This window comes from Panthera pardus, unplaced genomic scaffold, assembly GCF_024362965.1.
Source record: "Panthera pardus isolate Hobbes unplaced genomic scaffold, ASM2436296v1 HiC_scaffold_20, whole genome shotgun sequence".
In the NCBI taxonomy this organism is placed as follows: Eukaryota; Metazoa; Chordata; class Mammalia; order Carnivora; family Felidae; genus Panthera; species Panthera pardus.
The window spans coordinates 69130471-69202559 of NW_026526766.1; the positions used below are offsets into that span (position 1 = coordinate 69130471).

General features: G+C 42.5%; 1 pseudogene; it reads right to left on the reverse strand.

Annotated features, from left to right (window-relative positions):
* Positions 1-48386: 48386 nt before the first annotated feature.
* LOC109269831 (proteasome subunit alpha type-7-like) lies at positions 48387-55474 on the reverse strand (annotated as a pseudogene).
* Positions 55475-72089: the final 16615 nt, after the last annotated feature.

The window sequence follows — 72089 nt, forward strand, 5'->3', positions numbered from 1 at the left end:
TGTGACAGAACGGATGGACCTAGAAGATATTACGCTAAGTGAAATAAGCCATACTGAAAAAGACAAATACCATATGATTTCATTCATATGTGGAAACTTAAAAACAAAATAAATAAATAAAAAGCAGAAGACCTATAAATATAGAGAAAAAACTGATGGCTTCCAGAAGCAAGGGGGTGGGAGAGGGAAAAAATGGGTGAAAGGGAGTGGGAGATACAGGCTTCTAGTTATGGAATAAATAAGTCACAAGAATAAAAGGTACATCCTAGAAAATATAGTCAGTGGCATTTAATAGCATGGCATGAAGACAGATCATTACACTTGTGGTGAGTAGAGCATAATGGATAGAGATGTGAAATCACGATGTTGTACACCTGACACTGATGTAACACTGTGTGTCAACTATACTCACATTTAAAAAAATTTAAGTAACTAATTAATTAACTAAAAGTGGGTTCGAGAGGCAAGCCTGGCCAGGTAAACAAGAGGAGGTGTCCATGACTGGGAAAACAACATTCAGGAAGCCCAGGGTCTGCCCCTGAAAGTGTGGAATTCCCCAAACTTGAACCCAGCCCTATCTGACTCCCATCCATAAAACAGAACTAACTTTAACCACGAGGCAAGATTGTGGTGACTGAGAATTAGGTGAGATAAAGTACAGAGAAGGAGCTCCATGAATTATGAAGAAATAAGCAAATATAAACTAGAATACAGTCTGAAGCTTGGAAGCAGAATTCCCATGAAAATGTCATGTTCAGTCTATGGATTGATAATCCTCACACCTGTCCTGTGAACTCTATGTTAACATTCATTACACATCTACCTACATGCCACCCACATGTACATGAAGTAACTTTAATCCTTCTAAAAACCTGCCAGGTAACTACCATTATTATCAATTTACAGAAAAGAAAACATGATCTGATGAAGATGATAATAGATTTAGAATTTGTTTCGCTATCTAATCATCTTTCCATAATTTTCTTAGTCTGTTTTAGTATTTCTTTCAGCATATTTCCACCAGAAAGTCGAGTTTGGGTATCAATAGCCTAGCCCCAATCAATAATCTACTTTATTTCATTAGCTCATTTAGGTAACATTTATAGAATCCCTACCAGATGTCAGGGATTGTCCCAGGTACTGCAGTTACTGTGTTAAACAGAAAAGAGAAGAACTCTGCTTTTTCCACAGATCATATTCTAGATGAAGAAGACAGCTGATAAATAACTAAACACATACATCAATACTGTTATCACATATTGACAGGTGCTCTGAAAAACATTTAAATGGACATTTGAACAACGACTAAGTGAACAAACAAAACTGTCATTTACTCTATTAAAAATTTTAATACAGATACCATATGTTTTCACTCTTATGTGGATCCTGAGAAACTTAACAGAAGACCATGGGGGAGGGGAAGGAAAAAAAAAGTTAGGGAGGGAGCCAAACCATAAGAGACTCTTAAAAACTGAGAATAAACTGAGGCTTGATGGAAGATGGGAGGGAAGGGAAAGTGGGTGATGGGCACTGAGGAGGGCACCTGTTGGGATTAGCACTGGGCATTGTATGGAAACTGATTTGACAATAAATTTCATATTAAAAAATTTTATATTATCCCCAACAACAAAAACCATAAAATGGAGTCTGTATACTGCCATCCATCTTATTCTCCTGCCAAAGACAAATGATCCATGGGCCAAGACAAAAGCTCCCAATATGAGAGGGAGACAAACACTATTCATGAACATCTTGAGGAAGTGTCCTACAAAACCCATATGGATTCTTGGCTAATGATTCTTAGTTTATTACCATCAAAATTTATTCTGGATTGGTTAATTACATTGTAACCAAAATATGTACTACAATCCTATGACTTTCTAATGATCAGAATAAACTCCAAAACATCAAGCATAGCTCCTGGGGTATGACATATGCAAATCTTTCTGGTATATTGCCCAAGATAATGTGATTAGTGCCTTCAACAAAAATAATTCAACTTCCTCATTTTAAAAAGCACTCTCAATAAGTAACCCTCATTGACAGTTTACTACTCCCTGGGTGGAGAAGTAAAACAGCAAAAGCATAATATTTGGAGATTAGTACCTAGTTTAAGACATATCTCTGCTACTTCCTGGGTGAGTCATCTTCTATAAGCTACTTATGCTCTCTGAGACTCTGTTTCCTCATCTGTAAAATGAGAATAGTAAGACCTATCAATCAACATTTTTGTAAGGATTAAGTAAAAGAATGTGTATCCACACACATTATAAAGGGCAAAACATCATATATGGGGTTATGAGTATTCCTGGGGAGCCCTGCTACAACCCAGATAAGATATGTGTCAATCTGGGAGCCTGAGCAATTATTTATAAATTTTTTTCATCATGAGAAAACAGATGATTTAGGCCTTCTAATATTAAAATGTGTAGCAGAAATGGGAATGCCTTATCTGAGCTCTGCTATGGCACTGCTACTCTGGGCACCTCAATGCCAAGTTAGGTGCTATAACAATCATCATAAGCACTGAGCAAATATTTCATTTATCTCCTAATTCTTTCATTAATTTCCCATCCATCATTAGACATCATACATTCATTCAACAAGTCTACTGTGAGCCCAGTACTGTGCTGGAAACTGTTCAATGGCTGGGTTCACAGTGCAGGAAGTAGATCAGTCAGTGATCCCACTGTACTGTGATGAGGGCAATAGCAACTATTACAACAACTATAAAAGTTAACTCTGTGGCTAAAATGAACAAATCAGGAGACTACAGATGCTGGCGAGGATGTGGAGAAACAGGAACCCTCTTGCACTATTGGTGGGAATACAAACTGGTGCAGCCATTCTGGAAAACAGTGTGGAAGTTCCTCAAAAAATTAAAAATAGATCTACCCTGTGACCCAGCAATAGCACTGCTAGGAATTTACCCAAGGGATACAGGAGTGCTGACACATAGGGGCACTTGTACCCCAATGTTTATAGCAGCACTTTCAACAATAGCCAAATTATGGAAAGAGCCTAAATGTCCATCAATTGATGAATGGATAAAGATGTGGTTTATATATACAATGGAATACTACTTGACAATGAGAAAGAATGAAATCTGGCTATTTGTAGCAATGTGGATGGAACTGGAGGGTATTATGCTAAGTGAAATACGGCAGAGAAAGACAGACACCATATGTTTTCACTCAAATGTGGATCCTGAGAAACTTAACAGAAGACCATGGGGGAGTGGAAGGGGGGAAAAAAAAGGTTAGAGGGAGGAAGGTAAACCCTAAGAAACTCTTAAATACTGAGAACAAACTGAGGGTTGATGGGGGGTGGGAGAGAGGGGAAAGTGGGTGATGGGCATTGAGGAGGGCACCTGTTGGGATGAACACTGGGTGTCGTATGGAAACCAATTTGACTATATATATATAGTCAAATTGGTTTCCATCCAATTTGACACTATATATATATATATATATATATGTATATATATATATATATATATATAGTTAACTCTGTTGATCAGGCTTCTGATTGTAAGCAGCAAATACTAACTCTGCCTTATTTAAGTAGAAAAATGATTTATTGGGAGGGAGGAGGGGAATTAACTCACAGAATTTTTGAGAAACTTGGAGAACCAGATGCTGAAAATGAGCAGGAACTAAGAGAGGCTACACAATGGGACCACAGCCAAAATCCCACCACAGGAAAGATCCACTGAGGACACAGTGGCTGGTCCTGTTTCCACAGCCACTCTGGAAAACACTGCTGCCAAGTTCAACAGGATAAATTCTCAGGCAGTGCACTAACTCTACTCATCAGGCTAGGGAACCTGATGAACCAAGCCCAGGTCCTGGGTCCCAATGGAGAGGAAAAAGCAGCAGTTGGCTTTTCAGCTTTAAAGGTGGATGCAGATGGATACATCTGCAAGACTTCCTGAGACTCATTCTGAGAAAATCCTCCTAATGTAAGGATGGGTTTCAGATGCCAGGCAGCCAAATGTTTACTGAGAACTTCCAATGTGCCAGATACTGGGTTAAGCCACTTACATGCAACACCTCATTTAATCCTCACAGTTGTCCTATAAGACAGGTACTTTACGATCAAACTTTACTGATAAACTGAGACCTAGCAAGAGGAAGAAACCTGCAAAGTTGTACAGCTAATAAGGGGGAGAACCCTGACTCAGACTTGATTTTTGAGAACTGCTCTATATAACAAAGAGAGAAAGAAGTACAAAGGTTCTCAAGGATCACAGACAAGAAGTTCCTGAATTGGACTGGGAAGTGAGGAAAGGCACCCCAGAAGAAGAGGGGCTGTAATCAGATTTAATAGATAAGTTGGAAGGTGTGTGAGAACCTAGGGTAGGGGCTCTGTGAGTTAACAGTCCCCAAGGATATGGAACAACCTATGGAAAGAAAAAGTGGCATGAAACAAATTCAGATATTTTGGAACCAAAGGTCGTTTTTTATGCAGTACAGTTAAGGACAAAAGTACAACAGGAGGGGGTGTAAATGGCAAATATGCTGCCCCAACTTCAGGCATGCTTGTCCCTAGAATACAATGCCAGAAGAGATTCCAGGTCATTCCATTATTAAAGAGAGCCCATATCTAAATTCAGGCATTAGAGAATGACACTGAAATTGTTTAATGCCTTTGTCTTCACTGAGAAAGCAGAGAGAATGACATGAGCAAAACATCCTGTCAACTCTCAGCACCATTTTCCTAAGGTGATCCTACCATCCCAACCCTACAATCCACAGAGCAAGGGATTTTCCAGGGACAGTAGGAATTCCAAAAAGAGAGTGCTCAACTTAGAGTGATCCTTGGGTCATGATCCAAGTATTTGCTGAGAGTGATCAGTGACCAACTCCTGAAAAGTCTGGCCAAGGTCAGGATTTACTGAGACCGTCTACCAGGCAAGATCAGCAAGAAGCAATGTTTAATGCCTTATTCACTCAGTCCAGGCCATTGCCCCAAAGTCTCATCTCACAATTAGCACTAGCACAAACTCAGTGGGTAGACGTGACTAGTTCAAGGGTGCTTTGTCAGTTAGATTAAATTTTTAAGCACTTCACTTTATCCACAGAAAGTTATGTCTTTAATTTTATGTAGGAGTATGTATCAGCAACTGGCAAATGTTCCCCCAAATCCATTCTTTTCTTCTTCTATTTAGTATTAGAACATGCACATACATGCCACACACACCTCTACTCTGAGGTTTAGCAGAATACATACACAATCCACCAGAAATGTATTTCCCAGACTCCCTTGCAGCTAGGTACACGCATGTGACTGTGTTTCCCTAATAGTGTGTAGGTCAGTAAATTTCTTGCCTTCCTGTCATTCTTTCACCCTTCCCAAAGGTTAAAATATGGACGTGCTGTTGGCAAAAAATCGACTATGAAGATAAAGACAGCATTCTAGGAGATGGTGGAATAACAATTAAAAAGGAACCCAGGTCTCTGAATGACCTCATGGAGCTGTCTAGCCATCCTGGGCCATCCATCTATAATAGACCTGTTACATGAAAGAGAAATAAGCTTCTATTTTATTTAACAGTATGTTAATAATACATATTACATATTTTAATAGTATATTTAATATATTAACATTATACATACTATATACAATAAAATATAATGCATTAATAGTATAATACAGTATATGAATATTTTTAAAATTAATATAGCATATTGACAGTATAAATAAATAATACATATTTATTTAATCCACTGTGTATTTGGGTTACTGTGATACAGCTTAGCCTTTCCTTAACTACACAGGTTTCACCTGAAGGTATAAACAGAAAGCATGTGTGTTTTTATAAGACATACAAATCTAGGTCCTAATTCTAGCTTTACCACTAATTAATCATCTACAGTCAGTTAATCACCCTAGATCTCATTTTTCTCACATTAAAAGCATGCAAATGATATCAAATTCTCAGACTATTATAAATAAAGGACTTTGTAAGATTCTGGTACACAATGAGTGCTATCATTGCTACTACTTTTATTATCTTATTTTAGGACACTGATAAGGCCTGTTGCAAATCCCACAGTGCCCTGAGGCATCCAACTTGGAACCTTCCAAATACCTTAGCATTCTCAGGCTCCAATATCCTGTGAACAGTCAAGTTCATCTGATGGAACATGATAGGAATTCAATTAGCTGGCCCTGCACTTCATCCTACTTCTGAACATCTACAGCCTTTCAGCTTGGCACTTTGGATGTCAACTCAGTAACTAGAATGTGAGGGGCAGGCTTTGCAACTGAGAACTAGACAGTGGGTCCACATTTACTGAACCCCTGCAGGTAGGCAGGCACTCCCTGCCCACAGTCAGTGTTTTAGTGAGAAGCTGCTCCTTTCATCTCTAGGGCATGACTGATTCCATCTCACCAATATGGCTTTTTGAGACCAGCTGAAGCGGTAAACTTGGGTCAAAAGGAGACCCATGGAAGGACTTTATCATTGGCTCTACTACCTTCTTGCATTTTATTGAAGGAGTTTCCAGATTTGCAGCATGGAGGCAGCAATTATACCCTGCAACACTAGTAGCACACCCTGGCCAAGCTGTTAATTCCATTCATGAAATTAAATCTCTGAACCATGTCAGTGCCGAGGAGAAATGAAAAACTGCCAATTCCTCAGAGTTCTTCAAGTATGCTCATATTGTGTGAAGCATGAGCAGTAAAAAGTCCTCTCAAGGACTCCCTCATTCACCCACTCCCACAGAAGTAGCAGACTCTGCCATCTAGAACCCTATGTCTATCAGGCTTTATTTTTTTAACCACTTTATTAAGGTATGATTGACATATAAAAAGTCATACATATTTAACATATACAACTTGATGAGTTTGGAGATAAGTATAAACGCATGATGTAAGCCTTTAGAAGGAACAAATTCTCCTCAGCTCATAAATCTCAGGTAACATCCTAACTGAAATTAATTTTTTCTTTAGACTGCAGAGAAGCCAATTGTGTCTGCTCCTACGCCAGGATAGATATAATAGCTCATTGTTTGCCATTGGTTCTCCAGATTCGATTTATGTTGCCTACTGTTGGCCAACATTGTAAGTAAAACTTCCTTGAGCTCATTGCTAGAAAATACTGTACTGGGTATCAGGACCCAGGCAAGGCTATGGGCAAGATTTCAACAAAGATTCAACAGCCTTTACTGTTGAAAACACTATTCTGATTGAATCCACTCTATATTGCTGAAGCATGAAATACTGTGAGTTTACAAAGAAACAAAACCCCAAATGCTAAACCACTGCAGCCTCTGGCATGCATAGCAGCACCCTTTCAATTTGCCATTCCCTTCCTGTTTCTATTTCTCTTTTACACATAAAAAGATCCCTGGTGCCATTTTCCCTAGGTCATCCCCAGGAGCTTCATAAGGCAGGAATGAGGCCGTCACACTGACAGTGAAGGAAGTCAGCTCCAGCACTTGCCCGAGGTCACCTGGAAGGTAAGTGGTAAAGTCATGATCTCGCTGTTCACCATCCAAAGTGCCCAGGGTGCTGGGTGTTTTCACTGCTGCAGCTGACAGGTTATCTGTCATGTTTCTCCTTGGCTCATTCACTTTCAAGGCCCAGAACTACACCAGTGCTCATGTTGAGACCTCATTGACAGTGGCAAAACACACACACGTGCGCACGCAGGCACACACCCACACCCACACCCACACCCACACCCACACAAGTCCTTCCATGCAAAGGGTGAGAAATGTCAGTTCCCAAGAAAGGAGAAACTTATTGCACAAAACTCAGCTATCCCCAGAGTTGTGCATGCCGGGAGGTCAGAGGCCAGGAGTGTTCTCGGGAAAGTGTGTGTTCTGTGTGGAATGCCTGAACTTGCCGGTTCTCAGGGAAGCTGGACTTCTACCAAGGAGAGTTTTGCCCTGACTCTTGATAACTGTCAGCACATCTCACAGAGACAGGAACTCCTGAGACACAGATGCCAAGCAGCCGGGAACCATTAAGAATAAAACTTGAGCTGCCGAAGGAAACTGGAAACTACGTGATTCCTCTTCTCCAGGTTGCAACCTGCAGACTTTAAGAATGATGTCCCATTTGGGGCGCCTGGGTGGCTCAGTCGGTTAAGCATCCGACTTCAGCTCAGGTCAAGATCTCACGGTTCATGGGTTCAAGCCCCGCATCGAGCTCTGTGCCTGGAGCCTGTTTCGGATTCTGTGTCTCCCTCTCTCTCTGCCCCTCCCCCACTCACGCTCTGTCTCCCTCTGTCTCAAAAATAAATAAACATTTAAAAAAAAAATGACGTGCCGTTTGTTGTGGATCTGCTCTGGGCCTGGCTCTTAGCACACTTGACTCACTGAGGCCGGACAGTATAGTACAAGGTGTTTCAACCAAGACACTACTAGCATTTTGAACCAGATCATTCTTTGTTGTGGGGGCTGTCTCATGCACTCTGGGATGCTCAGCAGCATCCGTGCCCTCCATGCACTAGGTGCCAGTAGCACTTCTTCTCGCCACTTGTGACAACCCAGATTGTCTCCAGGCATTGCCAAACATCCCCTCAGAGGCACAGTCACCCCAAGGTTAAGAACCACTACTACAGTAGCTAATTCTGTTCACTGTGTAATCAGACAGCCAGACTCCAAATCCTAACACTCTTTCCCTGTTTATCAGGTAACCTGAGAAAATTCCATAGCTTCTCTGTCCCTCAGTGTTTTTTTTAATTTTTTTTTAATGTTTATTTATTTTTGAGACAGAGAAAGACAGAGCATGAGCAGGGAAGGGGCAGAGAGAAAGGGAGACACAGAATCCAAAGCAGACTCCAGGCTCTGAGCTGTCAGCACCGAGCCCGATGCGGGGCTTGAACCCACGAACTGTGAGATCATGACCCGAGCCAAAGTCGGATGCTTAACCGACTGACCACCCAGGTGCCCCATGTCCTTCAGTGTTCTTAACCAAAAAGACAGTTGGCATTAATACCCACACATAGTGGTCAAGAAGATTAAATGAGACGTCCCACATGAAGCTTGTATAATCAGGCCTGGCACAGAGAAAGCCAACATTAAGATACACATTTATCATCCTCATTTTTCAGAAAAGGAGAGTGAGGCTCAGAGAAGTGACTGAGAGATCACACAGCCAGCAAGCAGCCCAGCTGGGATGCCAACACAGAACCATGTGATTCTTCACAAGCTCAGTAGCCATCAAGCGGGCTGCTACCATACAGCGGGTCCTGTTCTGGGCTCTGTAGATAAAGCACAAATAAGAGATGATCCCTGAGTTCAAGAAACTCCAAATCCAGCAAAAGAGACAGGCAATTTCACTAATGCCTATTGTAGGCCATGGTAGAAGGGCAGGAAAGTGCAGGAGTTGTTCTTGTGCAGAGGTGAGGCACCCGACTCAGCTCAGGTCGTGGGGGAGGTGACATTCAAAGGGATCCTGAAAGCCTCTAAAACTCTTTCCACTTCTCCACACTGCTTATTTCATCAGATGATAGACAGCTTTCTAGAGAGACTGCAGATATACTTCTGAAGGGTAAAGTCTGCAGTAAGTCTAGGCAGGGACACCAGCCTCCAAATATTTGTGGAAAAGGAAAGAAGCACAGAGTCTTGCTGAGACTGAGTCAGATCTCTTCCTTCAGAATTGCAGAGTGAGTCCGTTGAAAGCTGCCCCTTACCTGGAGTCAGTGCATTCTTGAGCAGCTTGGTAAGAGACGTTAGCACATCCCAGTCACCTGCACTGGGCTCTTTGCTCAATTTCAAAGACAATTAAAACTTACTCAGCATGAATGGGTAGTGATGATGAATAAGTAAAAACCCAAATTGCACGAGAGCAAGTCCTTTTCCTTAAAGAAGCTGATTGCATAAGAAGGAACCATGATCCTTGTGATAGACAAAAGGGTTTCACAAGCAGAGATATTTTAATAGCCCTATATTTCACTTAACGAGCTGACTGCTAAAGGCACACATTCATACTTCCACTCGTTGGCTTAAACACTTGTATCAGGGCTATGTTATTGTACACCTGTATAGAACCCTATTCACTTAGACCTGTCCCGTGTGATAGCCCTGAGCCCCTACTAAGAAGGTGGGGAGAGCCAAGTCCCATGGCAGACCTATGAGAACAGGATCCAAAGCCATTTCTTATCATTGATCTCTGATAGGAAAAAGACCCCACTGGCCAGTGCTATGCAAAGTGTGGTCTTTACAGCGGCAGCAGCAACAAAACCAACTGGGAGCTTCTTAGAGATGTACATTCTCAGGCTCCACCCCAGACCTACTGAATCAGAGTCTTTGGGGGTAGGAATCTATATCTCAACAAGCTCTTTACATGATTCTTATGTCAAAGTTTGAGAACCCATGTCACAGACCATCTTCCCTTCACCTGCCCCTTTATTAATTTATTCAACAAGTATTTATTGAATATCTACCCTTTAATAACCTTGCAACTAGATGCTGGGTATATAGTACTGAATAAAATTGGAATGGTTTTTGCACTTGCAGAATTTAAATTCTCTCCTGGGGAACAATGGGAGTTGGTGGCTACTTTTGATGAGAAACCAATAAGGAAATTAAAAACAAACTCTTATTCCTGACAGATATCCAAGTGTAGTCATATCACATCATAAACGTAAGCAGGCTAACCCAGAACAAATATGTAGTAGGCATCAGAGTTATGCTGGATGAAAAACAATGACAAAAACAACGAATGAGAATTAGGTGATCCCTACTGTCCCTTTTTACAGCCCCCTTGCCTACTCTGCACTCCATTGCCTATTACATTCCTGTTTCTCCTACATGAGTCTGAGCCCCTCGAGAATGGGCCAATGTGCCACTCGCTCTGGTTTCCCCAGGACTCAGCACAGTACCTGGAACTCACTCAATATTTGCTGAATGAATGAGGAAAGGAATAAACCCCAATTAGCCTGGGAGGTTGCCCAGTGCCCTCTGTGCCCTAGGAACTCCCAAGACAGCCTGCAGCCTGCCCTCCAAGCTAGGAAAGGGCCCCCTGGCTCACCAGTGACTTGCAAGTCTACAAAAATTCTGCAAGCAGGACCCTAATTCTATTTAAAAGCTAGATCCCCACCTAGAGGGTTGTGGAGCAGAGCTTCCTTCAAGGAAGTCAAATCTCTCTGGAAGCATCTGACTCTATGCTGGAAAGCTGCAAGGGAGACTGAAAAGGGAGGGCTGGAGAGATGGGTCTCCCTGGGGAGCTGCTCCAAGGGCAAAATTAGAAATAAGCCTGGGTGGGGGGTAAGACACAGAGAAGTGCTGTTCCCTACCCAGCCTTCCTGGAAAACAGGAACAACAACCAGTTAACACTAACAGTAAGGAGCTCAGATCTCAGAGATTCCATTCAACTGGATACCCTTAGGCAAGCTCATAGTGGCAGATTTTTGCCTCATTTGGACACTTGATGGACTTAAGCCAAACTGTGTATTTACTTAGGAAGAAGAAGAATAAAACATTCAAACATACTCTTCACACTGAAATTGCATTATCCAAAAGCAAGATAAAAAACAGAGTTTCATATCATTTTTCAGCTCTCCAGGAATAAAATCCCCTCTGAGTATGTGGATGTGTGTTTAGGTTTGGATCATCCACTTTCTTAGAAGAAGAACATGATACATGAAAGTGGGAGCTTTCAAACCTAATGAAAGCAAAGATATTCAGGGGCTACAGGAGGGTTCTGAGAGAAGAATAAGAGGGTGCCAAGAGCTGACAGAGCCTCCAAAGTGGATGCCACCCGTGAGCTGCAGTTGAATGGAGGGGGCTTTCTGCTTTCCATCTTGTGCCACAGCAGGATTCTCCTCTGGCTTAAAAGAGTAGGCCGGAAGTTAATACAAGTCTTGCTCACGGCTCAGGTGTGATGACAGGGGGCCCAAGCAAGGCCTACTCTTACCCTCAGTGTGCAGAAGTTTCTAAGACAAAGCATGAGCGAACGCTTTATGGAAGGGAAAGAATGGAAGATGAGGAAAGGAAAGGCGGAAGGGTCCCCCAGCCAACCCCCGCCCCCTTAACTACTACCCGGAACAGGAGTCCCAGGTCTGAGTTCACAGCAGGGATGCTCAGGAGCGCTCTGGGAGAAAGAACCACCGGGACAGGCTAGAGATGACACCAAGGCCCAGGCAGCTCCTACAGGCTCGGGGGACTTGGGTCTCCTAAGGCAACCTAGAGGCCTCATGGGCCCCGAGCAAGTACTTAAGAACACTTCTGCCTGTCCAGCCCCAGCCTCCCATACAGTGACTCAGGGAGGGACAGTGAACTCCTAGAACCGGGACCCCAAGGGAGAGGAAAAGGAAAAAAGACTGAGATTGAGAAAAAGAGAGTTAATGAGACCCAAAGAAAGAGAGGAGATAAACGGCAAAAGAAAAGTAAAAACAAGAGTCACTGAGGTTGACTGAACGCTGTTTCAAGAGTGTCACATATCTTAACTCATTTAATTAACTCCTTACAACATCCTCTAGTGCAGGTATTATTATTGTCCCCTATTTTATACATGAAGAAATCGAGTTTTAGAGCTAATAAATGAACCAAGATTCAAACCTAAACAGTTTAGTTCCAGAATATGAAAAGGAAAAAGAAGATAGGAAGGGACAAGAATGGGAGAAAGAAAAGGGAAAGAAAAAGAAAGAAAATCTTAACATGGAAGACGCTTCATGCGGTGGATGGATGGACGGATGCCAGGAAACAGACAGAGAAGTGCAGCAAGCCCAACATCTCACTGTTTAATCTGACCAGTGTGACTCTGAAAACTACCAGTCACTGCACAGGGCTGCTCCCAGGTTTGTCGAGCTCTCTTTCTATTCTGTCCAGAGTCTATTACTTCACAAATTTCACTCCCCCAAATCAAACATTTCCAAAAAGTAGGAACTGGCAGAACACGTATAACCTACAAGGTGGGAGTTAGTACTACCCTCCGAGGCTAGAGTCTGAAAATGTGTTCCTTCGATTATTGCACTCGGAGCAAGATAAATGGCTCAAAGGTTTTTAAGTTCCGCTCAAAAGATGGTTGCTGCGTCAGGCCTGGGTCAGGCCCCCTATCAGGCAGGACAGAAGAATGAAGAGGACTCTGGGCTCTTCAGGGGCTCAACAATTGCTTCCACAGTTGATGCAGTGAGCCCTCTATGTATACTTGGAGTAAAGCCCACATTAGCACAGAGCAGAGAACAAACTATGTTGCCTGAGAGGGTTGAGGAAAGCTTCATGTAAGTGGCATTTGTGCTAGACCTTGAAAGATGAGCTGGAGTTTCCCTGGTGAGGAAGAGGACATCAGGCAGTACCAGTAGAGGAAACCACATAAACACAGGCCTGGAGGTATGAGAGTGCAAGGAACCTTCCAGAAAACTGTAAAAAGTTCGGGACAACAAAACTACACAGGGAGGAAGTGGCAGGGAATAACCCCAGTGACAAATGTGGAGGTCTAACAATGATGAGTCTTAACTGCCTCTCTAAGTACATTAGCCTTTGAAGTCAGAGACCCTTTGAGAATCTGGCCAAACTGAATCCTTTCTCCAGAAAAGACACTCACATACAAATATAAAATTTTACATTCAGCATCACAGTGTTCTCACATCTTGGGTTAGATACCCTTGCTGTAGACAATAGGGAGCTGTAGATTGCTTTTAGCAAGACAGCAATATGATCAGATCCATGTATTAAGAGATGACAGGAGTACAGAAAGTAAAAGCTCCTATTTTAGGATCAAACACACCTGGATTTGAGACCCTGCTCTGTCCGTTACGAACCGTAAGACCTCAGGCATGTTGGGTTTAAGAAGTAGCAATTCACTTTCTCATTATAAAATGGTCATAGCTACAGTTCCTACTTCACAAGGCTGTAGGAAAGATAGAGAAAAAAAGTACTCAAGGAGCTTAGAACAGAGCCCCGAGCACAAGGTGAGCACTGGCCCCACAGAAGCTTTTTAAACAATGAACACAGTTCTGGTAAGGGAAGAAGGAGGCTGCAGGGAATGATCCAGGGAAACAAGCTCACCTACCACCCCTGGAGGCACCCAGTCCCAGACCCCAGCTCTGTGTCTACCTGGCAATATTATGCACATTTAGAATCAGTTCTGTACAAAGTAGGCCCATACTTTCTTTATGAATAGAGGGTTCCTGAGCCTCCTGAAGCCAGAAATATGGGATTGGAGAGTGACTGAGCAAAGTAACTCACTCATAGTGTTTCCAAACAGATTTCATAACCAGATTATGCCTAAGATTTAAACTTGGCAACCACAGGTCTATTCTTCAGATTGTGAAACCAATATTCACATAGCTGATGAGGCAGATTCCCAATCAAATGACACAGGTCCCATTGAAGATGCCGACCGTAGATATATCACAGGCACTTCACTCTGTCTCATTCAGCAGGGAAGGGCACAAACCATTGGAGAGAACTCTGCTTACAGAGCACAAATTGTGCCTGGCACAGAGTAGGCACTGGATAAGTATATGTTAAATGAATGAATGAAAATAAAGTTACCACTGGATTTTCCAAAGTGAAAGAGAATGTACTAGAAATGGGGACTTAGGGGGGCACCTGGGTGACTCAGTCGGTTAAGCATCCAAGTTTGGCTCAGGTCATGAGAGCACAGTTCGTGGGTTCGAGCCCCATGCTGGGCTCTGTGCTGACAGCCCAGAGCCTGCAGCCTGCTTCAGATTCTGTGTCTCCCCCTCTCTCTGTCCCTCCCCTGCTTGTGTTCTGTCTCTCAAAAATAAATGAACGTGAAAGAAAGAAAGAAAGAAAGAAAGAAAGAAAGAAAGAAAGAAAGGGAGAGAGGGAGAGAGAGAGAGAGGGAGGGAGGGAGGGAGGGAGAAAGAAAGAAAGAAAGAGCAAGAAAGAAGAAAGAAAGAAAGAAAGAAAGAAAGAAAGAAAGAAAGAAAGAAAGAAAGAAAGAAAGAAAGAAAGAAATGGGGCCTTAGGGTTTATCTAGCTAGTCCAGTCTCCCATTCTGCAGGCATGGAAAGGGACACTCAGAGAGGCACGGTCATGTTCCCAATGACATGACACTTATTACAAGTTGAATTGCACCCCCAAAAAGTCATATATTGAAGTCCTAACCCCCACTTCCTCAGTGCAACTGCACTTGGTTCTTTACAGAGCACATTTTAATCAAGTTAAAATGAGATCATTAGGGTGGGCCCTAATCGAATATGACTAGCATAGAGCCCTACTGAAAAAAGAAACTTTGGACCCAAGCACAGGAAGAACACCATGTAGAGATAAAGTCAGAGATTGGCTTCTACAGGCCAAAGAACGCCAAAGGTTGTCAGCAAACCACCAGAAGCCGGGTAAGAGCATGCAATAGATTCTCTCTCACGGTCCTTAGGGGAAACCAACCTTGTGACACCTTCATCTCAGACTTCCAGTCTCCAGACAGGTGAGACAATACATTTCTGTTGCTTAAGCCACTCAGTGGGTGATACTGTTACAATAGCCCTTAGCAAAGTAATACAGTGCTCTCTCTGCTACAGATCAATAGTTCTGAAGAAAATGGGAGGCCATTCAGCTGACTTTCAATAGGCAAGCCTAATATCATGCTTCTTTGTGAGACAGAAGGTCAACGAATTATAGGCTAGGGATTTGATTATTCATTCATGTGACTAATATTTCCTGAGCACACACAAAGTGCCACCATAGCACAGCTCTGTCCTTGCAGTTGGTGAGCACACACATGAGCCACGGAGGTGGACTCACACCAGGCGACTGAAACACAGCCCTGTCTGGCTCAGAGGATTCCAAGCAGCCAGGTAAAAAAACAAAAAAACAAAAAACCACTTTCACTCTATCTAGGAAAGTCAGGGAAGATTTCACTGAAATGTGACATTTGAAAAGGTCTTAAGTGAGGATGAGGAGTTTCCCAAGCAGAAAAGATGGATAAGGGCATTCTGAAAAACCAAAACCCCACAAGCAAAGATGTGGAGTCCCCACAGCAGGAGTATCTGGAGGGTGTGGCTAGAAGGGGCTCCTACATGAAGAGGAGGCAGAGGGGGCTGTCCATCACAAATGGCTGAGCTTGGGGTGTTACCCTGTACAGAGAGAACACTGGGGCCTTAAGCAGGGCGGTGATGTAATCAGACCAGTTTTCAGGATGTTCACTTTGAGGAAGGAGTCTAGAGGCCAGGAGAGCAAACAATGAGAGGCTCTTATCACCGTCTTGGTGACAGAGAAACTACAGAGGGGATGAATGGATCCCCAGGCCAAATTAGCAGACTGTGTCGACCTAGGCTCCACAGGATATAAGGCTGCCAATAGCAGGTGACACTGGCCCATGAGGGATGGTGCCCATTGCCTTCTTCCTACCTTCACGAAAGAGAGAGGTGCCCACAGGTTGTCAGATATCACCCCTTTCTTAATTATTCGAGGAAGAAACTCATAAGGAAAACGTCCAGATTTGAGGAGCCCCCAGAAGGCAAAAGATAACGTGAGTTCTGTTCACCTTCAAAGCTCGTGCACACCCAGCTAGATCTGCCTCATCTATGGCAGGTGGTGCTCCACCAAGGGCTCTCTGCCATCCAAAGCTTCTCCAGGTCAATCTACCCTGTCAGTGCCGGGCCTCATAAAAGGAGGCAGCCCCACGCCTGCAGAAAGAAGTGCGGTGTCAGAACTCCAAGCAGGGGAGCCAGGCCCATGAGGGAGTCACGGCAGATCAGGTGGAACTGGAGTCCTCCTAGTCATATCCCACTTTGTCTTGGAGCTCAGAATCTTGGGATTCAAGGGGACTTGGCAGCCTTCTAGCCTAGTAGGCCTCTACAGCCTTCCATCAGCTGCTTGCCCAGCTCATACTTAAAATCCTCCAATAATGGGAAAGACTGGCTCTCACAATCCATTCAATCTTTAGACAGCTGTGACCCTTAAAAAGTCTCCCTTATTTTGAGCCCATGAGACCTTCCTTAATCTACCCCTGAGTGCCCCAGGAGAAAGACTTAGTGCTACTTCTGCTGGACTCTCTTCAAGCATCTGAAGATAGCACTCATACCCTACCCCCCTTCTCCTGGTTAAAGCCATGCAGTGGCTCTAGCCTCCCCCCACGGAGTGACTTTATATCCACCCTCACTCTGTTCATGCTCCTCTGAACTCATGCCAAGGCCAGATCACTTCCAGTTTATCACTTGAGGTTTTTACATTGGAAGGAATCTTATTTCAAAGAGTTCTCCTTACTTCTCCGGCACCCAAAATCACAATTACCTCTTCAGCATGTCACCACACCTCTGTGCATTCCGAAGACATCTCTGGTCTTTTAATATAAAATGCACAAAGGATACAGATTAGAAGACAGAAGCAGCCATGGGGAAAAAAGGAAAGTTGGGGTAAATGTGTGGAGAAAGCAAAATAAGGGTGACAAATGGGGCTGGTGGGTAGAGATGATCCCCTTTTTCTCCAGTCTGCTTTTGAGTGCACACCCAGCATGTCACTGTCATTCTCTGGGAAGTTTCAAAAACGGTGAATTTAAGCATGGTGCGGGGGTGATCATAACTGGGAGTTCAGCTCTTTCACACAGAGATTTGCTTTGTTTAGCAGAAGGACACAGAGTGTTCTCAATTCTGGGGGTAAACATCCCCAGGTAGTGTGCGAGACGATCCAAATAAGAATTTTTTATTTCTGATTGATTTATCTCATGCTTTAAAATTTCTGATTTTTGCATGTGCTAAATTATATGTTATATAATTTATAAGTAAATAAATACATACATATCAGAGATGCATGCTCAATATATTTTTACTGAGGCACTCACATAATCAAAAAGGTTTAAAGAATGCTGCTCCGGGGGCGCCTGGGTGGCGCAGTCGGTTAAGCGTCCGACTTCAGCCAGGTCACGATCTCGCGGTCCGTGAGTTCGAGCCCCGCGTCAGGCTCTGGGCTGATGGCTCGGAGCCTGGAGCCTGTTTCCAATTCTGTGTCTCCCTCTCTCTCTGCCCCTCCCCCGTTCATGGTCTGTCTCTCTCTGTCCCAAAAAAATAAATAAAAAACGTTGAAAAAAAAAATTTTTTTTTTTAAAATAAAAATAAAAAAATAAAAAAAAAAAAAAGAATGCTGCTCCGGATGACAGTCAGTTGGCACACAAATGCCTTCTACTGGCTTCGGGGTGGGCAGATGAGAGTATGGCTACTCACAGCAAGGCATCTGCACTGTTGTAAAAACAAGTTATTCTGCACAGGACCTGCTGACTTTTGATAGGTACATTATTAAGAGGGCGTTATTTAAGTTGCATTAATAGTAGTAGCACATCTAGAATGAGGGAGGGGGACAGTCACATTCAACCTTACTTGTCCAGACTATACCTGGAGGACTGTGTTCCATGTTGGAAGTTATATTTAAAAAAAAATAATAATAACTCCAAAATTAGAGTCCTGTCAAAGAACAGTGACAAGATATGTCAAGAACACTTGAAACCATGTTATCTGGATGGAACTGGATGGAAATCGTGTCACTGGGTAGAACTACGGGTGTCCAGCCCGGCTGGAGTGTGGGGTACCTGAGAACTGGCTTCATATTTCTTACAAGCCGTGCAGCGAAGTGAAAACAGACACAGTCTATGTGACGCGAGAGTTAAAGCCAATGGGTGGAATTACAAGGAAGAAAATTTGGGTACAGTCTACAGAAGAACGTTCTGCCACTGCTGCCCCAAGACAGGGAGCTCCCTGTTACTAGAGACATGCAGACACATGAGGGCTGACTGCGTGTTGAAGATGCTGCAGAACAGACTGTCTTCAGAAGGATGGGTCATGTGAAACTCAAGTTTATAACAAAGTCAGTGCATAGACGACGTGTGGTCCACAGGGTAACTTTAGGTGGTACATGAACCGGTATTTTTCATTTTAATAGTTACAAGGTGATCTCACAGATATCTTTGATTTGGATGAGGCTGGATTTACTTAAGTTAGTTAATGTAAAGAAATTCATCAAGCAAAATACAGTAGGGGGAACACAAAGGCACGGCGAAATTTTTGAATGACTAAAGACAAGAAAACAATGTTGACGATGAAAGACCAAGAAAACTCTTCCCTGCCTCAAGATTCTCTGATATTCCATACTCACCCTCTAACCAGGGATCACTTTTGATTTCTGCCTTTCTCCTTCCAGCAAAGTGCAGGCCCCAAGGCTGGAGTCTCCAGATCCCTTGTGTTCATCTGGCCTCCCAGAACATCCAGTCTTGGCACCCTTCCCTTCCTCCTACCCAGCCAAATAAACCTGTCCTGGATCCTGAACAACCTGCTTTCTTATTATAAGACTAGATGAAATTGATATTTGGGCCCCTCATTTATACCTGGGCTACCCCTTCCCACTTCCATGTCAGGGAATACAGGTTTATTTTAGCAACGGTGTCCTACAGGGTGTATTTGAATCCTGAGAAAAAACTTCTGAGCCAAGAAGAGTGATCATTAAGGCAGTTTTGAAGGCAATGATTTTTAGTCAGAAACAGCCTTAGGACCGCCTCTCCTCCCAATTATGTGCTTAAAATGACATTAGAATCATGCATTCAGCTCTTCAGTTCAGAAAGCATTTTCCACATCCATTTTTCATCCAATACTTACAACAGCCTGACAAGGTATGGGTTATGGTGATTATCCCCATTTTGGGAAAAGGAAATTGAGGCACAGAAAGGTTGCTTAATTTACTCAAGGCCACACAGCTTTCAAACCTACACCCAAATCCTCTTACTCCAAATCCGAAACTCAAATCACTATACCACACTGCCCTCCAGTGTCCCAGAAGAGAGATTCTAGACCATCTACAAAGGCAACAAGAGCAACTGCCATTCTTACATTCTCAACAAAAAAGGGCCCTTTTTAGTTTTTATGCACTATCCGGATTGTGATGTGGGTGGTTAGCCTCAGAATGATTCTGCCATAGCTCACTTCTGCCCCTCAAAGAGCCAAGAAATTTCCACATCTGCTTAATATATGTGACCGATATCTACCTGTCCCCTAGGATGGTTCTAAATGGACTAACATAAACAAAATGTCGGGTATACAATAGAGACACAAGAACTGCATGCTGGGTCTGTTGGCACTCCTTTTCTACCTGAGATTCTGGTTAGAAAAAGCGGTGGGAAACAACTAGCTAAACCTATAAACTAGACTAGAACCGAAACCCAATTTCCAGATCACACATTTCCATTTGAACTAAATGCATGCCTTTTCTTGTTTGGCCTGCAGGAACTTTATAAAATGAATCATTTCAGCAAAATGCATCTTCATATTAGGGAAGGCAGAAACCCAGGAATCTTGGGGGAAAGGCAAAAAATGGATACTATTAAATTCCACTGACTTGGTGCACAGGGTGTCTTAAGCATATTTTTACCATGTGTCCCAGACTTTCCAAGATGGTCCTTATTTCAGATGCTCTGTACCTTGCTCAGACCACGTGGTGCACACTGTGCCAGGCCACATGACTCAATCTGGGGTTAGAAAAAAATGGTCAGTGTCAGTGTATGCCAGACCGCAGCCCTCTGGGTGCTCACAGTCTAGAAGAAAGAACATAGAGAAAGAAAAGACCAGTGTGTGAAATAACGCTGTGGGGAAGGGAACTGAGGGATGTCAGCAATTCAGAGCACACCGGAAAAGTCAGAGAAGGCTTCAGAAGGAAGGGGCATTCAGCTTGGATCCTGAAAGTTGACTAGGAATTCACCTGTGGAGAAGAGGTAAAAATGTACCCATCTGCACCCGCGCTCTGCCTGCAATCCTTCGCCCCCACCAGGCGCAAAACTTCCACTCCTTATCTGACCCTGTTGGCTCACATTTCCCACCCATCCCCTAAAATGGCCCCACCCCCCTTTCTTCCCCTCTGATTCCAATCCAACCTATGCCTCCTCCCTCCTCCACATCTTGCTTTCACCATGAATCACAAGGCCCACTCAGATCTTCTTTCCCTCCGAAAGACTCAAAATGGCTTCTTCATGTAAGTCTCTTCCTCCACCCCCAGTCCTCTGTCCTCATAGGACAGCAAAGTGAGGAAAATGCTAGACCCAACAGAGAACAGAGTGTGGAGGTGCTACTGGCTCGTGATTCATGATTCAACAGAGATGAGTGAGAGGCTGTGGTGGGTGTGGGAGCAGTGAAGGCACAAAGAGAAGGAGAAGGATTAATTGAATCAAGCCAAGCTCAACCTTGAAGATCCTGGTTTGGTTTGTTCCCAAAATAGGGTTGAGCTTATGGCTGGTTCCTACTTGTTAGTAACCAGTCCACCCATCCCTTCTCTTAAGTCCTTGTTCATTAATCTTCTTAAAGAAAGCAACTTGACTGTTGGGTTTACTGGCTGTGTGTCAAAAACCTGTTCTTCCACTCAGAGATCTCAAAGGTGAAATGTGCATATAGAAATCTTCAGAAAACTTCCACATAGTAGGAAAATCATTCTATTCTCCCCACCCAGCGTTGTGAGGATCCCACCCATGCTGGTGAAGACCCATAGGCTTAAGCACCAAGAAGCTGCATTTACTTAACTCATTCACTCGTTCATTTATTCATTTATTTTAAAAATATGTATTGACTGTGATCTAGACATGAACTAGATATTGTGAATATAAGCAACAATGAACAAATCAGGTGTGGTCTCTGTCCTCATACAATGACGAGGAAGTTAGATGCACAAATAACTGCAACATATTGTAATCAGTGGTGTAATAGAGACCCTAAGAGCATGCATTGGGAATTACCAAAGGGATTAAAGATATTTTCACAGAGAAAGTAATATCTGCGGTCTCTTTGAGGTCAAGGACTGTGTCCTACTCATCACTGTGCCCCCCCAGCCCCCAGGCATAGCACAGGGTTTTGCTCATCAGAGGTGCTCATAGATGTGTGCCAAATAAATAATCAAGATCTCAATGAGTAGGAGTCACTAGACAAAAAAAAGAGAAAGGAGGTGCATTACAGGAGGAGGGAACCATGATGAAAAGGCTCAATGCATGGGCCTTTGGGGGAAGGACAAGTATTTCAGTATGGGTGTGGCATTGCTAACAGCAAAAGATGAGGCTGGAGAAGGAAGCTGGGCTCAAACTGGGAAATGCTCAGTATGCCATGCAAAGCAGCTAGAACTTCACCGAAGGAACAAGGGGTACATTTATTGGTGTGGGCTCACCATGGTAGATCCATGTGGACATACTTTCTCAATTAAAAACACTATGTCTTGGACTCCAATAAATTGCAGGGGCTTTTCTTTAACAAGGAAAGCGTTCATTTGGTAACTTGTGGCCTAGCCCAGGGAGCAAATGCTTCAGGATTTCAATCCAAGTCTGCCCAGTGTCTGTCCATCATCCTGATCTCTCTTACCCAGAGGCCCCATTTACACCGAGGGCCCAAATCCTCCACCTTATCCTTCAAATGTATCAAAAGTGTCCCTGCTGACTGGCTGCTGCTCCTCTGAATCAGAGCGAGCAGCAGAGATGGAGAGCAAGAGCCAGAGAGACATGTGAATGCTCCCAGGCGTCCCAGTAAGAGCCCCAGTAAGTACACTGAGGCATTAATTACAAATCAGTGTTCTCTAACACTTCAGCCATAAACCAAAACAAAACAAAATGCAAGGATGCTCAGTTTCCCTTTTCTCTTTTTACTTTTTAGACAAAACTCATCTGTGTATGTGCATGTGTGTATATATGTGGGGGGAGAGAGAGAGAGAGAGAGAGTGCCACCAGAAAACCTGGGTACAATCCTAGCTCTCTAGCTCACTATGAGACATCAATCAAGTCACTTAAAGTCTATGACTCTCAGTGACATCATCTATGAATGATAATAATGCACTCTCATAGTTACTAGGGGACTGACAGACAAGAAATCTCTAAAGCCTCTGTCAAGGGGTCTGATGCTTAGGACATACCAACACATTTCACGCCTCTCTCGGACTCCCTACTCCTCCCAGTAGAGAAGTACATTATGCCAGATTTACAGGGCTCGGTGTTGCTTCTCTCATAACCTCAGGCTGCAGGAACCCTAAAAGGAAAACCTCGGGGCACCTGGGTGGCTCAGTTGGTTAAGCGCTGGACTTTGGTTCAGGTCATGATCTCATGGTTCATGAGTTCAAGCCCCGCATCGGGCTCTGTGCTGACACAGCTCAGAACCTGGAGCCTGCTTTGAATTCTGTGCCTCCCTCTCTCTCTGCTCCTGCCCTGCTCACACTCTGTCTCTGTCTCTCAGAAAGGGAATAAACGTTAAAAATATATATATATATTTAAAAAGAAAAAAAAAAGGAAAATCTCACTACTATTTGCTTTACCAGATAGTGATGTGTCATTTCCTAGTGACTGGGGACTGGTGTATCGATAACCAGGAAAATGATACACGTCAAGTCTGTGCTCTTTAGCTGGGTGCACAGGGCCGCCGTATTCTTTCTCTCCCCTTTGTAACCCCCTTTGTAACGCTCCCTTTGGGAGCGTCAGCTCCCACCTCACCCAGCCCACACTTACACTCCTAGGGCTTGTAGACACTGCATGTACATATGTGCCCCGCTGTTCCTTGCATGGTGCTTTCACCTGGGAACGCCCTTCCCACATTGCCCCTGCCGGACTGGATCCTCATCACTCAAATCTCAACTCAGGTGTCGTCTCCTTAAGAAGCATCATGTGAGCTCCTAGATCAAAACAAGACCCCCTTCCCCATGCTCCTTTCACACGTTATGTTCTCTAACCCATCACACACCCCAACACACTGAAAAATCTCTTGTTTTGAGTCTGTCTCCCCAAATAACCTTCAAGACCCTCCAAAACAGAAGCCATGACTTACGTTTCATTTTATCAGCGCATCTCACAGAAATGGGGACAGAGTGACCATACTGCAGAGAGTCATTAAAAGGAGCTGGCAATAAGCATAAAAGGAGTCTTGGAACATCGCTTCCTTGAGTGCCCTATTAACTAACCTCTAGCTTCCAAAGGTGACTCCCCTTTCTCCCCCAGTAAACCATATCTCCCTGTATTCGTGCCCTTATATAGTCCTTTCCCCTTGAATCTGGGCTGGCCCTGGGTCTCACTTTGGACTAGCAGAATACAGAGACAGTACCTCTGTCTAACTTCCGAGGCTAGGTCATAAGAAGCCTGGCAACTTCCACGTGGGTTTCTTACAATACTCACTCTAGGCCAGTGGTTCTCAGCCCACGGCAGTTTTGCTTCCCAGATGACAACTGGCAATGTCTAGAGACATTCTTCATTGTCACAAATTGGCAGGGGGAAGAAGGGTTGCTACTAGCATCTAATGGATAGGGGCTGGGAATGTTGCTAACCATCCTACAGTGTGAAGAAAACACCCCACAACAAAATGGCCCAAAATGAGTAGTGCCAAGTCAGAGAAATCCTGCTCTAAGGGAAGCCAGATGCCGTGTAAGAAGTTCTATCCCCTCAGACCGCCACGCCAGAAGTCCCAACTAGTGTAGACAGAGTGCGATCCCGACAGCCTCTAACTACTCCAGCCATGTAGCACAGGTACCAGAAGTAATCTGAAGGGCCAACCCACTCAAGTCCCAGTCCCACTCTCAGTTGAGTCCAGCCCCAGCCACTTTCAGGGGACAGCCACATGAGACACCCCAAATGAAAGGCAGGCCACACACTGAAACACAGTAACATATTGTTTTTGGGGGGCAGGGGGTGGTTTGTTGCACAGCAAAAGTCACGAAAGCACCTGGACTCTGATGTTTCTGTGGCTCCTGCCTTTCCCACATCTCTCACTCCTCTTCCTCCTATTCCGAAGTCTGGGATGGGAAGTCTTCTCACAAAAGTCAGTCAGCTGTTTCCTCAGATGTTTTAGAGATACCCTGCTAGTTGCTTAGATCCTACCATTTGGGGCAGTGGGAATCCTGTAGCACTTTGTAAATGAGGAGCTGGGGCCATTTTCGTTTTACTGGGAACATTCTCCCTGGGAAAAAGGAGACAGGAAAAGTCAGGCTGCTCACATGACAGGTCTCAGGGACAGCACTGACCAAGGTGCGAAGATTCTGCCGGAGAAACAAGAGCGAGCTCTGGCTGAGAATTAGAGCCAGTATAAGGGGAATCTGTGTATAATATAAGGACACACACTGGTGTCCTTGGCTTCCAAACCACACTAATCTACCACCCAATTCAATTCAATTCAATTCAGCAAGCATTTGTTAAATACCTGCTGTGTGCAGAAATTAAGCTTACTCCCATTGGAAGATTCAGAGGTAATGATCTAGTTCCCACATAAAGGGGTTAATATTTCAGTCAAAGGGACTAACATATCAACAGCAAGCTCTAAAACAAAATGACAGGGGTACCTGGGTGGCTGAGTCGGTTAAGTGTCCAACTTCGGCTCGGGTCATGATCTCATGGTTCATGAGTTCGAGCCCCATGTTGGGCTCTGTGCTGATAGTTCAGAGCCTGGAGCCTGCTTCAGATTCTCTCTTTCTGTCTGTCTGTCTGTCTGTCTGTCTGTCTCTCTGCCCCTCCCCGCTCACGCTCTGTTTCTCTCTCTCAAAAAGTACATAAACATTAAAAAAAATTTTTTTAATGACAAAACAAAATCAATGTTCAAGCGAGGTGCCAGCAGGTGAAGGGACTATGGGTTTACACTACTATTTTAATGAAGGGACACTCATGCACCCCACCGTTTGCCAAGCACCCACTATATTCTAGGCACAACACTGCCACCAAAATCCAGCAGTCAGAGGGTGATGACCCAAGGTAAACTTGCAATTCACACTTTCAGAACAGTATGAGGTCCTGGGCATTTAGTAAACAAAGAGCTGTGAAAAGGGTGAGATATTCCAAAAATTAACAAATGACAAGTTGATTTGTATCTCTCTGTTGAGATTCTAAATCTGAGAATGACTCACAAATCTCATACTATCTGTTGCATTTTAAAGATTAAGAAGAATAATCTTTTTGAGAAAGTGGGGGGCAGGGAACCAGTATTTGAAATGTTCCATTTCTCGTGTTCCTCATCTTTCAAAATGTGTGATTCTAAACAAGATGTTCAAGGCCACACTTTCAAAATGGAGGGTGGGCTCCCCTCCAGAAACATGACGGGCACGGAAAGGGAGGAGGAGAATGTCAACTGGGATGGGCTGAGTCATACAGCTACAATGACAAACAGCCATGACTCTCATTGGCTATTAACAACAGGATTTATTTCTTGTTTACCCAGCTTGTCCAGCCCAGTCCAGTAGAAGAACTTGGCTCACCAGTCATATGGTGACCCAGCTAGCCGATGGAGGCCTTCCTTCCTGCCCACGCTTCTACCTCTCCACAGCAAAGCAATGTGGCAAACTGCACACTTGGCCACTACTGATAGATGTCCTTGGTCAAGCTAGTCACATGGTTGGTCACACTTCCGACAGGGACATGCAGTCCTACTATATGCCTTGAAGGGAGAAGAACCAGAAATAGTTGATGAACAGCACTGGTAGCTATCATCAAGAGTCATAAATTCAGAGGCGCACCGCACCTTCCCAGAACATCAGTTCTACTGAAAGACTGATCATTCAAAACACTGACTGAACATTAAAACAGACATAGATATGTAATGGGCTGAAGTTCAAAACATGTACAAATTTTCAAGTTAAAATACAAATTTGAAAGGGAATTCAGGCTTCTGGATTCTTAAGACTACAATCTCCAAATTCCCCTCAGTCACTATACTTAGCCATTTTTAGGGGTTCTGTGGAAAAAAAAAATTAAGAAGCGCTAGCTTAGCATAAATATTCCATTTGAAGAAAATGGAAGAAATAGATGCTTTGGAGCACTCAAGATAGGCACTGGGCAATGTTCTAGATTTCTTGACAGTTTAGGCAGAAAGAAAACACAGAGACATCACTCATTTTTTTGGCAACAGAAAGCAAACATATCCACGGACAGAGGTAGGTGTTTTTTCTGGGAATGCACTATATGGGTAATGAAGCCATCTCCAACTGCCATGTGTAAAAGAATAGAAATGCTATTCTTGCATCAGCTGCTAACAACTAAAGGAATCACATCAAGGACGAGTCAGTGAAAGTTGGTTGCTCTCTGTGGATCAGACCTAATTGAGAGGTAGGCTTGAGGGGATCTTAAAAGATCAACAATCGCTACACATATCGAGTGCTTATAATGTGCACTGTTTGAGGCCACTATGTGTAATAGCTAACTAAATCCTCAAAACACCCTATGCAGTAGGTGCTATTATTATCTCCATTTTACAGGTAAGGAAATGGAGGCACAGAGACATTTAGATGCCCAAAGTCACAGAGCTCAGAAGCAGTGAAACTGGATTCTAACTCAGGCAGTCTGACTTCAAACTCTCATTCTTACATATCAAACAACTCCACCTCAACTTGATTGATTTTAGCCCATTGGGCATCTTCTGTATTCGGTGAGTTCTGGACAAGTGTTGGAACTCACTCAGCTCCTTATTAAGTTACCCAAGTGGGAACAGGACAAACCGGTTGTGCTATCAATTACAGCAGTCAGTGGGCTTTACTTCTTAATGATCCCAGGGAAACCCTGCCCCCTCCAAGGACACTTCTGGACCAGATTCCCCTTCTGCCCATGCCCAAAGCAGTACAAGTCAGGCGGCCTAGCATGGACATCCAAGGCCAATGTGATTTTTCTGGAGGGAGATTTACGTTTTCTCCAGCTCACTTCCCAGTGATTGATGGAGACCCCAAAGCTCCCACACTACACTAAATGGAAGAGATGACCTCAGCATGGAAACATTTTAGAGGCTATAATGCCAGCTACCCACCCTTTCCGTTAGAGAACTGAGAGAAGTGAACAGAATATAGCCCTAGGAATGCTCTTTACTTTAAAAAGAAGGAAAAACCCACCTTTTTAATTGGAGTTCTTATAAGAGGCTAGCTTCAGAATATCTTCCTTTTATTTGGGATACACTGACCAAGCGTCTAGTACGTGCCAAGTCTGTGCTATATAATGTCCCCACTACCATCACCACCACCATGATCATCCCCGCCCCAAAAAAAGTCCAGAAACTGTACCAGAATCTGTACTTGCTGTCTATTTAATCCCAAACTGACAGTCAGCCGCTGGGATTGAATTAACTGTAACAGGGATAGTGGTGACCATCAGCACTGGGTCAGAAAAGACCCAGAGGGATCAGTAATGTGAGTCTCAGCCCTGTCAGAGGCAGGCAATATATCTATAAGCCCGCTGGAAACAGCACTGGGTATGGAAACAGTGAATCTGAACCAGGATCACGTACTCAGCGGCCATGGGTTAAACCTTGAGAGTAGAGAGACTCTAGTGAACTGGGAAGCACATGTCCCATCTACAGGCATTCCCACTCCCTATCTTCTTTCTTGACAAAAAATAGGCAGCCCAAACAAAACATGTGTTGAGGCAGAACCGATCTGTGAGCTGCCCACTGGTGATTGCTGGTGCTGAGTTCCACTTAAGGTGCCAGCTCTTTGGGCTGCAGGGGGGCTGGCCATGGAGCTTCTCTGAAGTTTGACTTCCTTATCACTCAATGAAAAAAATAATTCAAAGGGTTTATGTGAAGAATTCAATAATGATAATAAAGTCCCTCACATCCACTCAATTTTGAGCTCCTAGTGACTTTTCCACCACTAGCTTGTGACATTAGTTCTGGCACATTATAGGATACTGCATAAATTTTGAATGAATGAAATGCATGCCTCTTGTGTGCCAAACATTGCCCTAGATGCTGTACAACTATCTCATTAAAAAGAAAGAGGTTCAGGAGCACCTGGGTGGGTCAGTCGGTTAAGTGTCCACCTTCAGCTCAGGTCATGATTTCACAGTCCATGAGTTTGAGCCCGACATCTGGCTCTGTGCTGACAGCTCGGAGCCTGAGGCCTGCTTCGGATTCTGTGTCTCCCTCCTTCCCCCTGACCCCTCTCTCTCTCTGCCCCTCCCCAGCTCATGCTCTGTCTCTGTCTCAAAAGTAAATAAATGTTAAAAAAAATTTTTTTTTAAAGGGGTTCAAATGCAATCCTGTTGGTCATACACCCATGTCTTCCAGTACCATTCCTTGTCTCTTTTTCACCACACATGCAGCCCGTTCTTTAAAATGGGAGTGGGTTTTTAGGCAGGAATTGGCTAAGAGGGAAATGGGGCTGGGGATCATGTCTTATTTTAATTAGCTTGATTGGAAGGGACTTTCCTGTCCTTGTACCAATTTCATTGCTAGCTTCCCTCACTTATTCATTTATTTGCCTCAAACTCTCTAAGCCCCTATTTTGTGTTGGGCCCCATGCTGGGCCAAAGGACAATGAGGCAGTGCCGTCCATCCTGCCCTCCAGGCACTCACCTTTTAGGGTGCTGAATTTGTAGTACTCTAGACAAGAACACTACAGCCTATACCAAGCCTCCAAATTACAGCAATGTTCTAAGGAGCAGCTGTGGTTTTATTTTTTATTTCCTCAGCACACCCGTCTCTCCACATTTAGTTGATATGCTCTAAAGAACAGGCCCTGACACCTGGGGGTATGTTTTTGAGAAATGTGTGGACCATATGCATACCTAACATGCAACAGGGCCATGGAGAAATTGGTACAATGCGGCTTGGCACCAGCCAGTTTTGTTTTTTTTTTTTAATTCCTTAACATCTTGCCTACAAATTGCATCCTCAAGCACTTCAGAGAGTTGAATAACCCCCAAATGCTTATAGCTTATTTCATTATGCTTTATTTGGGGCTTTAAAGGAGGGGGGGACCAGAGAATGTCAGGAACAGTTTAGCAGCATCAGGGCTGATTAGGTTGAAGAGCATTCAAAGAAATTTATTTCTGTATTCCTTTTGTTACCAAGATCATGTGTTTCGCTGAAAGCGATCTTGTGATTGCCTCACAAGTATGCTTCCTAACCTCTCATGAGCCCATTAGCCATTGCTTGGCTGCCTTTTATTAATTTTTTAAAAAGAAAAGGGGGCAGGGGGAAAGACTAAAGAGCACTTAAGGCAGCAGCCAGAGTGAAACAGGCCATGCTCTGGGAATGAGGAAACCTAGCTTCTAGGCCCCTCTATCACTCCTAAGCTGAGTGAGCTCAAGCCACCCATTGCACTTCTCTGGCCTTCAGTTGCCTCCTTTGTTTAAATGCAACAGAAGTGATGATGTCCATCTCTGTGGGCCTGTACTGCTTACAAAGTCCTGCTATATGCATGGTTTCAGGGGCATCAAGTCAGGCCTGGCATGGAATCCCTGCTCAAACTTGTGAGCTATGTGGCCTCAGACAAGTTAACTAACCTCTCTGAATTTCAGTTTCCTTGTAAAATAGGGAAAGAAACAGAAGAGTAGGTGTAAGTCTCAAATTAAACAGGGGATCAAAATTTCTCATTAAAAAGTTATATAAGCATTTAGACTCAACCCTCCTTTGGCCCCGCCTCCCTCTCCACTACCTTCACCAACATTTCCCCAGCTGCTCCACACAAACAAGTGCATGATACAGGTAAAAACAGTGTTCTGTGATGCAAGGACAGCTTTCAGACAAGTCTCTTACCATCTACTTTCAGCCCAATTGCTTTCCTCAATTCCTTATATATAGCAGCTGCCACTTTGAGTTATGCAAATGTTGTCATAATCATCCTCCTCCTCTTCATCATCACCATCCACTGTATGATGCACACAATTGTTCTGGACTCTCATGACTTTGTGATGTAAAGACACCTTTCAATAATAGCCACAGGGAGGTTGTAACTCAGGTGGGTTATAATAGGATATAGCATTCCAATAAATAGCTAACATCAACGTAGTCATTTACCAGAACTTCCACATGCATTCATTATCCCACTTGAACCTCATAACAGCGTCATGTTATGTTTTATTTTGTTACGCCCATTTTACAAGTAATGAAACAAATTCAGAGAGATGAAGTGACTTGCTCCAAGTCACACAGGTAGTAAGTAACAGATTGCAGATGGAAGCCTAGGTTTTTAGACTCTGTGTCTGGTAACTTTCCACTTTCCCACTCTTCCTCTGACACCACCCAGAGGGCCATACTGCAGACACCTGCCCTAGCTCTGCTTCCAAAAGCCACCCTCACTTGAGGTGGGGGATCCCACACACCTAGCACTTTGCTTCCCTTCCCAGGAAAAGTAAGAGAGGGAAGGAAGGGGATGGTTCTAGCTAGAAGGTTTCTGCTTGCTCTTCCCCCTTAATTTTTTTTCTTGTGACCACTTAAAACAGCTTTTTGGCCTACACTGGCAGAATGGCCCTAACATTTATACATATGAAAGCTTTTTGCTTCCTACTTGTTTTTTTTAAGAGTGGTGTGTTTCTCTTTAGACCAACTTCTGAAGCTAGGCCCAAGGCCATTTTACTCTTCGCTGTCAGACACATGATTCGTCTATACTTCTCACTTTCCAAAACTCAATGGCCACAACCTGGGCAAAAAACTCATAAACCCTCATCAATTTTTTATATTGCTATCGGGAACCAAAATTGCTACTAGGATCACTGGAAAGGCCGTTTTAAACAATGCTGTTCATAAGGAAAGGAAGGAGCCAATTTACTGAGCCCCATCCCCTGTAAGAAGCCATCCCTGTAAGAGGCCATCCATCCTCACAACATTAGAGAAAGAGACCATTACCCCATTTTACAGATGAGGAGAATCACTCAGAGAAGCTTGCCCAGAGTCTCACAGGGAGAGGGACGCAGAAGTAGAAGCCAAACTTGAGTCCAAAACTTAAGCTTTCAGCTGCAGCGCACGGATGCACACTGGTTCTGTGACCTGGGTTAGGTGCTTTCCCCAAAGGCCTCTCCATTTTTAGCTGGTTATACCTAAGGGCAGAAGGAAGGACTCTGTTTCCTGGTAAAGGTAGTTTAGGTAAATTAAGAACTGGGGAGGAGAAAGGATGAGAGAGGTCAAGGAAACCACAGAAATCTCACTAGATCAAGACATAAATACCATGTAGAAGGAACAGTAGAGATTAAACTGAAGAAGGGATAAAGAAAAGACCCGAGGAGCGGCTTGTCTCCAGCCCCTCTGAGAAGCATACTCATCACTCCTACTGCAACCCCTGCTGCTGAGCAGAAGTGGGGGACAATGGCCAGCAAGCCCCACCCTGCTAGATTTGCTCAGGATCTGCCCTCCTTCCCACTACCTTGAATGTAAAACTCACTGCCTGCCCTCCTCCCAGCCCAGCCTTCCAAGGGCATGTGTTACAAGAAGAGGTTGATTTAGTTGGTCTTTTATAATGTTTTCATCCACAGAGATGCCCTGGAAAGCATCCTGTGCTCCCTGTATCCCTTGTACCTCTGAGAGATTACCTCTAATGGGATTCATGAAAAGATACATCTCTTGGTAATGCATCCTCCCAGTTTGTAAAAAGTTATCACTGTTTTACTATGTCTTGCAAAACTTCCACACAGTACTTTCTAAGCACCAGCTCTATTCCAGGCATTATGTTTTTAGGCACAATTTCATTTTAACCCTGTCATAAATGTATTAGTAGTAGTAGTGTTATTCTCCTTTTACAGATGAGATAAATGCACCTTAGAGACTGTGACTCACCTGAGGTCCTCCAAGTAATACAAAAACTCTACTTTGGGTCTTGCAGGTCTAATATCCTTTCCAATATCACTGTGGCTTTCCTGGAGTCAGCTGAGAGAAAAGGACCTTATTCAAAGGTATAACACTGTCTCATGCTACAGACTTATGTAAATGATAATGATTGTATTGGTCTGGGTCATCTGAGAAGTAGGTTCCAAGATGGGATCAAATGCCCCAGAAATGTATTATGAGAAACAGCTGTGGAAAAAAGATGGCAAGGGAGTCCAAGGAGGCAGGGAGAGCTGTCTAACCATGATATCGGCCTGACCCTGAGTGGAGAAGATAGGGAAAGAAGGAAAGAAGGAAAGCGGGATAGAAGTATCTCAGACTGCCACTCGGCCCTAAGGAAAGTTTGATCATGCCACTGGGGGAACTCCTCAGGCCAAGTGCCTATCAGAGAGTACCCTATTGCACAGGAACAGGCCTCTGTCAGTATCTCTACCAGGCTCCTCACTTGCCAAGAGTAACTGTGAGAAGAGCGGCTTTGGCCCGAATACAGTGATAAACTTCAGAGCAGCTGGGGGACTGATCAGTCATACTCCCTACAGTCAGAGAGGTACATTCTCATAACTGCCATGGTAATTTTGTACAGAATCAAGTGAAAGATCAAGAGATCTTTTGAAACACTTGTTTTGTGAGGCACTTGAAAGGCCAGGCCAATAGACAAATTACAAAGGTTCATAATGGCCGACAGACCCTAAAGTGATCTCCAATTCCTAGTGTTCACACTCATACATAATCCCCTTCATGAGTATGAGCAGGATCTGTGACTTGCTTCTCACCAATAGAATATAGCAAAGATAAGATGTCACTCCCACAATTACACTGCATTACATAAAACTGTCTCTCCAGAGTCTCTTTTGTCCTACTGGCCCTGAACAAATAAGCTGCTATGTTGTAAACTCCCAAATAGGCCATGTGGTAGGGAACTGTAGGCAGCCTATAGAACCAAGGCCCTCAGCTCCTACAGGCCACAAGGAAATGAACTGTGTCAACAACTTGATCTCGTTACCAAATTCTTCCCCAGTTGGGCTTCCAAATGAGAATGCAGTCCAATAAAAACTCTGACTGCAGTTTTATAAAACTCTGAACTGGATAAGCCAGAGTCAGACAGGTAAGCCACATACACTTGAGATAATAAATGTATGTTTTTTAAACCACTAAGTTTGTGGTAATTTGTGACACAGCAGGACCTAATTAATACAGTCATAAACGTACTTTTAAGTTAGGCACTGTTCTAGGCACAGTTGTCCTAACAGCTTGATTAGGCCCAGTCCTAGGTGGTGACAGTGGGAAGTGAACTAAACAAACATAATGGTTATACCTAAAATACAATATAATTTGCAAAATGTCATAATAGACCTATAAACAGATTTCTGAGTGTGTTCAGTTATAGAAGCAATTATTTCTGCCCTAGAAAGCTAGAGAAAGCCTTATAAATACAACATCTGAACTCTGAAGTACATTCTAACACAGTGAAATTGTTTCACATTCACAGAAAATTCTACACTTTGGGTTAAAAGGATAGCATCTTTGACATGATGGATGTTCTCTTTTTTTTAATGGCCATTTAAACTCTAAGAGAAGTAGCTTCTCCATCATGGAAGAATGCCATGATTAGGAATATTTTTATATTGGACTTTCTCCTATATACTTCCCTAGCTTAGCAAAAGACACACCTGTGCCTCCCTCCCACATAGGGTGTGAAAGAATTGCTTGTGCTCAACACCCAGAGGAATAAAACAGCTGTTGACCACGTCACTGAGGAGGTTTCCCTCACCAAACTGCCAGTCTCCATGGCAACTGCCAGCTACAGCCTACAAACAGTTACCTCGATTGCATTACACATCCCTGCAGAACTCCCACAGAGGTAATTTTTGTTGATGTCTTGGTCACCATGGTTTCAGTTCTCACCATGATATTAGGTGTTCTCTAAGCATGTGTGTGCATGCATGTATATATATTAATGTGTGTAATGAAGCTTAATGCATACTGCCCTTTGCTCTTGGTGGAAGCCAAAACACGCTTGAGGAGTGACTAGTGTAATCTTTGTGATGAAAATGACATAGTAATCCTTACCCCAGTAAAAGGTCTGTGGTTGCTCACAGGATCAGCTGAAAAATTCCTTCAGACTGACTGATGGGAATACACTATGACTGGGTCTCCCTAGAGGAGAGTACATCTGCAGGCACTAAAACTACTTTTTAATTTTGGACTTGTTAGAGAATAACTCACAATTGATGGGTCATTTCAACTAAGATTCCAAAGACAGTTAACTTTGGATTGGAAATTAGTGTGCATATTCATGATATTTGCTGTAAAGGACATTTATAGTCTCAACAGTGCCACTATCTCATCCAGAATATCAGAAGCATGAACAAAAGAGAGTTATCATTGGAATTATTTCTAAATGCCACATTTATATTTCTGTTCTGATGCTGTGGAACCTGCACCACTGTGATATGGGAGCCATCAGTGCTTCTCAAACTTTAAGGCGAATGTAAATCACCCTGAATATCTTATGAAAATGCATTCTGGTTCACAGGGTGAGACTGGGGATTTGGTAGTTCTACCATGCCCCCAAGTAATGCTGGTGATGTTGTTCCCTGGACCACTGCTGCAAGGCTCCCAGGAGTCCTCATTGTGCCCGGAGCATATAAGGATTATAGTGAGGATTCTTAGTAATGACATCATTTATGTAAAATGCCACAGGGCACCTGGGTGGCTTAGTCGGTTAAGCGCCGGACTTCGGCTCAGGTCACGATCTCGTGGTCTGTGAGTTCAAGCCCTGTGTCAGGCTCTGTGCTGACAGCTCTGAGCCTGAAGTCTGCTTTGGATTCTGCATCTCTGTCTCTCTCTGCCTCTCCCCCACTCATCTTCTGTCTCTCTCTTTCTCTATCTCAAAAATGAGTAAACATTAAAAAAAATTTTTCTTAATGCCACAAGGCACCTTACATGGAATAGGTACTCAACAAGTGTTTCTCTCCTCTGCAAAGTGTTTCTATTCTCATTAGGTCACAGGATTGTCCCAACAATCTTGCAAAGTAGTTGGGGCAGAAACTGGGTGTAATCCTCATTTCAAGGACAAGGAAACCGAAGTTTAGGGAGTTGAAATTAATTTGCCTAAACTTACAGAGTGAATGGGACAGAGGCAGGAATTAAACCATGATCTTTTAATTCTCAGTCTTGTGTTCTTTCCATCACACCATCCTGAGAGCCTACATGTCCACGTTAGGAATGTCACTTAATTGATTCAAGATGAAGACCATCCCATTATATTTTTGAAAGCTAGAAAAAACCCTCAAATCAAAACCTGGCAGACACTCCTCTCAAAAACTCTATAAACCAATCTCAAAAACATAGAAGCAAAACTCCTAAATAAAATATTATCAAATCAAATCCAGCCGTGCATTTGAAGAAGAATACAGAATGAGTAAGTAGAGTTTATTCCAGGAATGTAGGATAGTTTAATATGAAGAAATCTATTAACATAATTCATCACATCTCTAGGTCAAAGGAGAAAAACCATATGATCATTGTAAAAGATGCCAAAAAGACATTTAATAAAATTCAACAGTCATTCAAGATTTTTTAAACAACAACAACAACAACAACAACAACCAACTGGGAATGAAACTTACTTTTTTAACATGAGAAAACTTACTTTTTTAACTGGCTGAAACTACCAGCCAGTAATCTACTTAACTGGGAAACACTCAGAATGAGATATAACTGCCAACCCTCACTCCTATTTTTAACCTTGTTTTAGAAGTTTTAATCAATGCAATAAGACAGGAAAAATAAATAAGAGGTAGAAATAGTTGGATGGAGAAAATCAGGTTATAATTATTTTCAGATGCTAAGATTTTCCTCCCAGAAAAAATCAAGAAAATTTATTTTAGAACCACTAAAAGAAGTTCAGAGGGATCAGCAATAACCAGGTAGAAAAGAGGATTTTTAAAAAGATCTCAATCAATATAAGGAACCAAAAAAATTAAAATATCACTAACACACTTAAGTAGTTATTCCTTAAACTTAAGAATTTTATAATCAGGCACACATAGACAAAGATTCAGGTAAATGGAGAGAAATCTCCTACGCCTAGATGGGAAGTCAGACTTTATAAAGGTAGTAAGCCTTCACATTAATTTACAAACTTACTACTTTTTCAATCAAAATTACAATGGTATTCTTGGAACTTGAGAAAGTAATTTCTAATTCAGCTAGAAAAATAAATGCATGAGAACGATCGAGAAAATATTGAAAAAGAAGAATAATGTGGCTTAACTTGCTCTACCAGCTTTTAAAATATACTATAAACCTACAACAAATAAAATATTGCTGTACAGGTGCCAAAAAAGAAAGATAGATCAAAGAAGCAGAATAGAAAGTTCAGGAATGGTTCCAAGTATAACTATACGAGAATTTATTAAATGACAAAGATAGCATTTATGTTCCATGGGATATTTGGTTGAACTAATGCATTAACTCTGTAAAGGCAAATTAAGTCACAATTTTACTTACATCATAGTCCAAAATAAACTAGAGTTGGACTCCAGAGTTAATGTGTTTAAATCATAAAATAAAGAGAAAAATATATGTATGTATATATACATATATTCCTCTTAAATATAACAACAAAGTCAGAAAATTTAAAGGGAGATATGGATATATTGAACCATCTGAAAATAAAGAACTTTCATACTATAGAGTGGGGAAAAAAATCAAATGATACAATACAAAACTTAAAATATATATGTTAGGTAAGGAATAACTTTAATACATTAAAGAGATTTTATAACACAATGATATAAAGACTAGCCCTCATTATAAAAATGGGGAAACAATATGAGTCAGTTTCCAACAGAAGTACAATTGATAAATATATGAACAAATGTTCAACTTTACTATTATTCAAAACCACTCACAAGTTCAAGATGGGGTACACCTCACATAAAGTTATCAAAGACTATAACTCACTGAGGGTGTTTGGATATTCACACTCTTCTACACTGCTCAGAACACAAATTAATACACACTTTTAGAGGCAAATAGCAATATATATCAGAAATCTTCAAATGGGTGTACTCTTTAATCTTCAACCAAGCAATTCTACCTGTACAGATTCATTCCTCCTTTCCCCTAAAAAAGTATAAAATACATGCTCAGAGGACATATGCACAGGAATATATTTTATAACATTATTTATAATAGAAAATAATCAGTGCTTTACAATAGGGAATTAAGTCAATTATGGTAAATGTATTCAATGGGCTATAATGAAGCTACTGATTCATTAAATCAGTCTACATAATTACCTGACAAAATGTTCAGAATATATTACTAAAGGAAAAAGCTAGGTACAAAATAGTATACATTGTTTGACAACATTTTTATAAAATACAGAAGCACAGAAAAAAAAATGGATATGCTTACAGTGATTATCTTAAAGTGATTGGATAATAGGTGATCTGTTTTTTTCTCCATTTGCTTTTCTGTATTTTGCTATTCAGGCACATCAAGCATGAGTTGCTTTTGTAATAACCACAAAAATCGTGTGTGAAGTATTTTGTATGTATATTACAGAGGCAACTGGAAGCCAGTGTTTAATTCTAAGAAGTGGAGTGACACAGGCTAAGTGAGGCTTAGGGAAATTTGTTTTCACTGCTGAGAGTGAGTTAGCTCAGAGGATTGAGAACTTGAAAAGAGGGCGATGTTCATCTGAACTTGGCTGTCAACTGCAGGGTAAGATCTTGAGGGCACAGCCTGCAGATGGTTACCAGGTTGGAACAGGTGAAATTTGAGGAAGCCCATTGGAAGTGAATCACCAGGAAAAAGTGACACAGAAATAAAGATGTGGTCACCTGTGGGGAGAGAGGGTGGGGTGGGCCCTAAGGACAAAAGGCTGGTGATGCAAATATAGCCACAGTAAAGTAGATGTGCATGGATGTAGAGGTGGGTCATCTTAATGAGGACACAACCATACAAGGTAGATCCTGAACATGAGGAAGTTCAGGGCAGAAGCTTTGCTGAGATAGAGGCTCAGAGTTTCTCTAAAACACTTCTTCCCACGTGAATAATTCTTTACCATTTACAAAAGCTGCTCTCTCATCTGATTCCCACAGGTGACCTGGTGAGACAGACATGACAGTCATCACTCCAATTGTACAGACGAGTGAGTGGAGACTGTCTTAATCAGTTTACCCAAGCCTCTGTGAACTGGTAGAATCAGGACCAGCCTGTCTTCAAATCCATTATTCTTTCACATACATCATGCTGTTTTGCTATAAATATAGGGAGTAGTTGAAATTACATAAGCATATGAATTTGCAAAAAAAAAAAAAAAAATGTGAAAGGTGGACAAAATAGGGCTCTAAAAGTTAGCAGGCACCAAAGAGAGTGTAATTATACAAATGAGTAAGAACTAAAAAGACTTAGGCTTTACAATGTAGTAGGATTTACCAGGACTTACAGTGGTGAGAATAGAAAGTAGGAATGGATTTATTCATTCTATAAACAATCCTCAAATCTGTCAGGGTAGTCTAGATTATAATATGATAAAAAAAACTCAGGATCTCAGTGTCTTAAAACAATAAATGTTTCTTTCTGGTTCATAGTACAAGTTGATCAGAGGATGTCAGAAAAGCTCTCTGCTCAACAAAAATCACTCAGGAAACCTGAGCCCAGGAAGCTCAGCAAGAAGCCAGCATCTTCAGTCATTGCTCCAGAAGGAAGAAAAAACACCAACAATTAAGTGCTTTGAGATAGAAGTGACATGCATCACTCCTGGCTGCAACCCATTGGCCAGAAGTGGCCACATGCCCCACCCAGCCACAGGGCCAGGAATCTGGAGAACCACAAAGACATGGTGAGCAGCACTCATGAACAGCAGGGCTACAAAACACCTGTGCTCAACAACAGGAAAAGTGCCACAATTTATTGAGCTCAAGGGTATCCCAATGAGGACCTTGACAGATAAAGGCAGGCAGAAATGGGAAAGTCTATCTAAGAAGAGACCATTTTATTGATTTCTAATAACAATACAAATTAGTGAAATAATTTGAAAGAAGATTGCCTCTTGGGGCACCTGGGTGGCTCAGTCGGTTAAGCATCTGACTTCGGCTCAGGTCATGATCTTACAGTCCGTGAGTTCAAGCCCTGTGTCGGGCTCTGTGCTGGCAGCTCAGGGCCTGGAGCCTGTTTCGGATTCTGTGTCTCCCTCTCTCTGCCCCTCCCCCGCTCATGCTCTGTCTCTCTCTGTCTCAAAAATAAATAAACGTTAAAAAAAATGTTTTTTGAGGGGCGCCTGGGTGGCTCAGTCGGTTGGGCGTCCAACTTCAGCTCAGGTCATGATCTCACAGTCCATGAGTGTGAGCCTCGCGTCAGGCTCTGCGCTGTCAGTTCAGAGTCTGGAACCTGCTTTGGATTCTGTGTCTCCCTCTCTCTCTGCCCCTCCCCCACTCACACTCTGTCTCTACCAAAAAAATGAATAAACGTTAAAAAATAAAAAAAAAATTTTTTTTTGAAAGAAGGTTGCTTCTCTTTGCTAAATGGCAGGACTTAAAATAATAAAATCCTGGTTCTTCATCTTCTAGCACAAAAGTGAGGAAGGATATCAGAAGAGAACTGAGGGTCGAAAACAAATCAGTAACTGAGTTGTAAACAGCCAGTCAGTCAATGTTCATTTTAAAAGCATCCACTGCATACAGAGCATTATTCTAAAACCAGCCCCCATATTCAGCACACAGTGCTACACCACTCCACCCACACAGGGCAAATAGTTTTACTCATGGATGTTGAGGAACCAGAATCCTTCCTCTCCCCCAGGTGAAACTATTTGGTGCTTCTGGTAAACTGTTCAATATACTTGGCTTGGAGTTGCAGGAAGATGCATTCAGCAAATTATTGAATTCAAATTTTAACTTTAAGTTATTTACCATGTAAACTAATGATAATAATGGCCTCAGCTCACAAGGCTGCTGTAAAAAGGTGAAGTGTGAAAAAGCTTAACACGTAGTAGGTATTCAATAAAAGCTCTTTTCCTTGCTTTAATATAGCATCTCCAATTTTAGAATATCTGCCACAGGCAAGATTCCAGATGTGCAAAGCATGTTTATGACCTCAGATTTCATTTTACAAGACTTATATCTGGACCTTGTATAGTAACTTCGATAGAGAAGGTGTTAGATTTTTTTTCTCACGTAATTTCTTTTGCATATTGTACCTCCTTCAAAGGCCAAATAGCTAGTTATAAAGTAACCCCTTCTAGAGGTTTGCCTCATATCATGTGACAATTAGACAGCTCAAGAATAAAGTTCAAACATAATTCAGCTAGTGATGAGTTTGAGGGATTTGTCAGTTGACCAAACATGAACACCAGGAAAACTGACAGCCTGTTAGTGATGCACAGGCCTCTCCTTTGAGCCAGGTTAGGAACAAAAGCATTTGCCATAAGGACCTAATTTATCATTGGAAAAGATAGCAAATATGTTATTAATGAACGAATAAATCACTCTCAGGCAAGCAATGACTTCATTTTCTCTCGGGGGTGCTCAGCATAATATTTTTCCTGCAAACAGTACCCTTAGGCGAGCTCACAAGAGTCTTACAGGAGAGGCCAGAATGCATCTCTCTGCAGACCTCAAGCACTGCGCTGTGAGCAGAGCAGCAAATGCCCAGTGCCCTGAAGTGCAACGCCCTATCTGTTGGCAGAGCAGTCTGCCACAGACTGAATGTTTGTGTCCCCCCAAAATCCGTATGTTAAATCCTAACACCCAATGTGTTAGTACTTGGAGATGAGGCCTTTTGGAGGTGACCAGTTTATGAGGGTGGAGCCCTCATGAACTGGATTAGTGCCGTTATAAAAGAGACTACAGAGAACATCCTTGGCCCTTCTGCCATGTTAAAACACAGCGAGATGACAGCCATCTATGAACCAGGAAGCAGGCTCTCACCAGACACTGAATCTATTGGTGCCTTGATCTTGACTTACAGCCTCCAGAACCATGAGAAATAAAACTTCTGTTGTTTATAAGCCACCCAGTCTATTGTGTTCTGCAATAGCAGTCTAAACAGAATAAGATACTGTCCATCCTAGTGAGGCATGGTCTGAAGATCAATCTCTTCTCCTGGACCTTTGGCTTCTAATTGTGCGAAAAACTAGCCAAAATATGGATGACCACATACTGCATTGTGCATGGACTTCCTAGGAAATACAAACCCTCAGTGACTGAATCAGAGATTGCAGAGAGAGCAGAAGCAAGCAAGGAGAGGGAGATAAGAGAATAGAGAGAAGGAGAGGAAGGCAGCTGGGACAGGGAGAAGGGACATCACAGGAAGATCCTCTGACAGAAGGATACCATGAAATGGACAAATGAGTCACTGTGAAACTGCTACTAAAGATCTGGTAGTAAGGGCAACAGTGTGAGACATCCAAGGGCAGGGGACAAATGTGGGATATGGCAGCAGCAGACCATCCCGCAATTCAAACTTGGCTGTGGTACTTTGGAAAAATCACTTAGCTTCTCGGAGCCTCTGCTTCCTCTTATGTAAAACAGGGATATTGTTTGTTCGTCTCAGAGGGTTGGAATGAAGATTAAATTAGATGGTATAAATGAAACCACAGGCAAAATAAATACCAGTCATTATGATTATTATGACAGTTTCACTTGCTCTTTCATTAATTATTCACTGGGTGCCTTCTATATGCTAAGCCTTATGCTTGGTGCCAGTGACACAATGACGAATACGTTAAAAATAACAAATAAAACCCTAGCATCTAAGAGCTCTAAATCTAGAGGAGCAGACAGGAAATATTGCAGAAATATTACAATTCTAGGATCAGTAAGGTTTTTTTTTTCTGTTAAGAGCAAAATGTAAATATTCTAGGCTCTATAGAAACTACTCTGTAGATATAGGCTAAGAGCAATCATAGACAATATGCAAATGAACGAATGTGGACCATGTTCCCAAAAAAGTTGGCAGGAGGCAAGGACAGAAACGTAAGCAGGACTGGATTTTGCAGGGCCTTCGAGGCCATGATAAGGGCTTGGATTTTATCCTACCAGGGATAGGACAAAATAACCCTTCCCCATTGTGTACTGTGGCACTGTCCCAAGTCTGTTCTTGAGGAACTGAAGACGTTGAGGAGGGTCATCAGAAAGCTTCCCGTGTCCTCTGAATCTCCATCCTGGATATTTTCAATATACATGTTAAAAGCTCTCAGAGTTCTCACCAAAAAAAAAAAAAAAAAAAAAAAAAATCCACTTAATTTTATGAAACTTTTCACATTCACATTTGCTTGATCAGAGAAGTCTCTTTTCCAAAGAACACCAAACACAACCCCCTGGGCCCAATGTTCTGTGATAGATACACTTTGGGAAGCACCAGGCAATGAGTCAAAAGCAGACCTTAGCAGCACATTCACAGCCATGATCTGCCTCCTGACTCCTTCTCTGTCCTCATTGTCAGCTGTACCTAAACACTCTAGACTCTACCAACACCAAAACACTTATTGTTTCCTATGGATACCATGCTGTTTCATGCCTCCTTACATTTACATGCTCTGTTCAACATGACTGGAAAGTTCTCATCTTTCTTGTCTACCTGCTGAACTAATAGATCTTAAAATCCAGCTCAACACTGTCCTTGTTTGTAAAGTCCTGAACAACATCTCTCCCTGAACCCACCCTGCCTTCCACAAGACACATGCACATATGCAAACATGTACACCTGCATGCAACAGGCATACACACATATGCATGCATGTACATGCACACATGTACAAAAACACACACAAATAAGGGCACTATTCCCTTCTCCATGTAACTTCATATCTTGTGCTTGATTCTGCTACTGTCCATATTATATTATATTGTAAGACTCTACCTGCTTATGTCCTCTATTAATAAAGACTGTTCCAGTGGCTTCTCAGTACTAGACACTATGCAGCTGATGTTTAAGTGGATAAATTCATTCATTCATTCACTCATTTCATCTGTGGAAAAGCATAATATGCATTTCACCACTACTGAGGTCCTAATTCCCTCATTCTTCTGTGGGAAGGTAAAGGTTATTTAATTGGGGGGTAAAAACAAGGTAACATAAGAAGGCATTTCTAGTCTTTGATCCTATGTTGAAAGACACAGGCTTCATTAACTTAATTTCAGGTATAGCACATGCAATTGCAGCATTTTAGTGAACTGACCTCCCTTGCTATCCTTGTCGCCAGTTAAGTGCATGAAAGACCATCATCAAGAAGAGAATCGGGTGTATCCCTGCCTCCCCACCATTCAATACCAAAGTCAGACTGAGTGAAGAGCAGCAGGACGTATGTCTCATGACGATGAAGACCACAGCTTCTCAAGCTTGAACGGGCATCAAAATTACCTGGAGGGCTTGTCAAAAACATGTGTTGCTAGGCCCCACCCTAAAGTGACTGGGTAGGTCTTGGGTGGGCCTAAGAATCTGCATTTCTAGCAGTTCCCAAGGGATGATGGTGCTGCTGGTCCAGGCAACACACTTGGACAACTACTGATCCATGGGTCACTGACAACTTCCCAATGCCACAACTGTACTAGCAATATAAATGTGCACGCTGCCTGACTGCTCTTCTCAGGGAGATGGCAAAGAGGACCAACACTAGATTTAGATTCCGAAGACCAGCCTTGTGACAACTGGCCAATCAAAGAACCTCAGGAACTTAGCTTCTTCCATCAAAAAATGGCAATTATAAGCCCATCACTGCCTACCCTCACTGGTTTGCTAGGGGAATGTAATGGAAAAATGACCTACAAATGTCTATATCCTAGAAATTCAGAGGAAGAGTTCAAAGATGAATTTCTCCACATTAATCAAAAAGGTTTTCATACATGAGCACATAGACATACAATTTTAGCCACTGATGTGTTCGTTTGTTTCTTTTTATTGTTAAATATTATTCACAGTATAGATAAATGTGCCATGGAATTTAACCATTTGCTCATTGCATGAGACACCATTTTTTTTAAACATGGCTTTAGGTCTCATATTCAGGTCTTTAATCCATTTTGAGTTAATTTTTGTGTATAGTGTAACAAAGTGGTCTAGTTTCATTCTTTTGTATGTTGATGTCAAGTTTCACTCACATGTGGAATTTAAAAAACCAAACAAAACAAAACAAAGGAAAAAAGAGACAGGCAAAAAAAAACAAAAAAAAAACAAAAAAAAAACAGCCTCTTAAATACTGAAAACAAATTGGAGGTTGACAGTGGGGAGATGGGTAGGAGGATGGGTGAAATAGATACAGAGCATTAAGAGTACACTCAATGTGATGAGCACTGAGTGATGTATAGAATTGTTGAATCATCATATTGTACACCTGAAACTAATACAGTGTATCTTATTATATTTCAATTAAAAATTTGAAAATTTTTTAAAAGACATGGATGGTAAGAGAGTTCGAGTAGTATTCAGGAAACAATGAACATTTTTAAACTTATTCTATCTTGTTCCAAAAATTATTTAAGACAGGGACAAAGAGTAGATCCATTTGGTTAGAAGAAGGGGTTCATCTAAAGCAGAGGTTAGCAAATGTTTCATAAAAGGTCAAACAGTAAATATTTCGAATTTTGTGGACCATACAGTCTCTGTCACAACTATTCAGTTCTGCTGCACAAAAGTCACCATAGATAACACGTAAATGAATGAGAATGACTCGGTTCCAGTAAAACTTTATTTACAAAAACAGGCCCAGGACTTAGTTTGTTGATCTCTATTTAGAGGAATCATGGAAGGTATAGTTGAAAAGGCAGGTTGGGATTGTAATAATCCAAAATGTCAATGAATTTAGACTTTCTTTGGTGAACATTCAGAAGTTCCCAGAGATTTTTTTGAGCAGGTATTTGACGGAGAGAGGAACATTTTAATCACAATCAGAGTGAAATGCTTGGAAGATTAATCTGGTAATGACAGATAAAATTAATTCAAGGTGTGAGAACGGGAAAAATGGAAGAAGGAAAGAAGTTAAGTGACTACTGCAAAAGTCCAAGCTAAGAATAAAAAGGGCCTGAATGGGGCTGGTGTAATTGGACATAAGAGGAAAGAATGGAAATAAAATAAACTTAATTTTTTTAAGGTCTATTTATGTATTTTGAGAGTGAGAGAGAGAGAGAGAGAGAGAGAGAATCCCAAGCAGGCTCTACACTGCCAGCACAGAGCCCAACGCAGTGCTCAGTCTCAGGAACCGTGAAATCATGACCCTAGCTGAAACCAAGAGTCGGACACTCAGCTGACTGAGCCACCCTGATACCCCATAAATAAACTTTAAAGAGAAGAACTGACAGACTTTGAAAATTGACTTAGACACCATGGCAAGGGAGACAGAGAAAACAAAAAATAACTCAGAGTTTTAAGTACACACTTTGGAATGAAGCAGACCTGAGTTTGAATTATTTGTTCCAACATTTACTGAGCAAGTTATAAAATTTCAGTTTCAGTTCCCTCATCTGTAAAAGGAGTAAGAGCAGTGCCTCAGAATGCAGTTGGGCAGATGGAATAAAAATAATGCCAGTAAATCCCCTAGCACCATAACTAATATTTAGCTACTATTCATTAAAGGGCAGCGACCATGACATTGATTATACCAAAAGATCATTCTCCAATCCCCACCCCATTCTAGTAACAATTTTGTCACCAAATTTTTTCATTTTAAGTATCAAGAGCATTGCATGGTAGCCCATTGTGTGTAGGTTCCATAGCTCCTGAGCCAAAGTCAGACACTCAACTGACTGAGCCGTCCAGGCACTCTGAAGTTTCCATAGTTTAACCAATCCTCCATTTTTAGACATCTTGTTTCCACTATTTTGCTGTTTTTTTAAATCATTTAGGATATTTTCAACTCCAAGGGACATAAACAATCCAAATCAAAATATTTTTTTTAAATAAAGGAAATAGGTTGGGGAAAAAAGAACGCTTCAGTGGAAAAAGGAACAAATCTTGTCAATTGTCTCCTGTTAATTCTCCCACCTCCCTGTATGGATTATATTACCCTTGGAATACAACATTCAACTTTTTTAATTGCAAAGACTCCAAATAATGGGGCTATATCAAAGGCCACAGGCAAAAAGAACTTCTCTTAACAAAGCTATATTTTCCTCCCTTTCTGCATTCAGATGGGCCACCTTCAGCTCAACTTGTCCCTTTCTTGTAGAATCCTACTGAAAACAGAATTATGCCACCCATGTTAACACCTGAGTTACTCCTATCACACCGCCCCTGCCCCGTACTATATCTCTGAAGGCATACAGTCAAGATTCTAAAGTGAGAGGTTAAGAGGTTAAGAAAAAGCTTTGTGGTGATATAACAAGAGTCACCAACTTCTCAACCAGAAAAAATTGGGTCATCTTAGCCCAAGACTCTTTCTCCATGATTTGGCCATTTCTACATTTTAAGTCACTTACAGTCCACTCCTGGTACCAAATTATGGATCAGAAAGGGTTGCAAATAACAACAACAATAAAAACAAAAACAAAAGAAGAGCGCCACTCAAAATAACTTAAATGTGCATTATTTCACACAGCAAGAATAACTGAGTTGAAGCAACTCCTTTATTGGTTAATTTGACATTTATATACAGGCTCATCATCTATCTTTCTCAGTTCATCACTTGCCTATTTATGTCCTGTATCCATTCAATTGTGATATTTGACTTTTTCTTTTGATTTGTAAAAGTCCTTTATATATTAAGAATTTCAACTATTTTTGCTATCACACATGTTGAAAACATTTTCCCACTTTGATAGCTCCTTTTCAACTTTGTGATATTTTTGATATACAGAAGTTCATACTTTTGTTCATATATTATAAAGTTATCAATCTGTTTTCGTCAGAGTTGTATATTTAGTTTATTTGTTTAGAAAGCCCTTTCCTAAGACTGAATAACTCTTATATTTTCTTCTAAAATATTCATGGTTTAATAACATAGAAATATTTAAGTCCATCTGAAATTTATTTTGGTGCTAAGTGTAAGACAGGAATTTATTTATTTATTTTTTTCCTAAACGGTAGCTAGTTATCCCAAAACACATTTTAGGGTACATTCCCTTTCTCCTCTGGAATTCATGGTCACCAATATATACACTAAATTACTATGTAAAGTGTTTAGCCTCTTTTTTTTTTTTTTTTTTTTTTTTTTTTTTTTAGTTTTTTAAATCTTTTTATTTATTTTTGAGAGAGAAAAAGAGAGAGACAGAGCCTGAGCAGGGGAGGGGCAGAGAGAGAGGGAGACACAGAATCCAAAGCAGGCTCCATCCAGGCTCCAATCTGTCAGCACAGAGCCTGACTCGGGGCCCAAACTCACAGAGCACGAGATCACAACCTGAGCCAAAGTCAGACACTTAACTGACTGAGCCACCCAGGCGCCCCAGTGAATTTAGCCTCTTGAGCTCCCATTCCATTTCTTTCATCTGTCAGCCTATTCATGGGCCACTGTCACTATTTTCATTGTTGTAGCATGATAGTTTGTTTGCTACAAGGCATGGAAATTCCCTACACATATCTCTTCTTTTTGAGAAGACTCTTTAAAAAAAAAAAAAAAAAAAAAGGTTAACAAATATAGAAGCTTACTGTAGGACACTGAGACATTAGATGAATGGAATAGAAATACCTACATATCATTTTGAGAATCATCCATGATCTGAATTTAAAAATCACTACAAGATTGTCAACATCATGATGCTTTCTCTCTTTTTTTTTTAATTTTTTTTAACATTTATTTTTGAGAGAAAGAGAGAGAGCACAAGTGGGGGAGCCACACACACAGAGAGAGAGAGAGAGAGAGAGAGAGAGAAACACAGAATCCCAAGAAGGCTCCAGGTTCTGAGCTGTCAGCATAGAGCCTGACACGGGACTGGAACCCACAAACAGCAAGATCATGACCTGAGCCAAAGTTGGACACTCAACCAACTGAGCCACCCAGGCACCCCATCATGCTTTCTTTTTATTTCTTCTTTTTGTTTTTTTTTTTCTCTTTTTAAATTTCATACTTCTCAATTTCTTCAGGATTTAAAATCTTGAGGGTTGATCTCATCTCATGACAACCAGTTCAATGTTTTTGTCACCAGACTGAACCACTTCCAGGAAAGCCCTGATAACCAGTATAATGATCAGGTCATCCCTCTCTATGGCTTCATCAGTGTAATTGGTCTCTAGAAACTCACGCAGGGGGCACCTGGGTGGCTCAGTCGGTTAACTATTGGACTCTTGATTTCCGGTCAGGTCCTTATCTCACAGTTCCTAGGTTCAAGCCCCCACCCCCACCCCCTTCAGGCTCTCTGCTGTCAGTACAGATCCTACTTGGGATTCATTCTCTTTCTCTCTTTCTCTCTTTCTCTCTCAAAATAAATAAATAAACATTTAAAAAAGAAAAAGAAACTCACATATGGACTTGGAACCCCAACCTATGGCATTGGCTTTCCAGGCATGGTATGTCCCTGCGGGTCAGTCTGATACAGCCTGAAGATGCCACCAAAGTTGAAACCCACAATAAGAGCAGAGATGCCAAAAGGCCTGTGCCCATTGCTCTGTGTGCAGTGTTGCTTCAGGCTGGCCATGTAGCAGGTCATTGTACTCCACGGTGACTGGGTCCTCCATGGTCAGTCAGCCGGTGACTCTGGCATTCCACCCCGGCCCTGTTGATGACCATCCTCAGATCGGCAGTGAACCCTGCAAGTACCACGCAGACGCTGTCATCCAACGCACAGATCTTGCACATGGTTCTCTCATCCTACACTTTGGCCACTGACTTCTTCTCCATGCCCAGAACAACAACGTCCTTTCCTCACAGGCCAACCGCAGTCGAGCCCCTCTTCATGGCCTCCTGTGCATACTCCACTTGGAAGAGGTGACAGTGGGATGAGAAGACGGTGATGACATGGTCGTAGCTCAGGTTGGCGGCTTGGAGGCGGGCCTGGGCAAAGCGCACACTCACGGCCACACGGCCCGAGGTTCACAATGCCTCTGAGAAGACTCTTGGCTGATTGGAATTTTTTTCTCTCAGATGATCTTTGCCTTTGTTTTTGTCAGGCTGCCCTCCCCCCAAACTGTGGTTTGGTTGTAATAGAAATAAATGTTGACATTAATTATGGAGAGAAATGGAATTTTTATAATATTGAGTCTTTCCACCCTGAAACATCTTCAACCCATTTATCTAGTTGTCTTTAGGAATTCCCTGTGAAGTTTTATAGTTTTCTTCATATGATATACATATACATATACATATACATATACATATACATATACATGTATTTCTTAATTTCCAGGGCTTGGGGGTAAGGGGTAGTCTTATAGTATTATTATAGTCTTATTGTTGTTATTATAAGATATTTTCTATCATCTTATTCATAATTATTTTCTAGTTGGCTGTATTTTGTATGTCCAACTTAACTAAACTCATTAGGACTCTTGATTTTTCTAAGACTCTTAATTTTTCAGGTGATTGTTATTGACTCTGCAGGTAGGTAATCTAATCCTTTGCAACTAGTATTTCCAATATTATGTCTGGTTTTTTCCCATTTTATTATGTTGAACAGAATTGAATTTTCAGGAAAATGTAATATATTAGTGACAGCAACCATCTTAATACCTTGCTGTTAATGTTAATAGAAATGCTTCAAATATTAGGATAAAGCATATGAAATTGCCATTTTCCAGCCCCCATTCCACCCCCCCCAAAAATCAAGTGTCAGCAATTTCCTATCTTTCAATCTATTATTTGGCCATTTGGTGAATTTCAAATAGGAATTCATATTGATTAAACAAAAATTTTTGAGTGCCTTCAGTGTGACAGACATGGAATTAAGCCGTGGGGATGTAACTCTAAGCGAGACAAACACAGTTTCTGCCATCTTGGAGTTAATATTACTATGGGAAAAAGCAGATATAGTTCAGCTAACCAAAAAAAAAAAAAATTAACGAACCAATTAAAATAGTGAAAAAGCTGAGAGGAATTACGTGCTAGGAAGTGGAGCAAAGGCACAGCTCAGACAGGATCAGTCCTTTTAAGGTGGGACACTGAAGCTGAGAGCCAAAGCCTGAGACACAGCTACCCACACGACGAGCTCTGAGGATCAGTCCGGGCAGAGACAGCTAAGAACAGGCTCTGAAAGGAAACTTGGCTGGTGAGTTCCTGAATCTATGGTCATGTGGCCAGAACGCCACAAAGTGGGTCCCCAAGCCACAGGCCAAGCCTGAGCTGGTGACGGTGGGAACAGAGTTTTGAACTGAATGTGGATTAAGATTTAGGTTTGGAATGGGCTGTTAATTGAAAATTAGATCTCTTTCACTGAGAGAAGTGACAAGCAAGTGACAGGATCTGTTCCGAGTTGGTACACGGGGTCGGAGAAGGGGTGTGATGGAGCACCTTCAGAGGCACTGGTGAGAGAGATAAATAAAACCTGATAGTACCCTACTGCATTCAGTCATCCTATAAACCAGTTCCACAGGCTGCAGAGGCAAGCTGAGGATACATCTGTGTAGGTGTTGAACTTCATTTTGCAAACCAAAAGGAAGCAGTAATGCTTTCTGAGCAAAGGCTTGATTCTCCAAAATCAGAGAAAGGATCACAGGACCCTAAGACAGAAGAGGAACAGGGATGTGCCTCTCTGTGGCTCTCACTTGTGGCTGGGCCTGCATTATTTGTACGTCTTTTAAAATCCAGCAAAAAGTTCCAATGAAACAAATTTTCACAGCTACCCCCCAGGCCAGAAAGTTACATAAAAGTTGTTCCACTCGCCTATTGTCATATTTCAGAAAAGATGAACAAGTTGTATGTGAAGCTGGATGAAAGACCAGTGGCAGAGAAAAGCCAGAGCTGGGTTCCAGCCAAGTCTATAAAGACAAGGGAAAATTCTGGAGGGTAAAGCTAATACGACAATGGGCATTCTAGCAGGTAGGTAAGGCATAAGCATAGGGTCCAAAGGAGTAAGGCTCAGTAAACGGTGGGAGTCCTAGAGGAACATACATATGGTATGGTTAGGAAGAGGCAGAGTGTGACAAGGGTCAGGGGACACTTGAAAGCCCAGGCTTTAGTGGTTGATACTATATGGCAGAAGTGGCAATGAGAGGTCATCACATCCCTGTCCCCAGGAGGCAACTGGGTCCCAGGCCAGATCAAGGCTCTAGACCTTGCAACAGGCTTATATGACCAGACAGCTCATTTGATCCAGAATATACAACACAAAAAGAATATCCAAGGGGCTGAGGGTGTTTACTCGGGTCCAAAGGGATCTAAGGCCTGGGCAGAGGCCAGTTGAAAGAAGGAAAGTCAATGAGTATAGCGTGGGAGAAGGTAACAAAGCAGAGGCAAGGCAGGGACAGGGTCTATTTGGCCTCACAGGACTTTCTAGGCCTGATGACAGCAGCCATCCAACCTCACCCCTTTCCCTCTCCTTGAGGAGGCTCTCCTCTCCCTCATAGCCTTTCCCTGCTTATGCCTGGGCATGTTAAAACTCTGACGTGAGTTACTGGAAACGTAACTTGCTACTTGCATGTAACGATGTAACAAAAGAACAAGGAAACACTGTGAGCGTCACAGGAGAGACTCAGGACCAATGGGCCACTGGTCGCCACGGTAACCACAATCAAAACAAGGATTCCAGCTTTCCTGAAGCCCTTGTTTAATGATGATTGTGTTACAGAGAGAGAGTAACTAATCCCACAGTGCATTATAAACAGAGTTGCTAGTATCCAACATCATCAATGACGGAGAAAAATAACTTCTAACTGGACAAAGTACATTTCTCAGGGTTTATGTGCATCTCATGCCAAAAACAAAACAAAGCAAAACCACCAACCCATGGAGGGAATCTCAGCTCAGCTTGAAATCATTGTTTTATCCTTGTGTCCTTTTTTTTCTTTTCCACCCCAGTTTTCAGAGAGAGATACCTTCCTGAACTCCTAAGAAACATGATACATTTGCTTATAAACCCAAACATGCATATCCCTACCCCTATGGGTAAAAAGGACAGAAATGTAATGATTACTATGAAATACTCGCATTTAGAGTGGATTTAATAAGTTTTTTTTATGTGATCAGGGCAATACATAATCCAGGCTTATCTCTTTGAAGCAGATTGTTCCTTTCTAAATGCCTGATGCAAATGTGAAACACAACCTTCCCTCTCCTTTCCTAGCTTCCCTCTCCCCTGGCTGGGAACCTCTTAAGGCCCACTGCTGCCACCCACTGGTTGGGAAGCCAATACACAGCTTCCCTGGCTTTGGATTTCTTAGTCTCTCTGAGGCCGCCCCGCAAAACCACTGCGACCCTTGGATGGGGTACAAGTTCACCAATCTCTCTTCTCTGTTTCAAAGCCTGTTCCACTTTGCATCTACCATACAGCTCTCATAACAAGAGAACACTCTGGATAAGTGAAAATAAGCACATAGGGAAGCCAACTTCAGTTTTCTTTTCCACTCTGACTCATCATTTGGGCCAAAGGCCCAATACCAACTTACTCTAGTTCCCATGTCTCATTTATATTTGCATGGAGAGTCTGATAAGTTGCTGATTAGGCGATGAATTGACTGCCTGATAGTCAGGTATCTATCCCTGGACCAATCAGCTCTGGCCAGGGGTAAGGGTTATCTTGTACTAATATGGCTGTCCAGTCTGTCCCCAGAGGCCATTCCCAAAGAATGGAGGTGAAGTAGGGTTCTCAGAAAACCACATTCTTTAACAGGCTCTGAAGCAACTTAACCTTCAGCTGTCATGCTCTTTCATTGTGTGTGCTATTCTCTTGACTTTAACATGGAAGTGGTATCATACACAGAGTTGTAATAAGTGCCTTTCCTTGGTGGCTGCACCATTTTCTGGTATATAACCACAAGCAATGACCTAGCCCCTCTGACCTTCCTTTTTTTTTTTTTTTTTTTTCACCTTTAAAATGAATCTGCCCCATGAGATTTTCATGGGGATTTAAAAGAAAAAAGATCACATATGTAAACTACTCAGCATGGAGCGTGGCACAAAGTCAATGCAAAATTAACATCAGATGCTATTATCCCCATCATCACTACATCATCACCATCATCGAGTCAGGAAGGCCATTTTCAGAGTTTCAAGTTGAACATTAAATTTACTCCCAGTCAACTTCAGCCTCCCCATCCTATTTATTACACCAAAAATAATCAGCTGGTCATGAATTCAAATGCTTGCAATTACTACCCAGGATATGAGTCTTCCCATCCAGCATGGTAAATGGAACAGATAAAGTCAGTTCTGACCAAATTTTACCAGAAACTGGATAGGCCAAAGAGTAGAAGGACATCATGTGAGATGAGGAAAAAGAAGCACATTCTCCAGCTTTATGAATTCCTGGATGCTAGAACAGGATTCCTCAGAATGATGTGAAACTAAATAATCAGCAAAGATGAAATTTTTAAGGTAATCTGATCCAGTGCCAAGAAGTTTATTTGGGAGGAAAATATTCCCTAAGAGCCGAAGGATGTTTCAAAGGGCTCATCAGTAAACCTTCAAAAAAAGAGGCTCCTTGTTGGGACTTTGTGAGTCTGGATGACTTTGCAAAGCAATATGGTGTGGCCACACCCTCAAGATCCTAAAGACCCAATAATTGGGAAAGGAATATATGGCCAAAGATACTTAGCACCTTACTTTTAGTTGCACCTTGTGGAAAGAACTTTGCCTGCAAATGCAATTGTATAACATCTCAAAGGAGCTTACAGTCTACATCAGAGCAGGAACAGTGCAGGTGAGAATGGGAAGACACATAGGCCAGGCCACTGCCCTGGATCTTGGAGAACAGACTCTTCAATATACCAGCTCAGAAACCCTGGGCAAGTAACCCACCCTCTATGTAACTGGGGAGAACTGAATCAGATCAATGATTTTCAAGTTTCGCCACCTGGCCCTACAGTCCCTCTATAAATTCAGAAGCCGTTGCAGGTTTGGGAGGAAAGATAAGGCGTGCAAGTAAGACTGAGCCTCGGGTTCCCACCACTACCATTATAATGCCTTCAGCTAGACAATCTCTGCCCTTTTGATGATCCAGATAAGATTCTGTTAAGGGGCGCCTGGGTGGCACAGTCGGTTAAGCGTCCGACTTCAGCCAGGTCACGATCTCGCGGTCTGTGAGTTCGAGCCCCGCGTCAGGCTCTGGGCTGATGGCTCGGAGCCTGGAGCCTGTTTCAGATTCTGTGTCTCCCTCTCTCTCTGCCCGTCCCCCGTTCATGCTCTGTCTGTCTCTCTCTGTCCCAAAAATAAATAAAAAACGTTGAAAAAAAAAATTAAAAAAAAAAAAAAAAAAAAAGAAAGAAAAATCCTTCATGTTTCTTAAGAAAAAAAAAAAAACTACGTGATTTCCAAACCCATTCTAGTTCTAACAGTCTATGGTTTCAGATGGAGGGAACGGGATTGCTTCACGAAGAGGCTGGAATGGAGGGTTGACATGAGATCACAAAGAGCCTTGCACACCATGCTAGGGCATTTTTGCTCCACCCAGTGGGGAGCCATGAAAGGGGAACAATACGACCAGGTCACTATGTTCGCAGAGTGCCCTGAAGACTTGGATGAGCGGAGTATGCACTGAGAGTTGGTTGGCAGTGTTCCAACACCGTCCAAACAGAAAGTAGTTCATCAGTGTTTTATCAGAGAGGTGAAAAATAGGAAAGAAAAATGGATGGGACAGAGGCCAGCATCCTCCATCCTGTTTGGGGTTTTTTTGTTTGTCTTCTAACTCCATTCCCATCCTCAAAAAGCTGAGTAAAAATGACTCTTTTCACTTGCCAACAATGTTACTGACCAATCCCCTTACACAAGATGAGCACAATGACACCATGGTAAGGGGCGTGTCATCTTCAGCTACTTAACAAAGACCAGGACACTGTTCCCCAGCCAGATCATGTCAATGGTTGGCCACCTTGTTCAACTTCCCCATGACCCACATGCTCCCAAGCTCCCAGCTATGCAGCTGCACATCCCGAATCAGCTTTGAAGAGGGACTTCCAGAATGTCTTTGTCCCAGCAGCTTCCTAGCTCACCATATCTGCTCCCACCATCTGCTCCATCAGGGCAGGGAATCCCCACAGATGTCCTAGTGGGCTTGTTGAAGACAGAAAAGCCATATCCAGGCCTCTGATTTACGATGTGGCATGAACTGAACACTCTTCTCATGTTCTTGAGTCCAACACAAATGAGCAAAAGCAGATATGTAAAGCTGGCGCTAAGAGAATATGCTACACCTTTAAAAACACCTCAGCTGTCTGGCAACCTGCTGTGGAGGGCTCACTGGGAAGCAGGACACCATTCCCTTGACTGTAGCTATGAACCTGGTTCTGGAAAGAGCTGTCAGCCCACACCCCTGGCACCAGGCTTCTCCTATCATTCCCACCAGGTTGCCTAGCCCTTGCCAGGGTGTATACACATGCTATTCCTCTGCCAGGAACACCCTTCCCCCAGATTCTTTTTAGGTGTTCATAAATTCAAATCATTTTTGAGCTAATTCAACAGAGTAATGAATAACAACTTCTTCCTGCAATCCATCTTCTTGAAATCAACTTTGTTTCATACGTTAGCAACGAAATTTTGGAACCAGAGAATTGAAATGCAGAATTTTCAATAGTTATCAAGTCCAATCCATGCATTTTGAATTTGAAGAAATAGACCCAGACAGGGGAAATGACTTTTCTAAAGTCACACAAGAATAACCAACACTAACAGATATTAATGCTAGGGGCTATGCTAAGTGCTTCACACACATTAGCACATTTAATCTCACAATGTCCCTCTGAGGTAGGTGCTATTTATTACTAGCCTCATGAGAAAACTGAAAGGGGAAAGGACTAATCCAAGTTATATAAGCTTGATGATATCAGATGAAATTCTAGATGGGTGACCCCTGGGGGATGGGCAGGGAGACAGAGAGAAAAGGTGAGTGGAGGATGGTCTCCATGAGTAAGCCAATCAACTTCTCCTCTCTGAATTTCAGTTACTAAATCTGTGAATTGAAGATAATTTTCTTAACTGCAAAGCACTATGCAAATGAAAGAGAAAAGGGTGTTTTTACAAAGTGAAAAGAGGATTTATTGTTATTTTCTACTTAAAAGACATTCTTATGTTAAAAAATAATAAAATACTACAGAAAGAAAAACATGAGGAAAATAAACATTATCCATTCCATTATCCAGAGATTATTAGCATCTTAATGCTAATACAAGAAATCTGTTTGTGTTTATATGTGTGCATATAATTATTAATAAATGGGATCATACTCTTCATGCTGTCTTGTGATCTATTCTTTTCACTCAAGTTATACCTGGTGAAAAATCAAGAGAATTTTATTTTCAGGAGGCCATTCTTCTGAGCTTAGATCATCCCTGTGAGAAGAACCAGGTGGTTTACTTATCATCCTCTTGATGGCTTATGCAACTGGTCCTCAGAGGCAGCATCATCACCCATAGGGCCCTTGGTCCTGCACAGAGGCCAGGGGAACACATGAGAGCTGCAAGCCATCCTGCTCCAATCCAGAGGCCAGGGGAACACATGAGAGCTTCAATCACCTGCTCCAGGCGAGCCCCCTGGCACAGCTACAACATCCAGGGAAGGGGGCCCTTGTGTGATTTCCATAATGGCACTGTGTGCGCTGGTGTCTGCGTAGGGTTGACTCTAGCCATGCAGACCCTGGATCCAGAGAGCCTGCTTCTGACAACACTGGAGCCAGCAAGGGCAAGCACAGTCGGCGCCATCCATCTGCCCCGTCTGTGCCAGATCTATGCCCCATGCCCCAGAGCACAGGGTCAAACCACAGCATGCGAAGAACAGGCTCTGAGAATGGGTGCTAAGTCAGTTCTGCTCTATGGATGGAGGGCTCACAGTGGTTTCATTCTTTTCCTCTAAACAAATTTTAGGAAAATATCCAAATGATAGGAAATTGAGCAAAGCCTCAGCCCAAATGCTTGTTCATGTACCACCTGGGAGAACCAGGAGGCTCTGAGTCCAGTTTCCCTTTAGGCTGTCTCTGGTGGTCTCTATATTTATCCAAAGTTCACTGAACTAAAGCAGTTGCAGGGTGAATTCATTTTCTATTACAGCACAATAAGTTACCCAAAAATTTAGCAGCTAAAAATGACAAGCATTTCATATCTCAAAGTTTCTGTGGGTCAGGAATCTTGAGCACAGCTTTAGCAGGACACTTGGAGTTCAAGGTTGCTCATGAAGTTGCTGCTAAGCTGTCAGCCAGGGCTGCAGTTGTCTCAGAGTGTAACTGGGACTAGAGAATCTGCTTTTAAGTTCACCCACATGGCTGTTGGCATGCTTCGGTTCTTTGCCAAATGGGCCTCTCCATTGGGCTGCCTCATAACATGGCAGCTCACTTCCCCCAGCACCAGGGAAGCTGGCAGCGGGGTGCGGGAGAGGAGAGGGAAAAAGGAGAAAAGGGAGGGGGGTGGGAGGGAGACAAGAGTGGATACGGTCTTTTTGGGTTTGGGTTGGGTTTTTTAGAGAGAGAGAGTGAAGTGAGAGACGAGCAGATGACAGAGGGAAAGAGAGAGACTCTTAAGCAGGCTCCTCAGTCAGCTCAGAGCCCAATGTGGAGCTCGATCCTATGACTCTGGGATCACGTTCTGAGCTGAAATCAAGAGTCAGATGCTCCACAGACTGAGCCATTCAGGCACCCCAAGTCTGTTTATAACCTAATCTGAGGAATGACCTCATATCACTTTTGCAGTATTCTATTCAGTAGATCCAGCCCATACTAAAGGGAAGGGAATTACAGAAATGCACCACCCTCCATCCTCTTGCCTGGAACATAGATATAATAGCTAGATTCTGCCAGTCACCTTGGCTGGTGAGGATGAGGGCCACACCCTAGAGATGGTGGATCAGAAAACAGGAAGGAGAAGCCTGAGTCCCTGATGACTTCACCACATCATCATTGCCTCTTACTCAAGAGATAAAACTTTAAGTGTTGAAGCCATTCTTGACTTGAGGGTTTGTGTTTGTTTTTTGTTTTTTTTTTCACATGCAGGTGAGTGTAATCTTATCTGAGCTAGGTTGAGCTAGCACTAACCTCAATTAAGGGTTCACATTCAACCAGAATATACATCTTTTAAAGAGGAACATCTAAACTCAGAAAGGTAAAGTTTTCACCCAACATCACCCAGCTAGAGACTGACAGGAATGAGACCCAAACTCCTGGTCTCTACATTTACCCAAGCTGGTTCTGAGTGTCCCCAAAATTTGTTGAACACTCAAAGCTCTGTTTGGGATGTTCCTGGCAGCTGGAAAGGTTCTGATTTCCCTCAGGCTATGTATTTGTACCAGAACATTCTCTGCTCTGTTTCTCTGCTTACCAAGTAAACAAGTGAAATAGAAGAGGGAAAATATTTTGGACGAATTGATGATTTGCAGTTCAAACACTTTTGTCTTATGCACACTCAAGCTGGTAGCCATGGAAACCCTCATTTCATTTCCTCAGCCTCTTTGAGCACCATTCCCTCTTTTGGAGCCCAGAAGTTAGCAGCAGCTATAGATTAAGTATGTTTCACAGAGGACCAAGGTGGCATAATTTTTCAAAGAACTTTGGTACACATGTCCATAACCTGGAAATGATCATGTTTTCATTACAGAGTTGTCTCAGATGGCTTGTCTCTTTAGAAAGAGCCTTCCACCCCACTTGCCAGAAGAACTGTCAACAGAGCCATTCAAGACAGAATCATTGTAGGTGTAATGTTAAGTATTTTATGTTGCAGAAGACATGCTTAACATCCTTGTCCAGAAACATCCCTTGCTCCAGGACTGGCTATGCTCAGTACCTGCTGAAGGACTGGGCCTAAGCTGCCATATTTGAACTGTGTGATTCCTGCTTCCTGCGTCCATGGTCTCAAGCTTGTCCCTTGACCCTGGGGAAGCCAATGTATTAGTTAAGAATCTTTCTCTTGAGGGGCGCCTGGGTGACACAGTCAGTTAAGCATCTGACTTCAGCTCAGGTCATGATCTCACAGTTCATAAGTTCAATCCCTGCACTGGGGTCTGTGCTGAGAGCTCAGAGCCTAGAGCCTGCTTCAGATTCTGTGTCTCCCTCGCTCTCCGCCCCTCCCCCACTTGCACTCTGTCTCTCTCTCAAAAATAAACAAACATTTAAAAATTTAAAAAAAGAATCTTTCTCTTGAGAACTTGAAATTAAAGATGCAGAGACTGGCATTAATTGATCAGTAGCAGTTAAATTAAAAGGTTATGTAGCTTTAGAGCTGGAACTACCCTTCTTGCCTAGTACATAAGAAGAAGAAAAAAGAAACAGTCTACAAAGAAGAGGGAGATAGGCTTAGGTAGAAAAAAAAAGGAAAATAACTCATGTGGCCCCAGAAAAAGAAAGTAGCCACTTCAATTCCTTCTTCTTTCATTGACTTATAATTGACATACATTGTATTAATTTCAGGTGTACAACATAGTGATTTTATGTTTTTATATATTATGAAATGATCACCTTGAGAAGTCCAGTTACCACCTGTCCCTATTCAAAGTTATTACAATATTATTGACTATACACCCTACCCCTACATAATATCACCCTACATAATATCCCTGTGACTTATTTTATAAGTGGAAGTTTGTACCTCTTAACCCCTGTCATCTATTCTACTTGTTACTCCATCCCCCACCTCCACCACTGCTGGCAATCACCAGTTTGTTCTCTGTATTTATGCGCCTGTTTCTGTTTCATTTTGTTTATTCATTTGTTCTGTTTTTTAGATTCCCATATAAGTGAAATCACACAGTATCTGTCTTTCTTTGCCTTATTTCACTCAGCATAATAACTCTAGGTCCATCCACATTGTCACAAATGACAAGATTTCATTCTTCTTTATGGCTGAGAAATATTCCATCGTGTGTATGTGTGTGTGTCTGTATGTATGCGTGTGTGTACATCTTTTTTTAAATCTGTTCTATTGATGGACACTTAGATTGCTTCCATATCTTGGCTATCATAAATAATACTGCAATGAACATAGGAGCACATATACCTTTTCAATTAATGTTTTTGTTTTCCTCAGATAAATACCCAGAAGTAGAATTGCTGGATCATATGGTAGTTCTAGTTTTCATTTTGGGGGGAGCCTCCATACCATAGGGACTTCACCAATTTCCACTCCTACCAACAGAGCACAAGCCACCTCAATTTTTAATAGCTTCCCAGTTCCCAGCTCCAATTTTCACAGGCAAGGCTATGCTCCATTCCTGGTCATGCTTCAGGACTCATTCAGGGCTTAGAGTCTGAATGGCTTTTTGCTCCTTGCCACAATGATGCACCTTCACCTTACAAATCTTTTCCACCTATATTATCTTGTTTGCCCTTCCTCAAATCCTGGAAGACCAGGAGACCAGGAATGATTACCCTCACTCTTCTTTTGCAGTTAGGGAAACTAAGGCCCAAAGAGGGGAGGGAAGTTTTCTAAGATTACTAATCCAGCCAGCTATAAAGGACAGAATTTGAACTCAGGTCTTCTGACTCAAAGTGTGGTGTTTTTCCCACTATATCACGTGATCAAGAAAAACAGAAATTGAGAGTAAATTTTACTAGAACTCCTGTAATTCTCTTGGACACTCAAGGAAGAGACAAGTAGATGTGGATCCTCAATGGCGAAAGAAGCAAAATCATGAAGCTGGTTTTATTTTAATCATTTCTGTTTACCTCTTGAACTGCAAATTCAACTGCCTAAAGGACCAGGCTGGTAAAGAGAAAAGAGTAAAACAAACCAGTGTGTTACAGTTGGGAATGGTGGAGACTGGAGCAAACTACAGAGCTCATGACCAACTTACAAAGGTCAGCTGCTACTCAACTTCAGCCGTGTGGGAAGGCAGATTTTATATTACCAGATCTTCTCAAGTTCTATGAGAACCTAGAAATCTGACTTTTTCTAATTGTTAGTGTAATTTCTAATCTGAAATTTCCTAATTGTTAAAACATGTGTCAGCCAAACAAATTACACACATGCTGGCTAGATACTGCCCTTGTGTTGCCAGTTTGCCACCTCTGCTCTGGATTGCAAGCCTTTGAGGACAAGACCTTGCATTATTATTCATCTTTACATCTCTAATACCAAGCACAGAGGAGGCACTCAGGTAAGTTGATTAATTAAATGGATTAGATGAAAAGCATGTCGTCCTGGTCTCTATTCAGATGATGGCCCCTCAGAGAGGTCTTCGCTCACAACCTATGGTTATCCCCCATTATCCACTCTCTATTTTTTCTATGAAAAAGACCTCTGAGTATTATCCAGGCATGGAATGAAGTCTGGAATAAAGAAAACATCTGCTCGGCCTTTCTTGCAGCTACGTGTGGCCATGTGACTAATATCTGACCAAAATAACGAAAATAGAGATAATGTGCACAACTTCCAGGAAATACCTTCAAGACAGGGCCATGTCCTTCTCTTTCCCTTTCCTCCAGATGTGACGGCTGGAGCTGAAGCGGCCATGTAAAGCCACGATGTGCAAGCTATATATTGAGGATGGTGGAACAAGGGGATAAAGAGCTGGACTCTTTGATTTTGCACGAGAAAAAAAAATTGTATACTTCTACCTTGTTCAATCTATTGTTTTAGGGGGTTTCTAAAAGGACAAATCCTCCTTCTCTATCCTCTCCTCCTGCTTTATTTTTATTGAACACTTAACATACCTAACATAATAACATATATCTTTTATTTATTATTTTTGTTCTGTACTAGATTATAAGCTCCCTGAGGGCAGGGGCTTTGTTTTGCTTACAGTTGTTTACTCAGTGTTTAGAAGAGTGCCTGACATATGGTAGGTGCTTAAAAAATAATTGTTGAATGTATAAATGAAGTGGATTAGATTGGATTAACAGTGAAACTGAATTAAATGACAACCTAAACCCAGTTTCGTACCAGCACCATCACCCAGATTTGTTCAATACTGCCAACAAATTACCCCAAAGGTTTTGGTCAAATGCAAAAGAGGGGGAAAACCTTCAGCAATACAAAGGACTGCTCCCAAAGTTACAAAGATTATGAAAAAGGGGGAAAAAATCCAAAAACACATTTCCACTTCCAAAAGCAGCACTTTAACAACAGCTGCCCCATTTCTGCTCTGTGACAGCCAGACCCCAGGTCCAGGCAGGGCTCCAGGGCAGCTGCAGCGTGAGAAAGCACACACTCTCAGTCCAGCACTGCTGGAGCCACTCAGTATACTAAGTTCAAGACTGGCCTCCTCGATTCTAAATAACATATATTTTTAATTGTTTAAGCCACATTCCAAAAGGGGAGTGCTGCCTCCCATGTAGGAAGATAAGCCTCTACTCAAAAAAGGAAGCTGCTAAGCAAGGCCTGGCTCAGCCAAGTGAAAGCCCAGGAGACTTGACCCAGACCACCAAGGAAGGTGGCAAGGCCCAAGGCCCTGTGTGGCTCCTTCTCAAAGCAGTAGCAGTGACTTTCCTAATTAACAGAGCAAGTCTCCGGGGAGCTGAGGAACTCCCCTGCCCCCACTTCCAGAAGAGGTAGGAAGACCAGTTAAAAAGATCCAAACTCACAACACTGGTTCAAAGGCCCAGGCCTAGAGCTGGGGGCCAGAGCCTGGACCTTTCCTGAAAGAACACTTGGGGTGGAACAAGGGGGTGGGGGAAAGAAAGACTGTGTGTGCTAAAATGCCACATTATATACTCAAAATAAACACCTGGCAGAACACCTCCACATCTGGAGCACGTCACAAGACTCAATTACATTTGGCCAGGCCAAGTGCCCCACAGCTGTTACAGACTATAGATGGATAATTAAAAACAGCAGGTTGCCATGGCACAAAATTGGTCGCTGCTGAACGAGTTGTGTGTTTGTCTTTAGAGCTGAAGTACTAGAAGTGAGTTATGTCTTTGGGGGACAGGAAGGTGATTTCTCAAGACACCCAAATGAGAGGAAATAAAGGATAAAAGGTACTAACCTATTAAGCACCTCCCTTGTGCCAGGCGCCACAAGTGTAGTTTTTCCTTTAATCCCCACCACAATCCTAAAAATAGGAGTTATAAACCCCTTTCTCTAGACAAGTGATGGAGACTCAGTGACATGCCCAAGAGTCCCAGAGCAGAGCCAAGTGGCCAGGCCAGCATTCAACTCAGGTCTGACTCCAAAGCTGTCCTCTTTTCCTTCTATCACCAGATCACTAGTCTAGACCCAAAAATGCAAATGTTGCCAGCTTATGCCTGGGCAAAGAATGCCAATGAGCCCAGGGTCACGTGGGTAACTTAGTTAAATGTATGACTCTTGATTTCAGCTCAGGTCGTGAGATCGAGCCTCACATCAGGCTCTATGCTGGGCATGGAGCCTGCTTGGGATTCTCTCTCTCTCTCTCTCTCTCTCTCTCTCTCTCTCAATAAATATTAAAAAAAAAAAAAAAAAAAGAATGCCAATGAGCCCATAGACATGAGTAAAGTGCTGGTCCCCTAAATCATTTGCTGCAAAACGATAATCTTTGAACACACACACACACACACACACACACACACATTATATGTTAATCATCTGGTAAAGAAGGGGCCTCAGGCTTTGTGAAAATCAGCAAATTGTTCTTTAACCAAAATGTGAAGGCTTTAGAAGATGGTGTATGATTGCAGGAGTGCGAGGGGCAGGACCAAGAAGGGGCTCCGGCGTTCAGGATCAAAGTACATGTATGGCTAAACATGGGGATAATTCATGAGGCCATATGCAGCAGCATGAGGTGAAAGAAGGAGTCTCAATGACTCTACTCTCTCTAGCTACACTCCATCAGCCAGATCATTATTAGGCCTCTGACCCTGAACCTCTTCAGTGTGTTGGATTGGGTCTCCAAAAAGATACGTCCACATTAACTCCCTAAAATTTGTGAATGTTGTCTTATTTGAGAAAAGGGTCTTTGCAGATATAAGTACACTAAGAATCCTGAATTATGTGGCTGGGCCTGAAATGCAATGACAAGTATCCTTATAAGAAAAACGCAAAGGCCGGGGGCCACCTGGGTGGCTCAGTTGGTTAAGCATCCAACTTCAGCTCAGGTCATGATCTCAAGGTTCGTGAGTTCGAACACCACATCAGGCTCTCTGCTGTCAGCATGGAGCCCGCTTCAGATCCTCTGTTCCCCTCTCTCTCTGGCCCTCCCCCCTCATGTTTGTTCTCCCTCTCTCTCTCTCTCTCTCTCAAAAATAAATAGATATTTTTTTTAAAAAGGCAAAGGGAGATTTGAAACATAAAGAAGAGAAGGCAATGTGAAGGCAGAGGCAGAGACTGTAGTAAGGCAGCTACAAGGTATGACAACAGCCACCAGAAGCTGGAAGCAGCAAAGAAGAAATTGTCCCCTAGAGCCTTTGGAGGAAGCGTAACCCTGCCAACACTTGAATTTCAGACTTCTGGCTTACAGAATGGTAAGGGAGTACATTTCTATTGCTTTAAGCCATCCAGTTGTTTGGTAATTTGTTACATCAGTCCTAGGAACTCTGTTCAAAGTTTCCGCTCTGTTCCAGTAGGGCAGGGTGACCACACAAGGGCACACAAGCAAGTTCTCCACTCTGACCACCATAGAGTGTCCACCAGTTTCCTCTTCTCCTGTTGTGTCACCCTCTATCAGTGCTTGGGCCTCTGTTGAGTGGCAACTCACATAACTGTGCCTCCTACCACCTCACTGCCAGCATCCACCAGCAAGGGCCTGGTGAATCATGGCAAAGGCTTTGTCCCTTGATGCTCCCAAAGCCACCAGCCCTGCTTAATGCTGTTGCAAATACTTCTGCAACTGTGATCCCCCATTAAAGCCCCTGATGCTGACACCTAACAAAGCTGCTGGTGCCACCTACCATGGGAGAGCCTCGGGAAAATCACCCAATGGTGCCTGAACACCTGGCATCAGCCTCAACAGGATTCTTCCTCCCTAGGGGCACAGGGGAAACTATTAAGTCCAAGGTAAGCCCCCTTCTTTTAAGATATCTGCATGTCTACATAAAAGGAAAGGGGATGCCATCCACTAAATCCACACAAAGACATCTTCTGGTGTCAGAAGAATGCTGTTTGCTCTTCTGAAATGTTAGTCTCCCAAAATAGATTAAAGAGAAACAGGTCCCCATGTCCCAAATGAGGCAAAACAGTCTAATTGAATTTCACCTTGAGTCTGCAATTTCCACACCAAAGCAAATAATAAAAAGCATCAGAGGAGCACCTGGGTGGCTCAGCTGGTTAAGCATCTGACTGGTTTCGGCTCAGGTCATGATCTCACAGTCTGTGAGTTCAAGCCCCTCATCGGGCTCCGTGCTGGAAAAGCGGAGCCTGCTTGGGATTTTCTCTCTCTCTCTCTCTCTCTCTCTCTCTCTCTCTCTCTCTCTCTCTCTCTCTCTGCCCCACCCCTGCTCATGCTCTCTCTCGCTCTCAAAATAAATAAATAAACTTAAAACGAGGGAGGGGGATCAGAGGAGGCCCCTCTCTTTGCTGCTGGAGGGCAGCCTTGGCCAAGAGAGACTTGGCAATGAGGACAGCCCCTTTCTCTTGCTCAGCTCTGGGGCCTGGGACCACTCAGGCAATTGAAGACCCTCCACTGTCAAGCAGGGTATTGCTTGAGCATTGAATTTGATAGTGAATTAAACCTGAGTGAGACTCTTTACCAACCTATCTTCAGTGGCCCAAAATTTCCATCCCATCCACATTCAGCAAAACACAAGAGTCAGGCCCAGAGAAAGGGGGTATCCCTGCGTTGGGAAGACCCTAAAAAGACACCACAGTGCTCCAGCTTAAGACTCTACCTCTACCCACTGATGTCAGTCACTCAGCCAAGACCCTTACTAAGATAACCAGCAACCTGTGCTGCCCACTGCCAAGTGAAAGAATATCTCTCTCCTACTCTCATGCCACATACTATTGCATTGATCCTCAAGTTACATGACCTTGGACTTAGCATCATAGAATTATTTTATTTTAACTGACTTACTGAAATATAATTGATATGCTAAAAAACCTGCATGCTTAATGTATATAATTTGATAAGTTTGGGCATGTGCATATACCTGTGATGCTATCATCATAATCAAGGTAATAAATATATTCATCACCTCCAAAAGTTTCTTTGTGTTCCTTTCTGTGGGTGTGGTAAGAATGCTTACCATGAGATCTACCCTCTTAACAAATGTTCAAGTGGTACAGTAAAGTATAGGCACTAAGCTGTACAGATTTCTAGAACTTACTCATCTTGCAGAGCTGAAACTTTATACCTATTGAGCAACGACTCACCTCTGCTTCTCTCTGCTTCTATGACTTTGACTAATGTACATAACTCATATAAGTGGAATCACACAGTATTTGTCCTTCTGGAACTGGCTCATTTCACCTAGCATAATGTCCTCCGGGTTTATCCATTTGTCACAAATGGTAGGATTCCCTTCTTTTTTAAGGCTGAATAATATTGTATATATTCACCACATCTTTTTTCTTCAATTATGATCAAAGAAAATTTTAATTTTTTATCCTCACACTTAAGAGGTTATCTGATGGCCACCAGTTTTCCAATCTTAGCACTGGTTACTAGCTTACAAATCTTAAGGTAAATTCTTCTCATTCACCTAACGTTCAATTACCATCAGTTTTAATACACACCAGTGCATATACCATGACTGACTACTCTGCATGAAAGTCAGGATTCTACAGATCCCATGGAGTCGTGGGACAGAACCTGGAGCCTCCACCTTTTATGTGAACATCAGTGGTCCTGTGGAGACCAAGACAATTTTGCCTGGGGTAAGTAGGAATTATTTTCACTTGTAAGAGAACCCTCTTGCAATGGGTTTATTCAATTCTCCTGAAAATGGTGGCATTATTCCTCCTGAAGCAGCAGTTAACATAAATGGAATTATCGGATTCAACCTAAAAAGGTACACCGTATCTTCTTTATCCATCCATCAATGGACATTTGGGTTGTTTCCATACCTTGGCTATTATAAATAATGCTGCAGTGAACATGAGAGTGTGGATATCTCTTTGAGACCCTGATTCCAACACAAAATGATTTTTATACCAAAGAGAAAAGAACTACTCTTACACATAGCACTCTCTTCTCAGGACCACTACAGGAATCCACAAGGGCTGATGCTGAAGAGAAATCTAACTGAGAGCAGGATAAGAGTCGCCCCTGCCCTCAAGGCCTGGACCAAGCTATGAACCTGACTCCTTCTCCCCTTGGATGAACTTTATACAGGAGGCTCCATGGTAGATAATGAAAATAGATGACTGTGGCGCACACCCCCCAACTCTCTATCCAGCTTTGGATCTAGTGGGTTACTTGCCACACAAGTTCTGAACAGCCCCATACAGTCTGTACATGAAAACAGGAAACTCATCCTCAATTCTGAGAGCCCTTTTCTTCTAACTAAAGGTATTAAGAGGCTGTATTTCTTAAGTACCTGCTACATGCCATCCATGTCATAGACATTACCTCATTCCCTCATTACCAGCCATGTAGGATAGCTTTTATTCCTATTCTACCCACTTCTGCTGTGACCCATCCTCTTATTGGGGACAAGATTGCAGGCAGCCTAAAACAGAACATGAAAAATATTATGGCCGATAAACATTAGCTGCTGTAACAAGTCCTGGGCAGGGTGTGTCACAGGCTAGAAGTTTTCATGCTTTCTCAAAACACGAAGCCCACAAATTAGAGGGCACCCAGCCCTGACCATCACGTCAGCATCCGCTTCCCTGAACTCTTTTCTTTAATAACCAAGCTATTTTTCCTGAGGAGAGAACTCTTTGAATCCAACACAAAAGCTGAGTCTGGCACGTTCTATGAGCATTTAAGACTCAGCAACCACATGACTGATGGGGTGGGGAGGGGGACGCGGAGGATGATAAGTGAGAACTCACGGGTGTTGAAAGTTTAGCAAGGCTTTGCAGCCAGATCTCAAACCAAAATAATAATACTCAGGTTCTGGGTATTTGTTTAAAAGTTTGAAGCAGTTCCAGTTAGAATGCAGAGAGACTAAAGAGGCTATCAGACCCAGCGTAACAACAAGAGCAAACCAGGTATACTACAAAATCATGGTTTCTTAGAAACACATCAGAGGGCCAATGATATAAAGAAACTCAAATGAACTAAATTCCAGAAAGTGGCAAACTTTCCCTGGGGGAGAAGAGAGAGATCTACTATAGGTAAGAAGAGACAGCAGCTGAACATTAATGAACTGTTAATGTCTAGGTGTACAGTACAATAGTGGATCAGAATTCCAGGGGTGTCAGTCACAGGAGAAGTCCGACCCCATCAACCAGTTCCTTGCCCCAAGTCTTCCCCACGTGCATGGGGATGGCTTCTAACAGCTTGAAGTATAGCAGAATTTCTGAGAAAGATCCCTTCGAGCAGCAGAGAGACTTGCCTAGTACAAGGCAGGGACCTACTGACAGCTGAGGGTGGGACCAGAAGAAGTGAGGAACATTCCTCACAGCCACTCTAGAACTTCACCAAGTGCTCAGCAGTGGCCTTCCAAAAAAATGGAGGCAGTCAAAATATCTAGGAATGAATCTAGTGAAAAACGCACAAGATCTCCACACTGAAAACTACAAAGCACTGCTTAGAATAACTGAAGCCTTAAATATGTGAATATCAGATTCACGGATTGAAAGAGGCAATTGTGTTGGGTATCCATACCTCCAAACTGATGTATAAATAAAAAGAAATCCCAACCAAAATCCTAGCTGTCAAGGTGATTCTAAAATGTATCCGGAGGGGCGCTTGGATGGCTCAGTCAGTTAAGCATCTCACTCTTGATTTCGGCTCAGGTCATGATCTCACGGTTTGGGAGGTCAAGCCCCACATCGTGCTCTGTGCTAACAGCCCAGAGCCTGCTTGGGATTCTGTCTTCTCTCTCTGCCCCTCCCCTGCTCATGCTCACTCGCTCGCTCTCTCTCTCTCTCTCACAAAATAAATAAATAAACTTTATAAAATGTATATGGAAGGCAGAAGTCCTAAGAATGGCCAAAACAATCTTTAAAAACCGAAGCAAAGTGGGAAGGTTCCCACTATCTGATTTCAGGGCTCACTAGAAAGTTATCGCAATCAAAATAGTGTAGTACTGGCATTAAACAAGTAGATCAATGGAACAAAATAAAGAATTCAGAAATAGACCCACACAGAGTCTCAACTGATTTTTTTACCAAGGTACCAAATCAATTCAATGAGAAAAGTCTTTTTCAACAAATGGTGCTGACACACTGGATATCCATGCAGGAAAAAATGAGTATATAAAGAGCCCTTACAATGTAACAATAAGAAAACAACCCAAAGGGGCCCTGGGTAGCTCAGTCTGTTAAGCATCTGACTCTTGGTTTCGGCTCAGGTCATAATCTCACGGTTCATGGGTTCGAGCCCCACAGGCTACACACCCGCTGAGCCCGCTTGGGATTCTCTTTCTCTCCTTTTCTCTCTGTCCCTCCCAGCTTGCATTCACACTCTCGCTCTCTCTAAAAATAAACTTAAAAAAAAAAAAAACAATTAAAATGAGCAAAAAACTTAAATATTTCACAAAAACAAATATACAAATGGCAAATAAGCATAAAAAAAGAAACTTAATACAGTTAGTTATCAGATAAATACAAATTAAAATCACAAGGAGACCTGTACACCCTTCACAAAAACCAACTGAAAATGGACCATAGACTTAAAGGTAAAATGAAAAACTATAAAACTCCTAGAAGGTAACATGGGAAAAAATCTAGATGACCATGGGCATGGTGATGCCACAGACATGGACAAAGACCACATACATATTTTTTATTGTAAATCACAGTATAACGGGGGACTTCAGGGGTTCCATTAACTCCCTGAAGTTGTGTGCAGAATATTGTATAATATACATACTTGGAGCAGGATGGGAGGGTGTCCTTAGCTTTCATCATATTTCCAAAGACGCTTGGGACCTTTTTGAAAGCGGTTTAGGATAAACACTCCAGCCTCTATACTGTCTCCCTTGACAATTTCCCATGACTTAAACTCTTTGCTACATTCTAGTGACTCTCATACTGTGTAATCTAGGACAAGTTACTTAACCTCACTAAGGCCTTCATCTTTAAAATGAGAGATAATAGGTGTGCCTGGCTTGCTCGGTTGGTAGAGCATGCAACTCTTGATCTCAGGGTCATGAGTCCAAGCCCCACATTGGGCAGAGCTTACTTTAAAAAAAAAGAGAGAGAGAGAGAGAGATAAGCTAATAAAATCTGTCACACAGGATTGTTGTGAGAATTGAATGACATAATTATATAAGCAACTGGATGCACACCTGCTCTGTAATAGACGAGGGGTCAGCTAACTTTTTCTGTACAGAGCCAGATAGCCCACATCATTCCCTTGAGAAACATTCTTTTATGCCTTTACATCCTACCTCTAACTACCTCTGACTTCAAAATCCCTCTTCAGAGCCTCACTTCCAGCATCTCTAACCTCCTGCAGGGAAACTTCACTTGAATATTCTCAGAAACACACCAACAATGGAAATAACCATTGCTCTTATCAGCTAAATAGTTCTCACTAAACCTAACACCCAACCTGTATGCATGCCCCAGACATGTCAGCACTCTCATGCTTTTCTGCTTCTCAGGCAAATCCCCCTCTGCTTCCCTTCCACCATCTACCTGCCAACCAGCTGTTGAACTCTCTTACCCTTCAAGACCCCAGTCAAAGGTCACCACTTCTCATACAATTTCCCAACACCCATCCCACTAACCAGCAGCAGCAACCCTGGGAGATGGACTGGGCCATTATGTACTGTGTTATGGTTATTTGTGTACATATCTGCCTCTCCAAGAAGAATGTGAGCTCCTTAAGGGCAATATTTTTTAAGTCAAAATTAATGCTGAAATTAAGCCAAATTAATGAAAACTTAGTATGACAGGGCCAGTATCAGAGAGAGGCAGTTGAAGTAAGTCATGCAAGTTCTGAGTCAGATCCTGTCTTTATTTCAAATTTTGTACATCATGGATTTTTTGCATTAATGTTGATTTTTTTAAATATTGCATTAAAATATTATTTATCCTGATTACTGAGTTTGTTGATGCCCCTTTAAATTTAAACCTAAGGTGAGTGCCTCACTCTCCTCACTCTTGTCCTGACCCTAAATTAGTAACCAGCAGCTTTGAGATTCAAATCCAGGTTTCTCTGATTCCAAAGCCATACTTCCAAAGCCAAAAAGGACCAGACAATATTTAACCTCTCAAGGAGTTCACAGCAACAAGTAGACAGAAGAAGTGACACTGGGGCGACCAGGGGTGTGACTACAAGGGGCTGTGCACAGAAGAGTGAGTGGCTAATCTTGCTTGAACCCATCAGGGAAGAATCCATGAAAAAGGAAAGGCTGGAACATAAGGGGTTTCCCTGATAAGGATTACTCTGCTTTCCTGAGAAGGCAGCAGCCTCTACAGTAAATTTTGGACAACTTTTCATCTCTGTACAAATTATAATGGTCTTTTACCTTCTGTGTTTCCCCACTGATTGAGTGACACACAGTAGATGCTCAGTAAGTGGGGGTGGAATGCATGAGTAGACAGACCAATGAACGAATGGCAATGGCTGTAATACTGAAGCTTCCCCATCTCCATGCACACTGAGGGAGCACCCAGGTTCCAAGCACCAGGGACATTTGTGGACAGACAACAGGGGCAATCCTGCCAACGTCTTTCCTGAGAG